The sequence below is a fragment of the Toxorhynchites rutilus genome, chromosome 2 (genome assembly GCF_029784135.1).
Source record: "Toxorhynchites rutilus septentrionalis strain SRP chromosome 2, ASM2978413v1, whole genome shotgun sequence".
NCBI lineage: Eukaryota > Metazoa > Arthropoda > Insecta > Diptera > Culicidae > Toxorhynchites > Toxorhynchites rutilus.
In genome coordinates this window covers 48,433,520-48,505,608 of record NC_073745.1, presented here as the reverse complement: position 1 = coordinate 48,505,608, position 72,089 = coordinate 48,433,520, and the positions used below count along the sequence as shown (strand labels likewise).

General features: G+C 37.0%; 4 protein-coding genes across 4 annotated transcripts in view; all 4 read left to right on the top strand.

Moving 5' to 3' along the window:
- LOC129765725 (chymotrypsin-2-like) overlaps nt 1-14,279 on the top strand; it is a 15,959-nt gene extending 1,680 nt beyond the window's left edge. Inside the window, exons 3-4 of the mRNA XM_055766145.1 lie at nt 13,846-14,027; nt 14,119-14,279. Coding sequence (XP_055622120.1) covers nt 13,846-14,027; nt 14,119-14,279 — 343 coding nt within the window. The remainder of the gene's footprint in view (nt 1-13,845; nt 14,028-14,118) is intronic.
- An 18,336-nt stretch (nt 14,280-32,615) lies between these two features.
- Nucleotides 32,616-33,632, top strand: LOC129768598 (chymotrypsin-2-like). The gene is made up of 2 exons (XM_055770343.1): nt 32,616-32,773; nt 32,842-33,632. Exons 1-2 carry the CDS (start codon nt 32,686-32,688, stop codon nt 33,549-33,551), a joined length of 798 nt encoding a protein of 265 aa, XP_055626318.1. The 5' UTR covers nt 32,616-32,685; the 3' UTR covers nt 33,552-33,632.
- A 4,315-nt stretch (nt 33,633-37,947) lies between these two features.
- LOC129769167 (chymotrypsin-2-like) lies at nt 37,948-38,785 on the top strand. Its single transcript, XM_055771254.1, has 2 exons — nt 37,948-38,005; nt 38,073-38,785. The coding sequence occupies exons 1-2, from the start codon at nt 37,948-37,950 to the stop codon at nt 38,783-38,785; spliced, it is 771 nt and encodes a 256-aa protein (XP_055627229.1).
- Nucleotides 38,786-42,244: 3,459 nt separating this feature from the next.
- LOC129765724 (chymotrypsin-2-like) lies at nt 42,245-59,135 on the top strand. Its single transcript, XM_055766144.1, has 3 exons — nt 42,245-42,523; nt 57,233-57,360; nt 58,283-59,135. The coding sequence occupies exons 1-3, from the start codon at nt 42,245-42,247 to the stop codon at nt 59,133-59,135; spliced, it is 1,260 nt and encodes a 419-aa protein (XP_055622119.1).
- The last annotated feature ends 12,954 nt before the right edge of the window (nt 59,136-72,089 follow it).

The following is a 72,089-nucleotide window of genomic DNA, read 5'->3' as shown; positions in this document are numbered from 1 at the left end:
TTCGATAAATTAATTTCACATGTGTTCTACATTTACATACTGACAAGCGTTGTTAGTTTATTTGACGTTTGCGGTAACGAAATCGATCTTCGTTCGAAAGTGGAAATGGATTTTAATGTGATAAAACGCACTCCTATATCGTCTTCTATCTATATAAATAAAAATGAATCGCCGAATGTGTCGATAAGGCAAAGCTGGAGAAAGGAATTGTCCGATTTAGGGTTGTCTTCATTCTATCATATTTTCTGTATCAAACATTTATTCCATGTAACGGAGAAATATGTTATTTGCAAGTGGATGAAAAATCTTGCACGAGAATTGTGTCTGAAAATAATCTGATATTATAATGTCGAGTTTGGTTTGAAATTTTATAGTAGAAACAAGTTTTAAAGGGTAGATTAGAAGATCAATCAATGAACCGTTCTGCGATTGGACCAATGAACGTACGCTTAGTAGGAAAACGTGGATGTGGTAACAAAAAATAAATTTTTGGGGCGGGAAGAAATTTACCGGGTCAACTAGAAGTGAATAAATATTTCCCCAGAATTATTCCACAATAACGAAATCGCGACACGCGTTAAAAAGTAATTGAAATGCCAAAGAAACAATGAATGAATCTCGTTTGTCAAACAATTTTTATAGAAATTTTCATACCTAATAATTTTTAGTTGATTTCTGAGGGTTTGTTTGATACTCAATAAAACAATAGAACATAAATAAAATCGATTAGGGACGTAACCGAAACTTCCACGATATAAGACTTCTTACACTATAACAGGAAGCAACACCTCAATATAGGAACATTGTAGCCATATTCTAGAAGAAAAATATTGATAATGTAAAAAGATATATAAAATCTGTACCATTTTAGTATATATATATATATATATATTTTTTTTTTTATCTGTATTATAGTGATTTTCAACTCATTTGGCTGGTTCGTCACTTTTACTTCCATTTTTGGAAGAATGTCGGGAGTGAGAATTGAACTCGTGACCTTTAGCGTGAGAGGCATGGATGTTACCACTACGCCAGATCGCCTCCACAAGTAGTATAATTTTAGGATTTTACCACTGAGAAAATACTCTCGATTAATAATATGTATATCAAACAAAGGACACTATTTGCATTTTTCTCAAAATGAATACATGTCTTCACATCTGGAATCCCTGTTCATATTTAAAAAATGACGAAGGGCATTCCACCCTCAGAAATAATACATATTGAAATATATAAATTTCATTTACAGTAATTGGCCTTGAATTGTCCGACTCTACTTACATAAGAGGACCTTTTACAATTCCATATGGTTGTAGGAACTTCCCTGGCGTGCAAGTTTAACTTGGGAACAAACTACACAATTTTCAGGAGAGCTTTCAAATATTTTTATGCGTGGTAATTCCCGTTTGATTCTACACATTTTGTCCATCTCTCTGGCGAATTATGGTTTTCATTGCATCCTTCACGGCGGTGTGCACCGTTGTGTTTTTTTGACGTAGGACTACGTGTTACATTAAGGGTGCCCAATCAGAAAACAGGTCACGTTTTTATGAAATAAAGTTAACGTTAATAACTATTTTTGCTGCGAACGGATTTTAACGATTTGCATAAAGTCGAATCGAATTTTTTTTAAGATTTGTTGTATATGCTATACATAACAATCCCATGGTTTAAATTGATGAAAATTGGAAGCATTCCCATTTTCCCATATATATGTTCTGTCCATTTGTGTGCTTTCCCGAACAGAGCTGTCAATATCGGACAACTTAAGCAGCCGCAATTATAGAAACAACGAAGGGGGATAGCGAAAAGAAAATATTTGCGAAGTAAACTCCACCCTTGCTTAGTAAGTGAGCTGTCGTTAGCGTATAAGTATTGCATCTCTTCTGAGGAAAATTCTCAGAATCTTTCTGTGCCCGAAACGACACAGGTCGCTTATTCTACTCGTTTTGTGTTTTATGTTTTCCCTCGAACTGTGAACGCTAGCGAATATTTTACTTGAAGTGCATCTGGCATTGCAATTAACAAAACCATCCGAGCCATGGCAAAGCAGGCGAAAAAAGAGAAGAGTGCAAATGATAATAGGTCGCTTCCAGCCATCAGTGTTTGGCTTTGAATTTGCTGCTTGTTTTCATTGCGCGAAACTTAGAACTTGTTCACTTCCTGTACATGTGAATAGCACACCTTCGATACTCTGAGTTACCATTCGTATTTGCGCTCGTGCTTTGTTGACGGTTTTGACCGAGAGGCGAGAAACGATTTTTCATAAACGGTCATCATCACGATGTTCAACTTTTATCGCTGAAACTGTGTGCATTTGTTAGACGCATGTTTGATGCTTGTTGAATGACGATGCACGGAAGATGCTTTCGTTAAATACTCAGTGCAATGCGTGCATTGATATAAAGAAACAAATTGCGACATATGACCATTTAGTATATTGTTCTCGTAAAGGCAAGAAAGAAACGTTGCTTCTCGAAATGATTTTACAAAACCACGCAAGCCATTAAACCTTTTGAGGGCCCCCGGAACTTTTTACTAAAGAGTTATTTATAAAATTTCGACGTATTCGCAAATAATATCCGAAATGATAAACCAACAAATTTCAAGAAAAAAAACAAAGATTGCGTAGTTCTACGCCCTAAGCGGTCGTGTCTCGGATACAACCCCTCGAATTTTTTTTCATCAGTGCGGAGTTTAAATTTATTATTTGTTGTCAGTAGCGATCTGTATTCACCGTTTCACCTGGTTTTGGTAGATCATGATACACCATACCACCCTGATTTCACCCCATACAGAGTATCGTCTTTCGGCCGAAACGATATGTGGATGAATGGATGAGCCGACCTCACTTGGTGGAAGTCATGATGTGACATTTCTTAAAACGATAAACGCATTTTGGTGGAAGTTTATGGTGACCATGCTTCAACTGAGCGAACGTGTCAGACGTGGTTTGCATGGTAAAAGTGGTATTTTTGACTTGGAAGACGAATAACGTTCCGGACCGCCAAAAAAGTTTGAAGATGAAGAATTGGAGACTTTACTTGACCAAGATCCGTCACAAACGCAACAAGAACTTGCAGATACACTTGGATTAGCTCAGCAAACCATATTCTATCGTTTAAAAGCAATGGAATGATCCGGAAGATAGGACATTGGGTGCCGTATGAATTGAAGCCACGAGACGTCGAACGCCGTTTTTTCACGTGCGAACAACTGCTCCAATGGTATAAAAGAAAGGGTTTTTTTCATCCAATCGTTACTGGCGATGAAAAGTGGGTCCATTACGACAATCCTAAACGTCGGGCAACGTTTGAGCCTGGCACCGAAGGAAAAACGGCCACAATACGAGCAAAGACACGAAAAAGTTATTTTGCAGCACGACAATGCTCGGCCGCATGTCGCGAAACCGGTCAAAACATACTTGGAATCGCTGAAATGGGAGAATTGGTGGTCCTATCCCACCGGCCGTATTCCCCAGACATTGCTCTGACCGATTACTACCTTTTTCGATCGATGCAACAAGACCTGGTTGACCAGCACTTCTCCAATTTTGATGAAGTCAAAAACTGGATCGATTCGTGGTTAGCCGGTTTGTTGGCCGATTATTTCCGTAAAGGGATCCGTGAATTGCCTGAAGGATGGGAAAAAGTTGTGACTAGCGATGAGCAATACTTTGAATATTAAGTCTGTAACCATTTTTCCAGAATAAAGCATTAAGTTTTGAAAAAAAAACGAACTCCTTACCGGTACTCCTATTACCTTCATTGCCACTCAGGCATTTTTAAATCATTTGGCATCGAAAAAAAATCGGTTCCCCATATTTCCTTTACTGCCCTTGGAAGATTTTCGAGGATCATAAAATCTAAACTTTGAGCGCTTTGAGCTTTGAGGCACCCCTAAATCATGTGCACCCCTGAATCAAATCATGTCTAAATCATGTCCGATTGAGCTGAAACTTTGCATAGGACATTTTTTGCGCTAATAAACAAAATGTACATGGTCGGTTTTTGAAATTCGATGAAATTTTTTTCCATACATCCATTGCCACCATACCACACCCATATGTTCCAGACAGAAGTAGTCCTACGTCAGTTTTAACTCAAAAACAATTTTTTTTAAATTAATTATGGTCAGAGCTTGACAATTTCGAAACAAGAAGAGGAAATTTTTCTTAGTTCTTCTTTTCTTGTCAGTCAGATTCATTTTCGATCGTGAGTATTCTGTACTCACACTGAAACATCGATTCTTCAATTTCGTTCTCTTCTATTGTTGTTTCCTTTGAATTTGAAAGCACATGCTTCCACTTAAAGATTGAAACTGTTCGAATTTATTATCATTTGAATGGGCTATATGTCACATGTCACAGTTTACGATGGAAAAGGATGATCGTTGCTTTAAATTGAATGTTTCATTCGATTTCATTTCTCCAAACTGTATTTTCTCGAATTGTCCACTGTTCCAAATCGAAATGAACCAACACACGTGTAAGAAAAACAGTTGTCAAAATTAACCGAACATTCAAAATAGTCGTACTTGTCAGCATAAGTAAAAGACATGAGTACCAACATAATGTCACAAAATAAAAATAGAATCGAATATACGTAACCCGCGTTAATTTCGAAAGTCGCGATACTTTTTGAACAGACTTCGTAGCAGCGACGTAGTGATTATAGACAGCGCCCCCGGCAAACTATGAAAATGGCGCCCAAAAAAAAATATATATATTCGAGTTTTCACTAACTTTGATTTTCTGATATTTTGAGAAAGCTGCTCACTCATACCATAATTCACTTTAATCACTTTATCCGTATTTAGAAGGTTAGGAAAATATCATTACCAGCTTCGCTTATTCGCTAGTCAAATCATTGCCTTGCGTGCTTTAACTGAAACAAAACGATCTTCGATTGCATTTGAATCAAGATCTGCTAGCGATTCATTTTTGATCGAAAAATTGCCAAGCCATTGAGTCGGTCTTGGTTCATTTCAGAACGCAGATAATTTTCAATAAATTTACTATTGCTGAAACTGTGTTCGCTAGATGCGCGGTCTGTGCCATTTTTACTTTAGTGTAAACCAGACTAGCAAACTCTTTCATTCCAGCACAAAAATTGCCGTTCAATAACACAGGCATTATTTAGAAGTTTGCGTTGTTACAATGCAGCTTAAGAAATAAAGTGTGTTCCAGTTAGAATTTGGTCGCTTATTTTTATTCAATTCAGCGCCCCTAGTTGTCACATCGAGAAACTATTGACAGCGTTTTGATCCGGGTGGTTTGTTTATCCAGTAGTACATAATTCGTCAAGATAGAAATATACACCCAAAAGTTATTGACGATGGAACGCGAAAGGCGAACAAAAATTCGGAAAAAAGATTATAAAATTCCTCAAATTTCCAAAATCGACTGTAAATTTGCCCGTAAGTTGATGATTTGGCAAGGGATCTGTAGTTGTGGAACGAAGACAATGGTTGTCATCACTGGGGGAACAATTACAAGGAGGAGTTTCTTCAGAACAGGATTTTCACATTCATTCTATCACACAATGGTCCAGTGAAGTTCTGGCCTGACTTGACAAGATGCCATCACAGCCGGGATGGCATCGAGTGTTATATTGATTATTGATAACAAACTTAACTTAATTGAAAAAACTATCAATCCACTAAATTGATCGGATTTTCGAGAAATATTGGACAATATCAAAGGCAAATTGAAGAAACGTGGCAGAACCATCGAAAAAATAATTCAAATGCACCACTTTTCCAAGAAGATAGCAAAAATAGTTACCAGCAGTACTGTGCAGAAAATGATGAGTGGTACCACACGAAAAGTTCGAAAATTCATCCGAACAGATGACGTATAATTTTCATGTTTTTTAACTTAAAGTTCATTCGCTATCCAACTCTTGACGAGTAAAGTTCAGTGTCGGTATTGTGCGTTGCCACTTTTGCTATTGTGCTATTGGTACGAGTGAATCGTGTACGAGTGAAGGTCATTGCTGTCCGCTTTCGACCTGACCTTTTGTTAAGTGGAACGAAGGAACAAAGGAAGCAGCGTTCTTGCAGCGAGCCGGATTGCGGCTGTTGAACTGATTCGGCATAACGGGATCGCCATCGCGTGACTGTCGCAAACGGGATTCATCATCACGTGGCTGGGAGGCGATCTGGAGTAGTGGTAACATCCATGCCTCTCACGCTAAAGGTCACGAGTTCAATTCTCACTCCCGACATTCTTCCAAAAATGGAAGTAAAAAGTGACGAACCAGCCAAATGAGTTGAAAATCACTATAATACAGATAAAAAAAAAAAAATCATCACGTGGCTGCGTAAGCTATTCTTGCGCTATTGTGTTGTCTCCGTAGCGCGTAGCCTCTGTCTCTCCCTGATTAGGGCAGTAGAGCGCATTATTGGAACAACTTATATATTAAGGTACACATATTTATTATTAATATTATTATTCAATTCATTTGTTCATTGTTTGATATTATTATCATAATTTTTTTTTTGCTATTTTTTTTTTAAGATTATTGTTAAAATCAATAATAATTTAGAAATAAGACAGAAATTTTTGTAAAATGGAGAATAGTGGAGGATCTCCACAGATGGAGATCTCCGATAATGAATCTCATACAAGATCTGGGAAAAAACATAAACGAGTCCCTCATAAGGAAGATAATTCTTCTGGGGACGAATCCGCTCATCCTACCAAGCCCCCCTCTAAGAAAATTGCAAGCCTCCCTTCTCAACCCACTGTTACTTCCACTCCCCCTCTCCCATCATCGATTTCGCTTCCCCCTTCTGATGCTTCCGATCCAACCCAATCCTCGTCCTCGTCCTCATCCTCATCCTCGTCCTCGTCCTCATCCTCGTCCTCGTCCTCGTCCTCGTCCTCGTCCTCGTCTTCCCCCTCTGTTGTCTCCGCTCCACGTGTCAGAGTTTATCCAGAAGATGCACCTGGAACTGGCCCGTGGGTTGTTTTCCTCCGGCCAAAACCGAAAGGAAAAAACCTTAACGTGATTCAGATCATGAAAGATCTGGCCAGATACACTTCTGTATCTGAAATTCGCAGGGTTAGACCAAACAAATTGCGAGTTGTCGTGAATGAACGGAAACACGCAAACGAGATTGTTGCTGATCAACATTTCACTCTCGAATATCGAACATTTATACCCTCCCATATCGTAGAAATTGAGGGGGTGATAACTGAAACGGGTCTGACGAGCGAACAAATAAAAGCAGAAGGAAAAGGCAAGTTCAAGAAGCTCCCCTCAATGGAAGTGAAAATCTTGGACTGTCACCAACTCGGGAAACTTTCCCATGATGGGGACCAAACTAAATTTACGCCGTCCGACTCGTTTCGAGTCACCTTTGCTGGTGCCGCCCTCCCTGACTACGTTATGGTGGACAAATTGAGACTACCTGTGCGACTCTTCGTGCCAAAGCCCATGACTTGCAACAAATGCAAGTCAGTTGGTCACACTTCGGATTATTGTGCCAACAAGGAGCGCTGTGCCACTTGCGGAGAGCAACATGAGGGGAAATCCTGCAGTGCGACTGAGCATAAATGTCCATATTGCGGGGGATCCCCACACGAGCTCTCAGTTTGTGAAAATTACAAGAGTCGCTGGGAGAAACAGAAGCGCTCTTTGAAAGAACGCTCGAAACGCACTTTTGCGGATATTTTAAAGGGCGCTTCTCCACTGGCCCAACAACAACAACCAATCAACACACAAAATGTCTTCGCCACGTTGCTCGTTGACGAAATAGAAGCGGACACAGCTAACGGGGGCACACCGTTCATTTTCCAAGGGAATCCCCGGCGCAAAAATGTGACCACTCCCAAAGTTCAAGGACAAGCCCCTCCGGTGATAGCCCCTGTTAGCATGCCTAAAAAATCGAGTGCAGCGGACAAGCAAAATCAGGTTCCTCCTGGTTTCCGTGGGAATAATTCACCTTCGAATGGCCCAGCACTCGAGGGGACATCAAAAACCCCAACTGTCCCTGTTATTCCGTCCAGTTCAACTTCCCAATCGGGATTTATAAAGTTGTCTGACCTTTTGGACCAAATCTTCAAGTGTTTTAATGTTTCCGACTCCATCAGAACCCTTGTCATCTCAATGCTTCCAGTATTAAAGACAATTTTGCAACAATTGATGCAAACATGGCCCCTCCTTGCAATGATTATCTCTCTTGATGTCTAATTCAAATAGAGAGGTCGGAGATATCACTGTTTTACAGTGGAATTGTCGTAGTCTTATCCCTAAATTGGATACATTCAAAATTTTAATTCATAACTACAATTGTGATGTTTTTGCTCTGTCCGAAACTTGGCTTTCTTCGCGAGATGATATCTCTTTCCACGATTTTAATATTATACGCTTGGACCGTGATGATAGATACGGAGGGGTGCTTTTGGGGATCAATAAGTGCCACTCATTTTTTAGAATTGACCTTCCACCTATTGGAGGGATCGAAGCTGTTGCTTGTCATGCAAACATCAGAGGCAAAGACCTCTGTATTGTCAGCTTGTATTGGCCTCCGAGAGCTGCGGTTAGCCGCAAACAACTTGATGACATGTGCTCACTCCTTCCTGAGCCACGATTGATCTTGGGAGACGTCAACTCTCACGGAACTGCCTGGGGGGAACAGTACGACGACAATCGTTCATTGTTGATATATGACCTTTGTAACAGCTTCAATATGACCGTTTTGAACACTGGGGAAACAACACGTGTACCTAAACCTCCTGCTAACCCAAGTGCTCTTGACCTTTCGCTTTGCTCGAATTCACTATCGTTAGATTGCAAGTGGAATGTAATCCAGAACCCCAACGGTAGTGATCACTTGCCAATCAAAATTTCCATCACCATTGGGTTGAATTCTTCTGAGTCTATAAACATGGCATATGACCTCACAAGACACATTGACTGGAAAAAATATGCGGACGCGATTTCTCTAGCCATCAATTCCAGAGATGGTTTACCTTCATTGGAGGAGTATAACTTCCTTTCTCGTTTGATCTATGACAGCGCGGTTCGCGCTCAAACGAAACCCATCCCAGGTTCCACTATTCGTCGAAGGCCTCCCAATCTATGGTGGGATAGCCAATGTTCCAAGCTTTATGTAGAAAAATCGAATGCATTTAAAGCTTTTCGGAAACGTGGAACCCCTGAAAATTTTCAAACGTATTTAGCCCTTGAAGATCAATTTAAAAACTTAATCAAAGGGAAAAAGCGTGCTTATTGGCGAAATTTCGTGGGAGGTTTGTCACGAGAAACGTCAATGAAAAAATTATGGAAAGTGGCTCGAAACATGAGAAATCGCTCTTCAACGAATGAAAGCGAAGAATATTCACATCGATGGATTTTTAATTTTGCACGGAAGGTTTGTCCTGATTCCGCTCCTGTGCAAAAAATTGTTCGAGATATACCACAAGATAGGTGCGATCTTGATTCCGAGTTTTCGATGGTAGAATTCTCTCTTGCTCTGCTCTCATGTAACAATTCTGCTCCGGGATCGGATAGAATTAAGTTCAACTTGCTGAAAAACCTCCCTGATGTGGCGAAACATCGCTTGTTGAATTTATTCAATCGGTTTCTGGAGAATAATATTGTTCCAGATGATTGGAGACAAGTACGAGTTATAGCTATTCAAAAACCCGGAAAACCCGCGTCCGACTTCAATTCGTACCGCCCAATAGCAATGCTGTCTTGTATACGGAAATTGTTGGAGAAAATGATCTTGTTTCGCCTTGATCGATGGGTTGAAACGAATGGCCTACTCTCAGATACACAATATGGGTTCCGCAGGGGCAAGGGGACGAATGATGGTCGTGCGTTGCTTTCTTCAGAAATTCAAATGGCTTACGCCGAAAAAAAACAAATGGCTTCAGTATTGTTGGACATAAAGGGGGCCTTCGATTCTGTTTCAATAGAGGTTTTGTCGGACAAATTACACTCTCGGGGTCTGCCACCTCTATTGAATAATATGTTATAAAACTTGCTTTGTGAGAAACATTTGAACTTTTCTCACGGAGATTCGGCAGTAAGTCGGGTCTCTTACATGGGCCTCCCCCAGGGCTCATGTTTAAGCCCCCTTTTGTACAACTTCTATGTAAGCGACATCGACAATTGCCTTACACAAAATTGCAGCCTAAGACAACTTGCAGATGATGGAGTGGTGTCTGTCGTAGGACCAAACGAATCCGACCTGCAAGGACCCTTACAAGATACTTTGAACAATTTTTCAACCTGGGCCATTGGGCTAGGGATCGAATTCTCCACGGAGAAAACAGAGATGGTGGTTTTTTCTAGGAAGCATAGACCAGCAAAACCAAAGCTTCAACTTTTGGGTAAACCGATCACTCATGCTATGTCATTCAAGTATCTTGGGGTCTGGTTCGACTCCAAATGTACTTGGGGGGCCCATATTAGGTATCAGAGTAACAAATGCCAACAAAGAATAAACTTTCTCCGTACAATTACCGGCACCTGGTGGGGAGCCCATCCCGAAGATCTTATAATGTTGTATCGAACAACTATTCTCTCAGTGATGGAGTATGGCAGTTTCTGTTTTCAATCAGCTGCCGAAACACACCTCATTAAACTCGAGCGAATTCAGTATCTTTGTCTCCGTATCGCGTTGGGATGTATGCCCTCAACGCATACCATGAGTCTCGAGGTTTTAGCAGGCCTACTCCCACTAAAAGATCGCTTCAATTTATTATCTCTTCGGTTCTTCATCCGGTGTAAGGTCATGAACCCATTGGTGATCGGAAATTTTGAGCAGCTGATCGAGCTAAATTTTCACTCCGGATTCATGAGTTCATATCATGAATTCATCTCCATGCAGGTTGATCCTTCTTCGTATATTCCCAACCGTGTTTGTTTCCCTGTGCATTTTGATCTGTCCATGAAGCAAGATATCCATGGATATTCAGATTACCAACGATCGAGGATCGCTCCAACGATCTTCGATGAAAAGTATGGGGGTATCAATTGTGATAATATGTACTTTACTGATGGGTCCACTATAAACGAGTCCACAGGATTTGGAGTGTTCAACGAATTTTTTAGCACCTCACACAGTCTTCAGAATCCTTGCTCAGTGTATATTGTTGAATTGGCAGCAATTCATTGGGCGCTGGACAGCGTCGCCTCACGACCTGTTGAACACTATTACATTGTAACGGATAGTCTTAGCTCTGTCGAAGCTATCCGTTCAGTGAGGCCGGAAAAGCACTCGCCGTACTTCCTTGAGAGAATACGAGAAATTTTGAGTGCTTTATCCAGACGCTGTTATGTCATTACCTTATCTGGGTCCCTTCACATTGCTCCATTCCGGGTAATGAGAGGGCTGACTCATTAGCAAAGGTAGGTGCAATTGAAGGCGATATTTATCAGCGTCAAATCGCCTTCAATGAATTTTATTCTTTAGTCCGCAAAAATACCATCGCTAACTGGCAACGCAAGTGGAATGAAGATGAATTGGGCCGGTGGTTTCACTCGATTATCCCTAAGGTTAGCCTCAAACCGTGGTTCAAAAGTCTGGACTTGAGTCGGGACTTTATTCGCACCTTCTCCCGACTCATGTCCAATCACTGTTCGTTAGATACACTACTCTTCCGTTTCAATCTTGCCAGCAGCAATCTCTGCGTTTGTGGCCAAGGTTATCACGACATCGAGCACATTGTTTGGTCGTGCGAGGTGTATCTGGTCGCCAGATCGAATTTAAAAAACTCCCTTCGGGCCCGAGGAAGACAGCCCAATGTGCCGGTGAGAGATGTGTTGGCTCGGTTAGACCTTGATTACATGTCCCATATATATGTTTTCCTTAAAGCTATAGATCTTCGTGTGTGATTGCCCCTACATCCTTATACCCTCCTTTCCTTCCTTTGCGGGTAATTCGTCCCCTTGCTATAAATAGTAGAATAAGTTGAAATGTAAATACACTATAGATATACGAATAGATTTATAAATTGAGTGAGTTAGCACCAGACGTAGCGATAAAATTATGCGAGTCGATATAAACAACGATTTTGCTAGCGGACGATCGGTCAGCATAAATACCATCCGATCCCGAGAATGCGCACTTAGCGAAGATAGCGGTTTATAAACATCAGCCACCCAGCGAGCGAGGTTTCATCTTAGCATAAGAACGAACTTGTATTTAGTCTTAAGTGATCTCGAAATAAAAGAGGAGCATAGCTCCTAAAATATATTTTTTTCCCTTAATCAGGAAAGAAATTTGTAACTGGCGCCCGAATAGGGACCAGTGAAGTGTAAGTAGGAAATTGAAAGTGATTCACAACGTTAAAGTATAGTGAACATTTCAAACAATCCGAAACCCAATTCGACCGCATCAACGCAGACGTGTAGCAGAGTGCCCGAGTCACCGCAGCGCCGGACAAAAGGGAAATCCACCACTACACTGGAACGATTGGAAACACTTTGCTGGTAGAGAAGTAATAGGATTTATCAACTGGACACGCGTTCTCGAGCCGACGACATCCTTCGCGTTAGAGCCACAAGGAGCGGACGGAAGTAATCCCGCAATTGTTGGGCGTTCCCCAATGATGTCCAGATTTATTCTGTAAGTATACCGTATCAACAAGTTTTAACAAAGTGAAAAGTAACAAATCAAAGTGAATAAAATAATAAAAAAATAATAAAGTGTATCAATAAGTATCAAAAATCCACTACAAAATATCACAAAAAGAAGTGTAAAAAAGTTTTAATTTACGAATTGTACTATACTATAAAGCTAAACAGTGTGAATGAAACCAAACATTCTTTCTTTGGAGTGCGTGAGATTAATTGAACGTTTGTTGCGTTGCTTTGTATGCGATTAGGAGTGTGAAAAACCGAGAATTTAGGTTTATAAAGTGTGATTGAATGATAATCTGATTGATAGATTTCTGACAGAATTCTTTAGAGTGCGTGCGAGTCATTGATTGATTTAATTTTAAGTTGTGAATGTGAGTGTGAGAAAATAATTAAATAAAATGGCTGAACAGATCCAACATCTGATCAACCGTGTGGCTGCTTTAGAATTAGCAATCACACCCGTTGCAGAGGATTTTTCTGATCCTCCGCTGTATCTCACAAATGCTGATGGATCTGCAGTTAGCCCAGATTCCATCGAAGATATACCTGACTTGGTGAAAGGATTACCAAATTTTTCTGGTGATCCCAACGAACTTGGTTTTTTCATTCAAGATGCAGAAGCTATTGTGCAGCTCTACTCTCCGAATGCTAGAAGTTCAATTGACGAAAAAAACAAGTTTCACGTAGTGTGTAAATCAATTAGGCGTAAAATAAAAGGTGAGGCGAACGATGCTCTTGTTGCATCTAACGTTCACATCAATTGGAACATGATTAAAAAAACACTCATTACGTACTACGGTGAAAAACGTGATTTGGAAACTTTGGACTATCAGTTAATGAATAGTCTCCAAAACGGAAAATCTCTCGAAAACTATTATGATCATGTTAATAAAATCCTTTCATTAATTGCAAATTCTATTAGAACAGATTCAAGATTTTCACATCCTAAGGCTATGATTTATACTTACAACAGAAAAGCCATTGATGCATTTATCCGTGGTTTGGATGGTGATGTAGGCAGATTTCTAAAAAATTACGAGCCAGATTCGTTGGCTCATGCTTATTCCTACTGCATTACATTTCAGAATATTGAATACAGAAAGAATATTACAGGTAACAAAATTCCGGATCCAACTAATAGACCAAGGAATCTTATTCCTAGTCTACCACCCAAACCGGCCCCCCGTTTACTTCCACAGATGAATAAAAATTTACCATATAATAACTATAATCAAAATTTTAGGAACCAATATTATCAGAAGCCACCAGTTCCTCCGAGGAATCCAATAGCAATTCGCAATGGTCCTGCGTATCAAGAAAGAAATCATCCACAACCTCTACCAAGAAATCCATTCCAGCAACAAAATCGACCGGAACCGATGGATGTTGTCCATCCGTCCGGAACCGTCCATTCAAACAAGGCAGGTAAATTATGGCAACAGGCCCTTAAACTCTCATCAACACGCTGTCAAACGACCAAGATTGTTTAACATTAATCATAATCCTCCACCCGAAGATGAGAAACAAGACGATGTCACCGAAGAATATGAAGAAGAAATTTTGGATGGTGTATCCAATGATTCTTCTTACGAGAGATACATCAGAGAATATGACCAACATAATGACGAGGACACAGCTTTTAATGAAGACAATGCAGAGTTTAATTTTTTAGGTTAAATTCTACATTGCCGTACTTTTCATACTACGGCAATCCACTGAAACCAATCAAAGTATTAGTTGACACTGGGTCGAATAAAAATTATATTCACCCGAAATACACAAAAAAATTTCACAAATTGAAAAAACCATTTAGCGTTTCATCAGTAGGAGGTAACATCACAATTGACAGATTTTCACGCGGTACATTTTTTTGGCCTTACAGCAATATTGATGTACGTTTTTATCATATGAAAGAATTGAAGACATTTGACGCCGTTATAGGCCATGACACGTTGAAACAACTTAAAGCTGTTATTGATACCTCCGCAGAAAAAATAATTTTTCCAAAAGGTTTTACTATTTCGTTATTACAGCATACATTTACACAAGTTAACAAAATTCATGTTCGAGATAATCACTTGGAAACTGACCAAAAATCAAAATTATGGACCTTGTTGAACAAATATCAGGATATTTTTCAGCCTCCGGACAAAAAACTTCCCTTTACAACTAAAATTGAAGCGAAAATTAGAACAACTGACGAAAACCCTATTTATTCTAAGTCCTACCCTTACCCACAAGCATTGAAAAATGAAGTTAACAAAGAAATAGATAAATTACTTAAAGATGGTATTATAAGACCATCCAAATCTCCATACAACTCACCCGTATGGATTGTTCCAAAGAAGCTTGACGCTTCTGGTGAAAAAAATATAGAATTGTGATAGATTACCGTAAGCTGAATTCAAAGACAATTAGCGATAGGTATCCTATTCCCGATACTTCGGTTGTTTTGGCAAATTTGGGTCACAATGCCTATTTTACAACTTTAGACCTAGCGTCTGGTTTCCACCAGATTCTAATGTCAAAGAATGATATTGAAAAAACTGCATTTTCAATAAACAATGGGAAATACGAGTTTATTCGTTTACCATTTGGTTTAAAAAATGCTCCCAGCATTTTCCAAAGGGTAATGGATGATGTTCTACGTGAACATATTGGCAAAATTTGCTATGTTTACATTGACGAGACGAGAGATCTTTGGAAAAACTCTTGAAGAGCATTTAGGTAATTTGAAAATCATATTGGATGTTTTGCGCAATGCTAATTTTAAAATTAACCCAGATAAATCTGAATTTCTGAAAACCGAAGTGGAATTTTTAGGATTCATTATTTCAAAGAATGGTCTAAAACCGAATATGAAAAAGGTAGAGTGCATTCAGAATTATCCACAGCCCAAGAATTTGAGAGATCTTCGTGCATTCTTAGGTCTCTCTGGGTATTACAGACGTTTTGTTAAGAATTATGCAAAAACTGCAAAACCCTTAACAAAATTCTTAAGAGGGGAAGATGGCCATCGCCAGATTCCTAAAACGCAATCTAAAAATTTCCCAATTAAATTCGATTTAAAGTTTGAAGAAGCCATAAAAGCATTTCAAACTTTAAAAGACGTTCTTTCTTCTGAAGATGTCTTAGCATTTCCCGACTTCGAAAAACCCTTCATTCTTACAACTGACGCATCCAATATAGCGTTAGGTGCAGTACTTTCTCAACAATTCCCAGAAGGGGAAAAGCCAATTACTTTCATATCACGTACTTTATCAAAATCGGAAGAAAATTATGCGACCAATGAAAAGGAACTCTTAGCAGTCGTATGGGCGTTGAGTACCCTGCGCAACTTCATTTATGGCTCTAAGATAAAAATTTACACGGATCACTTACCTTTAACCTTCACCCTATCCCCCAAAAATAACAACGCTAAGCTGAAACGTTGGAAGGCCTTTATCGAAGAACACGATCATGAAATGCTGTACAAGCCTGGCAAATCCAACATTGTAGCCGACGCGCTTTCCCGTATTCAAATTTACTCCCTTACTCCTACCCAACATTCATCTGATGATGATGATTCATCCTACATTCCGAGTACAGAAGCTCCAATCAATGTTTTTAAGAATCAGTTAATTTTCAAAATTGGAAATACTCCCTCATATGAATTAATTATACCATTTGAAAAATACAAAAGACATAAATTCACAGAACCTCAATTTTCAAAGGAGTTTTTAACTAGGAAACTACAACAATTTTTAATCCCTGGCATTCTCAATGGGATATTGACAGATGAACTAGTTATGGCTATTATCCAAGAGATTTATAAAGAACATTACAATCCAAAACTAGTTAGAGCTAGATTTTCACAAATTCAAGTTGAAGATTTAAATGACGAAGAAGATCAATTAGAAAAAGTTATAAAAATTCATGAATTTGCTCATAGGAATGCGAATGAAAATTCATCACAAATGATAAAAAAATATTATTTCCCTGGAATGAAGAAAATGATAAGGCAATATGTTTCGACATGTGAAATTTGCAAAACCGAGAAATATGCCAGAAATCCTCAAAAATTTATACCCGTCAAAACTCCTGTACCAACATATCCCGCTGAAATAGTTCATATCGACATATTTATGTACAACCAAAACTTCTTGTTTATATCATCATTAGACAAATTTTCCAAATTCCTCAAAATAAGACCTATAAAATCAAAATCTATAGTTAATGTAAAAGAGGTTCTAATGCAATTGATATATGACTGGGACGTTCCAGCTAATATAGTAATTGACAACGAAAGTGCGTTTGTGTCTAATACAATAGAACAACAAATTAAAAATCTCGGAATTACAATTTTCAAGACACCTGTCCACAGGTCTGAAACGAATGGTCAGGTTGAACGCTGCCATTCGACAATTAGAGAAATTGCAAGATGCATACGACATGAACATACAGATATTTCAATCAATGATTTAATGCAACTGACCGCACATAGGTATAATAATTCAGTTCATTCAGTAATAGAAGACACACCTCGAAATGTATACCAAGCTATTAATGTTAACGCACTTCCAAGAGAAGATTTCCTTAAAACAAGAGAAAAGAATTTGGAAAGGATTCAAAACATACACAAAAATAATGCAGAAAAAATACCAGAGAAACATTATAGAAGTTACACTCCAAACTCAACAGCCTTTGAAAAGACATATGATATTTCAAAACGCAAAAGTAGATACAAAAAAATCACAATCAGAGAAGATCATACTAAGTATGTTATTGATACACAAGGAAGAAAAATTCATAAAACAAACTTAAGAATCAATCCAAATCTTTAATTCCATTTTCAGATTGGCCCTGTTCGTGTCAGTAGCACGATCACACCTCCAGATTCATGACTTAACAAATAATCCGCTTGCCATTATACCATTAGGTGTGGCTAAATTAAAAACAGGCTATGTGAGAATAATGCATCCTATAAACATAGATCAAATTGGAACTACTATTGAAAAAGTCAATCACGAAATACAGAATAATCCTTTTGTAAACCCATTATATGAATTAATAGAAATAAAAAATTATAAATTAAAAGAAACGTATCTTAAGCTGAAACCGCTCAGAAGACACCGGAGATGGGATACCGTAGGAACCATTTGGAAGTGGATCGCCGGGAATCCCGATGCTGATGACCTTCGTTTGATAAACTCTTCACTGAATTCCTTCATTCATCAGAACAACAAACAAATTCTAATCAACGAGAAAATTGGGAATCGTTTACTCGAAATATCGAATATCTCAAACCAAGTACTAACTCTTGAGTCGGAAAGACTGAAAAACCACTCTATGGAGATAAATCAACTGATTATTCCCTCGAATTTGGATTCGCTCCTAAGTCAAATAGAAACGATTGAAGAAGCAGTTTTATTAGCAAAGCATGGCATTCCTAGTAGTAAACTGTTATCAGTTCAAGACTTCAACTCGATTGCTGCATTTTTGGATCATCAAGACATACATGTTTCTTCCTTCGAACACCTCTTGTCGCAATCAAAGTCACAAGTTGCGATCAACAATACGCATATTATATATATCTTAAAGGTTCCTCATGTATCATCAGTCACATTCGATTACAGTTACGTTGACTCTGTTATCAAAAACCAGAAACGAATAACTATCAAACAGAACCATATTCTAAGAAATGCTACACATATTTATGCATTAAAACAACCATGTGAGGAACAAGGACAATATTTTATTTGTGACAGCACCAATCTAGAATCTACTACACCCTGCATTGACCAGCTAATCAAAGGAAGACATTCTACCTGCATATACGAAAAGGTTTATTCAAAAGGACTCATCCAACGAATCAACAACGAGGTTATCTTTATCAATGACGCTTCAATAGAAATTTCCTCAAACTGTAGCAATTCGAATCAATTTCTTAATGGATCATTTTTGGTACAATTCGATAGCTGTAACCTTCGTATCAATGGAGAGCTCTACACCAACTTTGAAGTCACAGTTCCAGGTAAAATTTACCAACCTATAACAGGATTGCTGGTCCATGAAATTAGTACCATCGATCAACCACCAGTGGAATATCTTCAAAACTTAACTCTGGAACAGCGAGATAAATTAGAAACTCTTCATCTACAGAACAACTCTTTGAAATGGAAACTTCATATTTTTGGATCGTTTGGAATTACATCGTTAATTATGTTTGCCATTGCCATTGTTGCTTTCTGCTATCATTTCAGAAAAACAAACACCAATGTTCAACTAAGTATAACGAAATCTGAAAAAGTCAGCGATGAAATTATTTTGTCAGAAATAAAGCAACCTGAGGAATTATCAGAGGAAAGGAAACGAGAGATCGAGACATTCCTCAACACACCAACACAACTTCGGTCATTACGTTGAAAAACTTCGAGGACAAAGTAATTCGAAAGGGGAAGAGTTAGCACCAGACGTAGCGATAAAATTATGCGAGTCGATATAAACAACGATTTTGCTAGCGGACGATCGGTCAGCATAAATACCATCCGATCCCGAGAATGCGCACTCAGCGAAGATAGCGGTTTATAAACATCAGCCACCCAGCGAGCGAGGTTTCATCTTAGCATAAGAACGAACTTGTATTTAGTCTTAAGTGATCTCGAAATAAAAGAGGAGCATAGCTCCTAAAATATATTTTTTTCCCTTAATCAGGAAAGAAATTTGTAACTAGTGTTCATCAACATTGTTACAATTTCCTTATATCCCATCCTTCTCCTAAAAATATGTCACCCTCCTAAACTCGAGTACACCGCGAGTAATCGGTTTTCCACCTTACTAACCATAGATGTAAGAAAATTGTTTATATATATAGTTTTAAAATTATATTTAAGAATTCGGCTCCTTTAAACTTAAGTAACTGAGCCTGTAAAAATAAACGAATTAAAAAAAAAAAAACTTAAAGTTGATAAACCTACAAAATAACACCCTTTCCTTTTTTGTACGTTATTTCTATGCTGAGAAATATCCTACTTTATGCGACCATATTCTAACTGAAACAGGCTTTAACTGTAAAACATCGCACGACTATTCACGGCCTATTTCGGCGCCCCTCCGCCCCTCTGTATTGGCACCATGAATCTGTTTTGCATTGCATGGAGAGGCGCCCAGGTATGCGTAGCGAATAATCAAAAGGGTATTGATGTAATGTGGTGTTGGGTGTTTCAGTTTTGCGAAAATCAGAGAGGTTATTGGTTTTATTAATGAACGGACAGAAGCAACTACTCATGATGGCATATAATAATTGGGAAATATAATTGTAGGAAAAAATGCGCCCCCGGCAAATGCCCCTTAGCCAGTACACAAAACATCATTGCATGCCCGCACACTACGCTACTGCCTTGTAGATGGATACAATAATTCAAAATTCGAATTCGTACCCCACCATGCAGAACGTTTTTCTCTTCTTTTGAAAGTCGATAAACTCAAACAATGATGCTGCTTATCCAGCAATACTAAAGGAATGGTCTTAACAACATACCTGGATAAATGTCTAATGTCTATGTACGATGGGTTTGCGTATCTTTAGTATGAACCTGAGCTTTTTTCTTCATTGGTGTGTACAAGTGTCTTGGATGAACGGAACTGTGAGCGCCTTCCCTTCTTTCTCTTTTTTAGGCGGCTTATCATATTGAATGTCAGATGTGACGCGGCGGCTAAGTTTAGCCAGTACACAAAACATCATTGCATGTTTCGCAGACAGTTGCTTTGATTTTCCGTATATTTTTGCTCAAATTTTCGTTTGCCATTTTCTGTTTCATGTTATAGCTAAATATCCTACATTACAAATTTTATACAGGTTCCGAAGTTTCGTCAAAAACTTCCTGGTCACTCACTGAATGGAAAGGTGAATAATGAATGAAGCTGTACTTGAAATGGGCCTTCGTGTGGTAATGGGAGCTGGTATTCCGCCTGTAGTAAGAGCCGCTTCCGGCCTTTAAATTAACGGTAAGAATGTGATTCCATCCGTCCATTAAGCTGGCCGCGCAGCAATACTAAAACACAAACTACTCGCGCAGGATTTTAACCGGTCGTGCGCGAACAGAGACAACGCGCACCGCTTACACTCACAATTAGGAAAAACAGCTGTGAGAGCCACATCTACTCGTATCTAAATAACATGCGCCTGTAGGAATGAGTATGTAGATGAAAAGCTACTAAATTGAAGCGAAGTAAAAAGCTCATATGCCGATGGTGAGCACATGCCCGTCGGTATAAAAGTTTTCTCAGAATGAGCGAATAGATTAGATATGAAATGCGATGTTTTCTGAGCTCAATGGGTTGAAGTAGGAGATTATTCGATCGACAGAAAAAGGCGCAGGAGGGTTGTGTACGAGACACGACCGCATAGTTGACGTAGGATTCCGGTAGGCTATCTGTTGCATGCTGATTTTGGATATGTTTGAAAAATTATATCGTTGAACTCTTTGATAATGATTTAGTGGCCCTGAAAAGGGCCGTTTTGTTTGATTGTTGGGTATTGTTTGTTCACTCCACCAGTGTTATAATTGAGTGATGATGGCAGAATGATGGTGATTAATCGTAGGATGGCATATATCACGAGAGAGAATGCCAAAGTGGAATAAGATATGATGACAACCCCTCTTTGTGGACCAGGATGAGATTTTTTTTTGCTATATCATAGTGATTTTCAGCCTTTGGCTGGTTCATCACTTGGATCAACGGGTTTGTTCTGTTGGAAGAATGTTGGGAGTGAGAATTGAACTCGTGACCTTTAGCGTGAAAAGTACGGATGTTAACCACTATGCCAGATCGTCTCCCCTAGGACGAGATGGCTTTTATGTTTTGTATGGATGAAATAATGAAAAAAAAACACCAATGTAATGTAAGATCATCATCGCACACAATTATCAATTTTTCCCACAAGAGAAAAACGTGTTACTTAATTATAGTGAAAAGATATTTTAAATGGAAAAGATAATTTTCGTTTATAATTTTTACGTCCTGAGAGTGTTTATTCAACCCATATCCACATAAACTTCAAACCCTACGGAACAGGTTTCTATGTAGCGCCCCTCTATAAATAATTTAAAAGTTCATCTTTCTAACCAGACTCTAGAGATTCAATAAAAAATCATGAAATAACAATGACAGAATTTTCCATACAAATGGAAAACTCCATAAAACATAAGATAGGTAGCGGTAGAGAGATAAATAAAGAGATAGCAGGTAATAAAAAAGGTAAACTCCGCCTGTGGAGTTCAGTCAGTAGAAAATAAGATAGATAGTGTTTCGTTAACACCTTCGTCGCCCATAGCGATTCGGTCGAGTTTCTTGCGGGGCCCAAATTCAACTGTCGGTGCGCTAGAGAAATAAGCGGGCCACGATAATAATGAATTCGGGTTCGATTCAGGACTACTTTTCTGTTGAATCCGAATCAAATCAACTGACTTCTGATTAGAAAACTTGTAAAGATAAGTTTTTAGTCAATTATACAGTGTTGGAAATGATAATAAAAATGCAATTTAACCGAACGTACTTGCTTTATGTACTATATTCGATCGCGGAGAATAATTACAATTTTATTGGAGAATGTGGAATATTCTGTTCAATCGATTGCGAAGAATCTGTGAATATATCATACTGAGTACATGTGTCACATTTGTGGGAAAATAATCGTCATAAACTATATCACATTTGGCAACTCAGATTTTTCACATAATTGGTTTTCGTCGTTCTTTGCGCTTGGTAGTTAAAAATCTAAAAGAAGAGTTGTTTCAAGTTTTTTTTTCTGAGAATGAGAATAATAATTGCGCAACGCGGAGAAGCTCCTGTTTATACCAAAAAACAATATGTTTATTATGTTTTTTTAGACACACGTGTTTTTTGACGTAGGTCTACGTCTAACCTTTCAATATTTAGGTGTGAAAAAGTGTTCAGTTTTTGAACGCTAATACCTCCTCAATTAATGAATGGATTTTGGTTCCAAATACACACATTGATAGGAAATATCCTCAGCAATTGTTTATATGCTACACACTACGGTTTTTCAGCTCATATAAAGTTCAAATTGATGAAAAATTGGAAGAAAGAAACCCCTACTTTCCCATACATTTTGTCTGCGCTCCCGCAGCAAACAGTTATTAATTACAAGCAACCACGGGTACGAGCGAATCGTATGGACAAGGTGAAGGAGGGAGACAAAAAAGACATTATAAATAAATATAGGCGGTCGCTACAACATTAACTATATGGCTATATAATGTGAGCGATGGTGAGGCTTGGCCACATTCTATCATCGAACGCCAAGCAGGATGGACGATATCTTGAAATTGATTGTTAGCAAAAGAGATATCGCTGCATTTGCCGGGGATGTATCCGGTGCGATACCACTCTTGAGAGACAGGAGTTTCAATGGGATGTGCGGTGGAAGCGGTGGAAGCACCGCGCCGGGTGAATGAGTGGCTAATAGTGCTCGATTTAATAGAATGCTGGAATTTTTAAACGGTTTTATTTAGCTGTGACATTTTTGTATGTTTGTATGTCATTGTCTATGGCGCGGTACCACATTATTTGAAATTTGAACCCTTTCCTGTTGACCGGTTGATCTGAAATTTGGAACACACCTTTATCTCGCAGTCATTATAAAACTGCGTATTTCATGATCTTGAAAATTCAAGATGGCGACCGCTACAAAATGGCGGATTACATATTTTCTCAAAGCCCCATCAATATGGGTATCAAATGAAAAGGATTGAACACATGAAAAATGCAAATCCAAAATGGCGGAATACATGGCGAAGTTCCGATTTGGATATTGAGGAACTATACGCAAGTGAAGACCTGGACGATATGTTGAATGTGATTTTTCACAAATAAGTATGTTGTACTATTCAAGCCATTTCGTAACCATATTGATTAAATGAAAAAAATGTCCCATTTTGTGATGGCGGTCATTTTAGAATTACATTTTTCATAAATAACTGTGTTCTACTAGTCAAGCCTTTTCATTTGATACCCCTATTGATGGAGTTTTAATAAAATATGTAGTCCGCCATTTTGTTGCGGCCGCCATCTTGGATTTTCAAGATTATAGAATACGCAGTTTTATAACGACAGCAGAGATAAAGGAGTGCTTCAAATTTCAGATCAAACGGTGAACAGGCAGAAGGTTGAATTTATGTTTATGTGGGACAACCCTGCAGATAAACATACGAACATAACCCATATTCACATTTATGTCAAATTCCGTTTAAAAATCCTATTCAATTTGAACGAGAAAAAAAAAATTCGTTCTGCATTTTTCTGTTGTTTGGAAACTTTCCGCCCATCCTAAGCATCTAGTATTACATCTATCTAAGTGTTTCTGTTGACTGAGAGCAATAGAGCAAATCCATCGATAGTAGATTTTTATTCTTCCGATAGTAGATTTATTCTTCCAGGAACGCGAAATACTCAAAAAATGTTAATCAAATTAAATGTTAATCAAAATTTCTATTATTTCGAAAACTTATACGAAATCTTTAGCTGCAATATACAGTGGTAGACATTCGTTTAACCGCACCTTATTTTTCCTTCATTTCCACTATTCTTTGTACAGTTTTGCTCATAAAAGACGATTATTGTTTATTTTCATCGAATTCATTCTAAAAAATAGTATAAATTCACTTTTTGTTTTCTGAGTAATTCAAATATGTGGAATCAGGGTGGACATTCGTTTAGCCGCATCCTAAAATTTCAATAAAAGAAAATTTGTGCGGCAAATTTCGAGTCCAATCGGTAGCTAATATTTAGTATGTCCACCTCCATTTCGGATCACTTTGAAAACTCGATTTGGCATCGAGTCAGACAGCTTTTAAAGTGTTGATTATAGCCCAACATTCCTGAATTACTGCCTTGAGACTGGAAATGTTGTCAAATTGTCATCCGTTTACATAGACCATCTCGGCCAAGATTCTCCATAGGTTCTCTATGCGATTGCAATCGACTGCCAGCAGGTCATTCAAGAAGCGGAATGTCCTTCTCGGCAAACCATGCCTTCGAATGCTTGGAAACGTGGATTTATGCATAATCCTGCTGAAAAAACGACATCTTCGGTAGCGTTATTCTCAATATGGCCAATCAAAACGTCCTCCAGTAATTGAAGATTCTTTTCGGTGTTCATTTGGGTGAAAAAGAAACAAATGAGAAGCTTTTTGCGATAGGGAATGGCTCCCCACACTGTCAAACTTCCGCCCCCGAAGTTTCGCTTCGATCTCACGACATGCCGTTGACTTCAATTGTACCAATAGCAACTGTAACAGTCCGGACCATTCAAATTGAACTTTTTTCGCCGGAAAATACAAAATTTCTCCATTCTAGTTTCCATTCCATGTATTGCCGGGCGAAAATGAGATGGTTCTGCTTATGGGTGGTGGTCAGTTTCGGCTTCCCTTGAAGTTTCTTCCACATGATGTTTGGTGACTCATTCAAGATGCGCGCAATATGCCTCTTCGTTACTGGAACAACCGATTCTGCCTTAATGTATGAGCAGGACATCGTTTCCTGGTTGTTCTTATTTGTTGGTCGTTATATCCCATATTTCTGGCATCTTTTAAAGAAACTCCGTACCACTTTCTCAGATAGACCAATTTTTGTTACGATCGAGCGATTAGAAAACTTTTGTTCACTGAATATCTTTTTTATTTTCCGGCCCTCTTCCGTCAATAGAATACCTTTCGCCATTCCCTTAAATTCTACGTAAATCACTAATCTGACCAACTTCTTACGTTGCACATTTAATATTTATCTTGTAAATTGAGAATTCCCAAGTATTTTTTTCAAAAAACACAGATAAAGGCTTGGTCATTATGCGAAAACTCGATTTTTATGCCCTGCGGCTAAACGTATGTCTCGGGAAAAAACGACGCTTGAATGTTAATATCCATCGATTCCGCCTTGTGTGTGTGATTGTGACGCACGTCCTTTCAATAAAAGTGACTTAAATATACTATCACTACAGCAAATAAGTATCTTGATAAAAAGAACATTCCTAGTTGTTTTGTAAGTCTTTCAAGTTTTTTTTTTCAAGTGCGGCTGAACGAATGTCTATCACTGTATAAAAAACCCTATTAGGGATATGCATTCTATTTTACGAGTAACAGAATTTGCGTAGTAAAGTACTCCGAAACACTATTCCCTTGCTGAATCATGACTTTTACATAGGCTGTCCCGGCAAACTTCATCCCGCCCAAAAATTATCAATACCTTCAGACATTCACGTTTTCTTACTAAGCGCACGTTCATGGGTTCAATCGCAGAACGGTTCATTGGTTGATCTTCTAATGGCCGACCAACAACGTTTGGTGGAGGAGTAGTGTCAAACCACCACAGAGAAACATTCATTGCCCTCGTTTATCGACGTTTATCCAGCCCCCCGTGGAGGGGAGTGGAGGGAAGGGGTGTCTAACCCCATAGAAACATTTATTGCACCCTAAAACCTTAACATGCCAAATTTGGTTCCATTTGCTCCATTAGTTCTCGTGTTATGCAGAAATGTATGCTTCATTTGTATGGCTGCCCTCCATTAGAAAGAGGGGAGGGACCTCTAAATAACACAAGTACCTTTCCCGGCCCAAAAACCCCTTCATCCGCACGTTGGATTTCCATTATCCATATTTAATAGTTTTATCATATGCCCCACGATTTTATTTTAGTCTCATCAATGCCCTAGATTAAAGGAAGGGTTGTGATAACTACTAGCTGCTACTTGCCTAATTATTTTTTAGCTTTTAGTACGTTATCTGTATTATTATTATGTTTTATCACATTACGTTTTTATCAAATTATCACAATGTTCTTCTTCTTCTTAAATAGCACTAACGTTCCTAGAGGAACTTCGCTGTCTCAACGTAGTATTACTTGCGTCATTTTAACTCTTTGTGGTCGCTTGTCTGCTCTCAGCCACCATACCTTTTTTTGCCGTTCTGGTCGTTTGTCTGCTCTCAGCCATCACAGCAAGAAACCATGTTAATCTTATATTTTACTCAACCAAGTATCAGTTTATGCATTTACTAAACGAAACTTAATGTCTAGTGAACCTATGAGTAATAGATAACTGTTTTAGTATCAAACAAAGTAGTCACCCACACAAGACAACGCACAATGCGTTGAATGCATAGGAATGTGGGATTCTCCATAGGTTCTCTATGCAGCAGGTTCTCATAACAGCAGAATTTGGCCATTGTAACACTTTGGTTTGATGGGAAAGATTGTTCATAAATATCAGAACTACTGTTTGCATAAATGTCTCATGTTATTTAAATAATCTCATTAGTGTCTCAAGCGACAAAATCTTTCTTCATCTAAAGTGGAAAGTTCTGATCATTTCGGATACGCAGAAATCATTATTTGAGTAACTTCCGGTTTAAATTATATTGAAGTAGTTGTTTTTAAAGAGCAGAATAATTGTTTGCATAAGTGTCTTATGTCATCTGAATAATCTCATGTAAAAAAATCTTTGTTTGGTAAAAGTGAAAAGTGCTGATCTTTTCGGATACACATTGCAGCATTGATTACAAATTTATTGTATCAATGGCAAAAGTGTCTCACATTCAACGGATAATAAAAATAAAATTATGTATTGATTATCCTCATATGATTCACTCTTGGAGACTGTTTCGAAAGATTTCACTCGAAGACGAATTATAAAATATAATTTTTATATAAAAACATAAGATTAAAATACATTGTTAAGTTAATACATATGTATAGTTTACAAAACAAAATTTAAAAAATGTTTATTTTTCGTAATCTTGCATGTATCACTGTTTTTTCAAGGAAAAATAATTCCGATCAGTACGACACCCATGCCCAACTTTTTTACGACCGCAAAAGGTTAATTAGTACTTAGTTGAGATTTCTATGCCAAATAACACGCCTTGAATGCATTCTGAGTGGCAAGTTCTAGAATACGCGTGACCACAGTGCAAGTCGGAGGAAATTTCTTTGAAATATTACCCCGATCAGAACGGGAATCGAACCCGAACCCCCGACATGTTAGGTAAGACGCTAACCACTCGTCCACGGGAGCCAAGTCTTTAGATGTACTGTATTCTATTAGTCAAATCATTTCACTTGATACCGATAATGATGAGATCACAAAAAAATACATAGTCTACCATTTTGTATCGGTGACCTTTCTGAATATATGTTGTTCATAATGTAGTTTATTCTCCAAGTCAAGTCCATTTATTTGATACACGTATCCTAATTAACATTTTTTTAAAACTAATATGAAATCAACCATTTATAGCGGCGGCCAAATTGGATATTTCAGGAGATAAAAATGTGCTCCAAATTTCAGATCAATAAGTCAAAAGGAACGGGGTCAATTTTTTATTAATGTGGAACAACTCTACAGACATACAAACAGGTCAAGTTGAATCAAACCGTTTAAAAAAGTAATTGTCCATTCTGTTACTGCGGCCATCTTGGATTTCAATTTTCCATAAATAGCTGTGATCAAGCCACTTCATTTGATATCCATATTGATGGGGGTTTCGAAAAAAATATATGTCGCCATTTTGTTGTGGCGGCCATTTTGGATTTGCATTCTTCATGAATAACTGTGTTCTACTAGTCAAGTCTTTGCATTTGATACGCATATTTATGGGGTTTTTGAGAAAACATGTAATCCCCCATTTTGTGGTGGCGGCTATTTTGGATTTAAATAAAGCTTTGCCCAAAAAAACGATTGTTTTCATTAAAAATTCCGGTGCTTTCAGCCCATGTAGTATTTTCGTGTTTTTGAGTGGTAAATTCCGAAAACTTTCTATATACGAGTTGTATCAATAAATACTTGCTTGAATGCCGTATGAGGAAAAAACAAATAATGGATAGGATGGGATAGGATATTATTTTTGAATAAAACTATATTTGGGGAATTTTACTCTTTTCAACTTTAATTGTGGACCATACGATTAATATGAGTCGACTGTATACTGCAAATCCACGAGTGCACATGAAGTACCGTTGTTGTAAAACCGTTACAATTACATCTTAATTTATTACTATTTTCTAATAATCTTGATAAAATTTGGCCTCACCCGATCTTTTGATCTGAAGATTGTTCCGCGGGGTCATGCAAATAATCCTATTTACGGAGAAAAAAAAACAACATAAAATTATGGGCAAACCGATCGAAAGCTACCTCGAAAGGATCGAATTATGTAGTGTGCATGAATGTACATAATAATTAGCAAGGGATCTGTAATGGATTCGAAGTATGTAACGAGTGGATTCAGATATGATTTGGCGATCTTGGATCGATTGTCAGAAGATCGATCTTTTCCATTTTTTTAATCGATCCATTGTATCCAGAAAAATTGTGAAGATCGACCTTTTTGCTTCGATTTTTTTTCGATCTTAGAGTTCCCAGTGTCAAATTAGTGATAATGAATAGGATTGGGCGTTCTTGGATCGATATTTAGAAGATCGATCTTTGCCTCTTCGATCTCTAATCTTTCGGATTGATCCTTTTTTTTTTCTAAAGAATCGCGAAAATCGATCTTTTCGTTTCGATCTTTCCGATTTTTTTAATCGTAGAAAAAAAAATTTAATTTTGTAAATTTGTTTTTCGGTGGACATTGATTTCAATCTCACCAAAAACCACTTGACAAATTTCATAAACTTTGGATCCTATTCAAGATTGTCAAATTAGTCTGAGTCTACAGAAGAAGCAGTTTTGTAAGTTTGGTTATTACAAAACAAGTGGTCCGAAGTTATTTACATCATCACATTCACTAGGCTGACAGAGAAAATTGTGGATGAGATGGGATGGTGACAACAGGTCCAGCAAAAGCGTTCTTTTCCAGAACTGGACTACAATCAAGATTTCGACCAACTGCCAGACGTATCACACGGTTAGATTCAACGGGATTATCGTCAGCGGAGTTCTGGATACAGATCATTTAGTGAATTTCAAACAATAATTATTCGATGAATTTCATGCCAACTCGTCTTAGGAGTTGGCAGCATCATTTCAGATAGTAGTGAAACGTTGTGGGTGTAAAGACATGGGTTATTTAAGCAACTTTGCATACTCGAAATATTCGAAAAAAAATTAGACTACTATTTGGAAAAAGCCTATCTTTTTTCTTAATTTTTTACAAAAATTTGTAACTTGAAAACTATGAAACCTAAAAAATTCTTGTCAAAGGATGAATTGTAGGAAATTGTTTAAATTTCACAAAAAATCACCAAAAAAATTTTGGATAAAAATTTCGCTGACAAAAAAGTTATTTTAAAAATTAAAATTCATTTTTACTCAAAAACGTATTTTTTTTAAATTCCCAAACATGTATATATGTATAACCCTTATAATTTCCAACAAGTTGTCCATACATCGGAAGATGGGCACTTTTACAGGGAAAAAGTTTTTCGAACAACAACTTTTTCATGTTTTTACATGTTTTCATGTTTTTACAAAAATACAACTTATCATAATTTTGTTTAAAGTCAAGATAGCGATATAGTTTATTGGACAATGTTTTAGATTTTCTTAAAATGTAAATTTTTATCGAAGACGTCACCTTTCTATCTTTTATAGTTTTTGGAATATTTGTCATTTTTGTATGAAGACTCCTGAAAATAAATATTGTTTTGCTCATAACATTTTTGTGTGTAAATTCTCACGTTTGAAATGTTCTTGACATGTTTCTAAATGGAGAAAAGTTAGCAGAGCATTTAAAATGCGATAATTTATACAAAAAAATGTTACGAATTGAACATTAATAGCATTTCTTCAAAGAAAAACATGAAAAAGTTGTTGTTCGAAAAACTTTTTCCATGTAAATGTGCTCATCGTCCGATGTATGGAAAACTTTTTGGAAATTTCAAGGGCTATTTATATCTATTTCTTTTCGAATTTTGAAAGCATATGTTTTCGAGAAAAATGAGTTTTGATTTTCAAAATATTTTTTTTCAATGAAATTTTTTTCCAAAAATTTTTTTGATAATTTTTAATGAAAACCAAAATAATTTCCTACATTCCATTCTTTGACTAAAATGTTGTAGGTTTGAAAGATTTTTTTGTGGGTTTTTTTTTAAATCTTGAGTTTTTTCAATTTTTTTTCGAAAAATCCTCATTCACAAAAAGTTTTGGAAATTTTTTTTATTAAAAATAAAATATTTTGAAAATTAAAATTATTTTTTCTCGAAAACATGTGTTTTTAAAAATCTGAATTTTTTTTTATATAAATAGCCCTTTGAGTTTACAACAAGTCACCCATACATCGGAAGCTAAGCACATTTACATGGAAAAAGTTTATCGGACAACAACTTTTTCATTTATTTCTTTGAAAAAATACTATCAATGTTTAATTCGTAACATTTTTATGTATAAATAATCGCAATTCTGCTAACTTTTCTCTATTCAGAAACATGCCAAGAACATGTCAAACGTGAGAATTTGCACACAAAAATGTTACGAGAAAAACATTATTTTTTTCAGAAGTTTGCATGCAAAAATGACTTATATTCCAAAAACTATAACAGATACAAAGTTGACATCTTTGACAAAAGTTCTTATTTTAATAAGATCTAAAATTTTGTCGAGTACACTTTATCGCTATCTTCACTTTAAACAAAATTAGGATTAGTTGTATTTAAAACTTTTTCCCTGTAAAAGTGCTCATCTTCCGATGTATGGACAACTTGTTGGAAATTTTAAGGGCTATTCAAAAACAATTTTTGGGAATTTTATAACAATACGTTTTTGAGAAAAACGAATTTCAATTTTTTAAATAACTTTTTTTTCAGCGAAGTTTGTTTTCAAAAAATTTTTGGTATTTTTTTGTGAATATATAAACACTTTCCTACATTTCATCTTTTGACAAGAATTTTGTAGGTATCATAGTTTTTATGTTATAAATTTTTGTAAAAAAATTAAGAAAAAAAAATTTGCTTTTTCCAAAAAGTATTCTAATTATTTTTCGAATATTTCAAGTATGCAAAGTTGCTTAAATGACCCATGTCTTTACACCCACAACGTTTCACTACTATCTGAGATGCTGAGTGCTGCCAACGGCCAGTCGAGTTGGCATGAAAATCGTCATTCTCAATTAATTTATTTAATTAAATAACTCCATAACGGTTCAAGATGAATGCCCTGGAAGATACATTTTTCTGGGCTTTCATGGTTTTTTGTGACCTTCATACTGAGAATCAAAATGGAATGCCATTGATGATTGAAAAGAAATGTGAAATGTTTATTCCATGTTTAAACAAAAGATAACACTTTTATACAACAAGTAAATTGGAAAAAAGACATTCGATTTTCAGAAGATCGATTCAGCAAATATCGATTCTTTGGTACCGATTTAATCAGTGAATCGATCTTTACGCCGTTTAAAATCGATCCATTAAGATCGATCTTTTCCTAAAGATCGCCAACCCTAGATTCAGAACTATCGTTGTGCAAATTCAAGTTCACTTCTTCACTGTAATTCGCGCGCGGAACATCCAATTGGTAGAGTAGATCATCTAAATATGGTAATCAAGTTGAGTCGTTCAGTTGATTCTAACGTGTCAGAAGAAGATGTCTTCCGTAAGGTTATCACACTTATTCTAACGACGTTGTTTGAAACTGAATTTTCAAACACAAATTTTTTGAATAAAAATTGACCACTTTCGGATGCGAAATTCAACGGAACTGAGAAAGGCAGCTTGTTCTGTCAACAACGTGAATAAGAGTGATGCCAAACATAGCCTTGCAGAATTCGCGATATCACGCCGCAGAGGAAATGGGGGCGGTTTTATATGTTATCTACCACGGATTTGTGTTTTTAATCTATCGAAATCGAGATCGCCGTTAATATCTGGGGGTATGTTTTGATTGTGATAAAGTTGAAAAGGCTTAAGAATGTCGTACATGATACGTGAACTTATAAAATATCAAAGATGTCACGTCCTTAAAAAGGCGTAGTTAAATAATGATTAAATATATACTCTGACATAGGAGATAGCGTTGGTATGTTGTTTTTCACTTATTTATGAAGAATATAAAATTTTCCGAAAACTACCATATATAAATGGTTGCTTTGAAATGGAGGGTACGTTAGTTGTCAGTCGAAACATGTATCGTTTGAGTCTCCTACTTGTTGTGGCCGGAGCAGTTGCAGTCCTGGGCAATGGTAAGAGAATTGATTCAAAAATATTGTAGCTGTGGGTCTGAAACCTTATACTGACTATTCCGTTATAGTGCTACCGCTAGAGTTCATCGAGGGCGAGCAACGCATAGTTGGAGGTTCGAACGCGGCGTCCGGTCAATTCCCGTACCAGGTGTCATTACGTTCAGCAGCCAATTCCCATTTCTGTGGTGGTTCCATCATCAGCAATCGATGGGTTCTGTCGGCTGCCCATTGTACTGTCGGACGTACTCTGGCCAACACTCGCGTCGTAGTTGGAACTCATCTGTTGAACAGTGGTGGTATCATGCATCAAGTCTCTCGTATCGTAAATCATGCACAGTACAACGGTAACTCTCTGACGAATGACATCTGTGTTGTGCAAACAGCTTCTACGATCGCCTTCAATAATTTGGTGCGTTCTATCCCCCTTGGAAATGCAAACATTAACACAGCATCTGGAGCAGTAATTTCCGGATGGGGACAACTTGGAGCGAATACCGGTATACCAAACAACCTTCAATTTTTGCGCAAAAATATTATCAGCCTCGCGGATTGCCGCAGTCGCCATGGTGGCAATGCCGCGTTTGTACACACCAACACCATTTGTTCACTGGCACCTGCTGGTCAAGGTATATGCATGGGAGATTCCGGTGGTCCGTTGACATTCAATGGGGCCGTCCACGGAATCGCATCGTGGGTAATTCCTTGTGGTCGAGGTTTTCCAGATGTATACGCCCGTGTATCGTCCCATGTAAACTGGATTATGAACAATGCTAGATAATCTACAGTGTGGGAACCTTTGAGGCCTAAATATGGAATCGATCTTTTTATTTTATTGAAATACACGCATTTTTGAAAACAATCGAATTTTTTTCATGTAATATTAGGTTGGGAAAAAAGAAATTCATTATGTTGATTGTCGATAGAATTCCAGAAATAATCGAAGTTGAGCGGCATGTTAGCAATCGCAACATCTCCCAGTATCTCAAGATCGAACATAGAACAGTTTTAAACCATTTTCGGAAAAATTGGATTCAAAAAGAAGTTCGATGTTTGGGTGCCAATCAATTATCACCAGAAAACATGATGGATCGAATTCTCATCTGCAAAGCCTGAGCCAAACGAAATGAAATCGACCCATTTCTTAAACGAATAGTGTCTGGGGATGAGCAATGGTTCACATATGATAATATTGTGTGAACAAGATCGAGGCGTGGTGAAGCAGCTCAAACGGTGTCCAAACCAAGACTAACGGCCAGGAAGGTTTAACTGTGTATTTGGTGGGACTTGGAAGGAATCGTTTATTATGAGTTGCTATCTCATAACTAAACATTAAATTCAGATCTCTACTGTTAACAACGGGACCGTTTGTAGTCAGGTATGGACAAAATCGCATAGAAATTCGTTCAACAATACTCATTCACAGATTAAACTCACCCTTCTGTTCTCCGTCGACGTCCTCGCTTAACAGATAGGGACAAACGACATATCAAGCGCCTCGCTGTTGAGTCTAAACTTTCATCAGCAAAAATAAAAGCTGAAATGAATATTCCAGTAACCAGTCGTCGTATCCGTCAAGTTCTAAACTCCGATGCGAATCTTTCGTACAGAACTCGGCATTCCTCGGCTTCCTCGGCATAAGAAGGCACGACTGAATTTCGTCGAGAAATTCCAATTCTGGGATGAAGAGTGGTCTAGAGTGGTTTTCAGCGATGAGAAAAAGTTTAATTTGGACGGTCCTGACGGTTCTGCTGACTGTTGGCAAGATAAACGGAAGAAAAAACCAACAAGAGAATCTCGCAATTTCGGAGGAGGAACCGTAATGGTTTGGGCAGGATCAGTGACGATGGGAAAACTCCAATCTGCTTCGTATCAACAAGAATGAATTCCGAGAAGTACTGCGAACTTCTGGAGGAGGTTTTGATTCCTTTTATGGAAGACGTTATGGACGAAAATGCTATTTTTCAGCAAGATAACGCTTTATGTCATGCAGCAAGTAACACCAAAAACTTTCTAACGGCCCATAACATTCCTGTTCTTGATTGGCCACCGTGTAGTCCGGACTTAAATCCCATTGAGAATGCTTGGGGAATTTCGTCAGCAAATGTATTTGCACAGGGTAAGAAATTTGAAACTGCTGGACAGCTGAAAAAAACGATCATCAACGAGTGGGCTAAAATTACTCCGAACACGGTAAAATACCTCATTCAGTCTATACCAAGGAGGCTGCAAGAGGTTATTGTGAAGAAAGGCGAAGCAACACACTACTAATTACATTTGTTTCGATTTTAGCCCTTTAATTCAATTGCTCAACCGGAACCAAATGATAGGTAATCGTTCTAAGATTCTAAAATAACAATAACAAAATATTTTTGATCGAGAACTTTGCAAAAAAGCACTATAACAGGGATGGCGTTATATATAATATAAGATTATTTTCAGACACAATCCACGTTCAAGATTTTTCAACCACTTGCAAATAACATGTTTCACCGTTACATGGAAGAAATATTTGATACAAAAATATGATATAATAAAGACAGACCTAAATCGGACAATTTCTTTCTCAAGTTTTGCTCTTATCAACACATTCGGTGATCTATTTTTGTTTACATAGATAGAAGAAGATATAGGAGTGCGTTTTATCACATTAAAAAAAAATAATTGTCGTGTTTGGTGTATTATGTGTATTATGTGTATTATTTTCAAGGGACCCCCTTCCCCTTCCCCCCCTATAAACATATCCCATATTCAAAAACCTTCACATCTCAAATTTGGCACCATTTGATTGATAAGTTTTCGAGTTATGCAGAAAATTGTGTTTTATTTCATTTTCGCTAGCGCAAACATCAAATGGACTGAAATCACTTGTCACTTTCCGAGTCCATAGGAATCAGACAGACAGACAGACGGAAATCCATTTATATATATATAGATATAAGATATGGAAATGCGTTATTTTGCCTGAAAATACATTTCCACTTACGAACAAAGATCAATTTCGATAGCGCAAACATCGAATGGACAACAACCGACCTTCTTTCAGAGTTTTTAGAAAATTTTCCGATTTTTATCTCCACTATATTGATCTACGGGAAGAGACGAATACCACAAAATAAAGAAGGCTAAAATCGGACCATCCCTTCCTCGGGTTTTCCGCTTATCAACAGATTTTGCTTTACATTTATATTTATATAGATAGATATAAGATATGAAATTGCGTTATTTCGCCTGATAATCCATTTCCACTTACGAACAAAGATCAATTTCGATAGCGCAAATATCGAATGGACTAACAACGCTTATTATGATGTAATTTTCGAACATGTGGGAATTCAATTTTCCGAATTTTCCGACCTTCCTTTTAGGATTTTTCGAACATTTTCCGATTTTCTCTCCACTATATTGATCTACGGGGAAGGGACGAATACAACAAAATGAAGAATGCTAAAATCGGACCATCCCTTCTTCGGGTTTTCCGCTTACCAACAGATTTTGCCTTACATTTTTATTTATATAGATAACTTTTTTATTTGAAATCACATCTGGATCCATAATTTGTGGTTAAAAATGATTGTTAACATACAAAAAATCGATGTTTTACAAAGTTTGTCAAAAATAGTTTAACCATCATGGACTATTTTTTAAATTTTCTACATGACTTGTTTCACATATGAAAAAACTTAAAAAAAAACAAAAAAGATATATTACAGATATTACAAATTAAAGTTTTTTGTAAATGAAAAAAAGAGTAATTTTTTTTCAGTGTAAATTTTTTTCAGATTTTAACTTCAATACTCTATAACTCTATAACACTGTTTCGATACAACTCATAGTAAATTATCAAAGATTTCTCTTACTAAAATCGATACGCCATTTTCAAACGCTACAATTGAGTCAAAAAATTCCCAATTGCTGTGGAAAACTCATATTTCCTCCAACCCAAACGGAATACAAACTTTCATTCAAAAATACTCATGTTTTGTCATTTGTCGATTTTATTTGGAATTGCTGAATAATAATAAAAGATTCCGAACGCTCATATCTCAATCATTTCTTAATAGAATGCAATTTGGCAATTTTGGTCTCTGAAGATAGGGAATTTCGAAAGATGAACGAAGAAGTCGTATATCCCAAACAATTCAAAAACAACTGGACACTGGAGTGAGTAGATGCATCAATTGAACAGGTGTCCAAAACATTATGAAAAATCTTATTAAAAATGGTGGGCTCTGGTAAAAACCTTCAAGCCACTAAAATAATATAACTATCATACCGTTCTAGAAAACATGAGCTGATATACAGCTGAATTCAAAATAAACTAAATGATAAGCATTAGGTCACTTTTCATGTGTACCTTTATAACGTTAAGGTACTTCTGTTAGTTTGCATTGCCACCTTAGAACGATCGCACCATCGAAGCTTTTCAGCAGAGAGAGTTGTGAAAATAGCAATTCAATGCTAAGAGTTGGAAATCTCTAGTCCTAGTCTTTCTTCGCTTGAGTTTAGTCCGATTGTCTTGTTACAAATTTCGTTGCGGTTATTTCTGTGCTTTTTATATGTTTATGGCTGTGGCCCCAAAACGGTCGGATGGCCATCATGTACGGCACAGTTTAGAGACCGTTTGCACACTGACACGAGGACAATGATCAGCCGGGGAACATGGGGAACAAACAGTTGTTTTGAGGTTGTGCTGAATTACTACAATCGTTATACAATGTCGGAATTGTTTTTCGATGCAATGGAACTCTAGATGAGATCACTCGTGGGGAATTTGCTGGTGAGAGCTTATTATGAGTATTTGTAACAAACGAAGAGGAAAGCAGCTTGTGCTTTCAACAACGTGAATAAGAGTAACGTCAAACATAACCTTGCAGAATTTGCGCCATATGCCGCAGGAGGAGTGGTGGCGAATTTATGTGTTATCTAACGAGGATTTGTGTTTAATCTATCAAAATTGAGATCGCTGTTAATTTCTAGGAATGTTTTGATTGTGTTAAAAAGTTGAAAACTCAGGAATGTTCTTTCGTCATATACTGAAAATAGCGCAGTATTATTTAGATAAATATTACTTTCGTCATTAGACATTCAATTTTTTTTTTGAAAATTTCATATTGAAATCATTGTATATAAATGATTGATTTGACATGTAACCTTCATTAACTGTCAGTGGAAACATGCATCGTTTGAGTCTTCTACTTGTCGTGGCCGGATCATTTGCAGTTTTGGGCAATGGTAAGAATATTGTTTCAACTCTATTGTAGTTGTTCATCCGAATGTTTTACTGACTATTTCGTTCCAGTACTTCCCCCCAACCGTACCAACGAGGGCGAAGAACGCATAGTTGGAGGATCGAACGCGGCGCCTGGTCAGTTCCCCTACCAGGCGTCACTACGGTCAGCATTCAATGTTCATTTTTGTGGTGGTTCCATCATCAGCAGTCGATACGTTCTGTCGGCCGCTCACTGTACTTTCGGACGATCTGTAGCCGATACTCGTGTCGTAGTTGAAACTCACCTGTTGAGCAGTGGTGGTATCATGCATCAAGTTTTTCGTATCGTGAATCATGATTTGTTCAACCGTAACTATATGGCAAATGACGTATCGCTTTTGCAAACAGTTTATACGATCGCCTTCAATAACTTGGCGCAACCTATCCCTCTTGGAACTGCATTCATTGATACAGCATACGCAGCAGTCGCTTCGGGATGGGGACAATTGGGTGCAAATCTCCATTCGCCTGACAACCTCCAATTTTTGTATAAAAATATTATAAGTCTTGGGGATTGTCGAGCTCGCCTAGGTGGTAATGCTGTGATGGTATATGATAACACCATTTGTTCGCTGGCGCCTTATGGTCAAGGAATATGCATGGGCGATTCAGGTGGTCCGTTGGTACACGGTGGTGCCGTTCACGGAATCGCATCGTGGGTAATTCCGTGTGGCGTAGGATTTCCAGATGTGTACGCCCGTGTGGCATCCCATTTCAACTGGATTATGCTCAATGCCATATAATTTGCAGTAGAAGAATTCTGTGGTCTGAAATTGATTTTAATTTAGTTATTTTTCAGTAAAAGTTTTTCATTTGTTTGCTGAATGTTTTATGTCTGTAAATAATATTAATTTTTTATCCAATAAACGATTCGTACGAAATTTTTGCTACACAATCTAACAATAGCGTACACTAAATGTTGACGGAATGGAACATGAAAAGATTCAATGAACAAAATGTTACAGCAGGGTTGTATCCGAGACACGACGGCATAGTTGACGTAGGATTACGTTAGGATATTTGATTTTCGATTATTTCCATTATTAAACTCTTTTATAATAATTCGATGGCCGTTAAGATTGATTGTTGGGTATTGTTTGTCCACTCCGCCAGTGGTACAAACGAGTGATGATAGTATAAATGTGGAGATTAGTCGTTGAATGGTGTATGCATTTTTCATGGAAAAGTCATGAAAAGTATATAGTATAGTTTACCTTTTGTCATTTTCGCTTTAAATTAACAGAACACGACGCCAGCTGACTAATAGCATAATAAACAGCTCAAATCGGACTCTCCGTTCTCGATTGATGCACGAACAATGATTTATGACGATTGATTTTAGCATTTGAAGATTTAAATAATTTGCTTCGACATTGACGTTATTTTCAGCATGACTGCTACCTGATAGTGTTACACAAACACTTTTCCTAAACGTTTTGCAATGCATCATATTGTATTGAAATTTCACGAAGCAATCGATATGTAGAACCATATTATGTACACTCTCATGTACACTGCATTTCGAGCGACTGATTTGCACAGCTGGCTTCGCAATGGTAGGGGCATATGTAAACAACATGCGAAAATTTCGAAAATCCACCAGAAAGTGACTGTGAAATAAGAGCTCGAAAATGGAGATTTTTGATGTTGTAAATTTTTTTCCATTTTTGAATTCGCTACCTTGATATGTTGCCGAAGGACGTGAAAACATGAAACCATTGAAAACCATTGAAAAATTGGATAATCTGACAATAAAGAAATGACTTGTATCACCAAAATATTTACTCGACTGAGGATTATCTTTTATCGTAAGCTCAAACGATACGATATAGAAGAGTGATTAATGGGAGCAGGTCCGCCGTCACTCCGTTGATAAAAGTCTTAAGATAATCAAAATGATAAGTACCCGAATAAAAAAAACAAAAACAAATAATGGCTGGGAATTTCCAAAAACGTCAGTAACTTATCTTAACCCATTTACAGTAATGCCAAAAATTATAAAAACACTGCAACTGCAAGCACTTTTTCCTGTTTGCGTGCTAGTCTCTTATACTGGAAGCTGTGATATGACTTTTTCGATATCCGCGAACAGCGTATTCAAGAAAAAAAAAAACAGTTACATAACCAATATTTCTTAGTGTCCTTGATTTCCAAAATTTTTTGCATAAATTAGTGTTTTGAGGGTGGGTGACAGAATAATAGTACACTAATGACAGAACAATCATTTTCAAAAATGACTGGGGTTTATTTCAATACGAATATGTTATAAACCTCATTTACAATTATAGCAACATTTAAAAAAAAAGTAGTATTACAACACCCACTATGGAAAATAGTACACAAATATGGAAAAATAACAATGGTAGTGAATCGATTATTTTTGACCTCACTGTATAAACTAATTCTTATCGCTAGATATCATATATTTATATTGTGATACCAAATTTGAATTTAACCTATGGCATTGTTTGAACTGCTTAGTATGGCATTCTTTGAACTGCTTAGTGTCTGAGAGGATACATTTAGATAAAGTTCGACTTTTCAATGCTTTGTATGGTTGATTGATTCATTTAGTTGTGACACTGTGCGTGACATTCGTATTGAAATAACATTTTATTTCTCTATTAATTATAACTAACTGGATCTCATTGAAAAAGATGCTATTTCTTTAAAATATTAAAGGAGCGTTTTGTTCTCTGTGTCGTTTGCTAGTGTTTTGCATAACGATCTAATAATTCCGCATAATTTCTCTTTAGGTTCATATCACCTGAAAGTGATCCATGTATGCCCTTTTTTTATCCAATTTGTTTATTTATTTAGACTTATTACTACAGAGATGAACCAGCCTTCGGTCGAAAATCTCCTTGATAAAGACAACAGAGCCGGTGTTGGTGCCGTATTGTTGGAAAATAAATTGGTTCGAAAAAATTGTAAGGGGATAATCGTGCACATGTAAGGCGTCATACACGAATAACGTAACGCAAGAAGAGGGAGGAGATAGTTCGAGGTTTCGTTTCTTACTGTGTGTCAGAGATTAGAATTGCGTTACGTAAGGGAGGAAGGGGTCCAAAATCCGAATTTACGCATTACGTAATTTGTGCACCACGCCTTACATCGTATCCAGGGTACGAAATCTTCGAAGATTGAAAATAAATGTCGACTCTCCTCTCAGTCTCTTCGCTTCGACTAGCACTACTTCAGCATTCGCCGTCAACATAATTTGACATGGGAAATTTTTCGTTGGCTCGAGCGGTTGTTGTTGTGTTTTACTAGTGCAGAATCAGTGGTAAAATTGGTGAAAACAAAGTGTCGTGATTCAATTTTACCATAGGAATTTCGCTGGTGAAATACACTGATGTATTTGGCGAGCAAAAGATAAGTTTTCATGTATATTTTGTGTTTATAAATTATAATCAAATAGCTGATAGAAACGGGCATTCAAGTAGCTTAAATCATTAATCACTGTAGTGGTGGTAGTGTTGAGCTTGAGTGCCTAAAGCTTCAGTTAAATCCGCTGCTGATCTATAGAGTGTTCTCTTAGCACTTTCTATCAGCCCGGTACACATGCGAACAATAGCGAATGTGTGGATATGGGTCTCGTAGACATGTGCAGTCGCTGCTGTGAGAGGATAAACGATCCAAACACAGAAGCGATAGCGTGTTACGGTAGGTGTCATGAGACTATTCATATCGATTGTTTACCGAACGCGGTGGGTGCTAATATCGATATTTTGAAGAAAATTAAAAATGCCGTTTTTGTATGCGACACATGTTTGGTGTTACATGAAAATGGGTTCGGGAACAACCATTTCGACGATTCCGTTGGTAAAATTTTAAATGATATTAAAGAGCTGAAATGTTTGGTTGAATTGGCCAACAATTTTGAGCTCAAAGTTAAAGAAGCGGTACGGGCGGAAATTAGAAATTTGTTCAAAACCAATAATGATATAAATACGAATTCAGAGGAAACACCTCAGCGGTACAATTTACGTTCAAATTCAAAAAAACGTAGACGTGATGAGCAAGCTATTCAGAATGAAAACGTAACTCCACTAAGTTTCGCTGCGGTATTGAAAGACGCAAAGAAAACAACTGGAAATGTAGCTAAAGTTGAGAGTAACAATAAACAGAAAACTTTGACCAGGGAAAAAATTTTAATCATAAAGCCAAAAACTACGCAGGAATCTGATATTACTAGAAAAATGTTAAAAGATAATGTCAATCCCAAAGGATTGAATATAAATGGATTGCGAAACGGGAAGAATGGTACAGTTGTTGTCTCTGCTTCAGATAAAACCTCAATTGAGTTAATCAAGGTTAATGTTGAGAAAAAACTGGGTCAAGACTACGAGGTTAAGATACCAGAAGCATTGAGACCGACGATCAAAATTATAGGATTTAGCGAAGAAATGAATGAAAATGATTTGAAAGTTGCGTTGTTGAAACAGAACCCTTCGTTGGACAAAACCAAACATTTCGAAGTAAGAAAAATCTATTGTAATAATAAAATGAAATATAATAAATACAGTGCTATAATAGAAGTCGATGGGGATACTTATAATAAAATGATAGAGACTAAATCAGTATTTTGCGGGTTTGAAAAATGTCGAGTTATTGATGGATTGAGGATTCTAAGATGCTTCAAATGCTGTGAATATGGTCACAAAATTGTCGACTGCCAAGCAAAACACAGCGTGTGTCCGAAATGTGGCAAAAATCATGAATTCAAGAACTGTACATCCGAAGAAATTCAATGTTCAAATTGTAACAAAATTAAAAACGAACGAAGAATAGACATAGATACGAAACATTTCGCGTGGAGTACAAACTGCCCTATATTCCTCCGAAACTACGAGAGGAAAAAGGAACAGGTGGACTTCTCTATTTAGCCACCCAAGAAAGGAGAATTGAAAAAATATGATGCGCTTTATCTAAATGTGGCTGGATTACGGACACACTTCGACGAAATAGAAATATTGTTGTTGTAAATTCTAGGCTAATGCTGACATAGGTATTGGGTTCAATTCCTGATCGGTCAAGAATTTTTTCGGGTTGGAAATTTTCTTGACATGCCTTGGGATATGTGAAGTGATGGGCCTGAAGTGTCGGCTAGAATAAGGCTTGGGTTTGCTCAGCTACTAGAACTCGGAAACGATCGCAATTGCAGGCCGTGGCCGGGGATCTGATAAAGCGGGATTTTCCTTGAAAATTCATGGCTAATATTGACATAGGCATTGGGTTCAATTCCCGATCGGTCTAGGGTCTTCCCGGGTTGGAAATTCTCTCGACATGCCATGGAATGAATACTTTAGACAAAGGCTTAAATTGTTCTATCGATTAGTAATCTATGTCTGCGGGATAACCAGTCCGTTTTCTTTTCAATTTAATGTGCTTACTGGTTAGTATGATGTAATAAACTCAGTAACTCAATTATTATCAATAAGATAACTCGTCCCGCTCAAGCCTTTGTAGGGGAAAGAGGTGGGACCATCATCATCATTTATAAAAAAAAAAAAACATAATTTGACTTGACTAGAAATGAATTGACGTACGTGTGAGAGCGAGGATGACTGTTGAACTATTCTAGTCAATGATTATTCTAATTGACGTGACTAATCAACACAAATCTGCCTTTTCATTCAGCTGACTTCAATCCACACGCATATATAGTTCTATTTTTACGTCCATATAAAGTGAAACGAAAACTTGATTTTTGATGCAAAAAAAACTCATAGGAGGGTTGTGTACGAGACACGACCGCATAGTTGACGTAGGATTCCGTTAGGCTATCTGTTGATTTTGGATATGTTTGAAGAATAACATCGTTAAACTCTTCGATAATGATTTTGTGGCCCTGAAAAGGGCCGTTTTGTTTGGTTGTTGGGTATTCTTTGTTCTCTTCACCAACGTTTACCGGATGATGTTGACAGAAAGATGATAAAAATTCGTTGGATTTTACGTATCAGATAGTATCATGAGATATGATGAAAACCGGCCCATGTGACCCTAGATTAAATATCTCTTTTGTTATGTATGGATGAAATAAAGAATAAAAAAGCTCACCTAAAATATAAGATAATTATCAATACCAAATTCAATTATCAATTTTTCTCATCAGTAAAAACATATTATTTTAATATAGAGAAAACATATTTGTAATGGAAAAGGTAATTTTATTTTATAATTTGAAATTTCTAACAACACCTAATACTATATGCATATGGGAAATCACTTTTTGAATATTTTTTCACTTTTCCAATTTTTCTCGCCATATGAACTTTCTTTAGGTGAAAAAGAACACAACAAAACAGACAGCTCAAACCGAACGACCCGTTCTCGAGCGGGAACAAACCTTGGTTTTTATTTATGAAAAATGAAATAAATCGTCGTCATTTTTAACACAACTGCTACCATATACAATTTTACACTTACACTTGTGCTAAATTTTTCACAATACTCGATCGGTCATTGGTATGAAATTTCACGAAGCAACCAACATTAAAGTTCCAAATTTAAATGTTATTTGGTGTAATTAATCGCATCACTCACCTTACTTGCAATATAAAAATGCCTCCGACTTGCAATGTCGATTTCCCCCAGGCAGCTTGCTTCTGATGTCTCTGTTAGGGAACACATTTCGGTGAAACAAAAGTTCCCCCTACCTTCATATATTTGCAATGCCGATTTCCTCCAGGCAGCTTGGTTTTGATGTCTCTGTTAGGGAACCGCCGCATGTGTCGTCAATTTCGACCAATCAGAAGTGGATATTTCCGTTAGGATAGTGGTTGAGATTTTTCAATTGTTGGGTTGTTAGTTTCATGACATATTTTATTTTATTCAATATAAAAAATTATTATGGAGTGCCGAAATCGATTGACGCAAAAATTTCATCAATCCATCATGAAATGACTGAGCAATAAGCGTTTGAAATTGGACAATTTCAAGATGTGCTCGATTTTCGATTTTCAGTTTGTACCCCAATATGTTCCAGAAAGACGAAATCTTACGTCAAAAAGTAGTTACATCATTAATGGACGGTTTATTGTCAACCCACTCAAACCAACGAACTTAGACAATTATCAGTTGTGCTATAAAGGTACTCGCGTTAGTATTAGTAAATAGCGTGCAGTTTGGGAGGAATTCTAAACAAATGCACTTTGTCTCCGAGTTCAATTTTGTGAAACAAACATACAGAAAAACGGGTTTATATCAACAAAATTCACAAATTTGTCAGCATTTCTGAACACAACACTGCACGCTATTTATATATTTTCGCTACATTTTCATGTACGATACAAAAAAAAATTATTTCCATAAAATTCTAGATTTCTAGATATCATCAAAAGAAGAAGTGCTTTTGCCTCAGTGTCATTTGCTCGCTTTTTTATTAGTGTCACCTGTTTACTTTTGTTTTTAGAAAACAACCGAGACTTTTGTCTAGAAGTAACTCACTCGCTTTTTTCATACTTTTCTAAGCGTAAATCCACAACTATATAGAATGAATTCCATAACAAAGCGACTTTTACCTCGAATTCCGGAGAACTTAAAGTGGTCTGAAAACATATTGTTTCTAGATCCCTGATCGTATCTATATCCATACATATGATGCATTACGCAATAGCCATTTGGCTTAAGAGTATTCCTTTTGTAGTCAATTAAGGGTCTTGAGTTTTGAACTCACGATCGTTCGCTTAGTGAGTGAAGGCGTATCTAATGTGGCTACGAAGACTCCGGCGTGAATGTAGTTGTCCGTTGTTGACAGCATGGACGTGTAAGTATAGAAATGGACAGAACAAATGTATGGGAGCACTGAAACTCTTCCATTTTTCGTCAATTTGAAGCATATTCGGACTAGGAACTTATGGAATTTTTTATATGTCAATAGTCAAAATTCGTTCGCTGCGAAAAATATTTATTAACGCGAACATTATTTCATAAATACGTGATCTATTATTGATTTGGAACCCTTACTGAATAACGTTGTCAAAAGTAAATCAAGAGTGAAGTCCAATTCGTTGATGAGGGAAATGCGTAGTATCTTTCAACTAGTTGTTGACAAGTATTTTGAAAGGACTTTTCTTGTTTTTTGTTTACGTAGGATTGCATCTTTCGGGAAAATATTAGGGGTGCTAATTGGAAAACGGACAGTCGATCTCATCGCGAAAATTGTCCAATCGGTAAATAACCTAACAATGAGCGTTCGGATATTGCTCAGTCATTTCCCGCTTGATTTACGAGATTTTTGCATTAATAGATTTGAGCACTCCATATAAATTGATTTCAACGAAGAAAATTATATATTTTACAAAACTATCAAATAATTGAAAAAAGCAAGCTTTATCTGAACGAAAATCCCACGTTCTGATTGGTCGATTAGTCCAAGCAATCAATATGGATACGGGCTTGTGTAATGAAGTATGCGTATGTGATTGATTTTCCATAGAAGTACCTCTCGATTTCCACATGTTTCTGAAGGCCGAGGGTTTAGTTTTTATTGTTGATGTAGACGAAAATAAAATAGCAGCTAAAAGGTTTTCAAATTCAGTAGATGACTCCAAAATCTTCAAAATGTTAAATGAAAAGCAAAAATAGGAAAGATATAATGATTGTATCTCTTAGAATATTAGTTAACGCTAAACCTATCACGAGGGGTCAAATGACCCTTTTTCAACTTTTAGTCAACATTTTCTTGCAAATTACATTATTTGCCTACACTACTTTTCCTGAAATATACATCGAATGTATTTTTGTTTACTCCTCTCTTGTTAGTTTTCTTACTGAGAAATATATGTAATTTACCCTAACTACCGCAACGGGTCATTTGACCCTTGCAAACATTTCTATGATATCAGAAAGATTTGTATGTGTGGTTGTGATACAAAACCATTGCATTATAAATTTTTTGCTGTTGCTTTATATATTTTGTTGTATTTGTGAATGAATAGGGAATGATCAGAATTAATTGTATTGCTGACTATCCAAGCGAGCGAACTGTAACCATTTCAAGCTACAGTGCTATTTTGCGTGTCAAAAATTGAAATTTCAATATTTTGCTAATAATTGTTATCCCAAAATGTCTAAATATACAGGAGAAATATGCTATGCTTCGTTTCTCAACAAAACTTAATAAATCGAGTCATTGTGCACTGACTATTTATAAACGGTCACTTGACCCGCTGTGGCAGGAATAGGTATACATGAAACATTGGTAGGTTTAATGTTAAAATGTACATTAGGGTGCCAATGAATGTATGGGAAAAAATCGACCCTAAAATGTAAAAAAGTTACCTCATACAAAAAGTTCACCACCTCGAAAAAACAGCCTATGCCGAATTTCAGCTCAATCGGACTTTAGGGAGAGTGGCGCAAAGTGGTCAAAGTTTGGGTTTTTGAAAACCGAAAAATTGTCCTAGGGGGTAGTAAAAGAAATCAGGGTTTTCGAAATATTTTTTGGTGCCAAATGTCTTAAAATTGCATGAAACGTCGAAATCTTGTGTCATATCGAAAAAATAAATTCGTCAAAAATCGGCACTCTGGGACTCAGTTTTTTCGGAGTACGAAACAAAAAGTATGGTTTTGGGTGCCAATAAAAATAATTAATAACGATTTTTTATTCGGAACTTGCTACGAAATGTTGATTTGCACGATAATATACCGTATACAAAATATTAGCTGATTCGAATTTCATTTATTAGTGTCACAGACGTTAAAATTTGAGATTTTTGAAAACCTAAAAATCATCGGATCACCAATCAACATTTCATAGCATGTTACGAATGAAAAATCGAGATAACTATTTCTATTGGCGCCCAAAAACATACTTTTCGTTTCGTATTCAGAAAAAAAACGACCCAGAAAGACTGACAAAAAAAAATCGAGATGACACTCGACGTTTCATGACAATTAATAAGTAACAAGTATATAAATCCTAAATATTTCATCTTTCGAATAAAGTGATTATCATACCACTTCGTTTAGCCGGAGAAGAATTTTTAACGTTCAAAGGGGGAATCAATTCCTCCTCGGAAATACCCAGCACAAATAGTACCCACTCCCCAAGCCTCGACAATTGGAATCATCGTTGATCCGGAGCAGGATTATTAACGCTTGAGAAGGAATGGATTCCTCCTCGGAATTACACAACGAAAATAAGACCACCTTCCCAACAATTCAAACTTCCCAATAACGACGATCGATTGCAGCATTCGTAAACAAATATGTCTGTGTTAGGGAAACATTCCAATTTGCAAAAATGCAAACGAATACAAAATACCCGCTGCTTGCATCTAATTTACTATACCAATTTCCCTTGGCTCCATGATTTTGAAGTCTGTGTTAGGGAAGCATTCCGATTTCCAGAAACGCAAGCGAGTACAAAAGTACCCGCAGCTTGAAACTGTTTTGCAATGTTGATTTCCCTCAGGCTCCATGGTATCGAAGTCTGTGCTAGGGAAACATTCCAATTTTCTGACACGCAAGCGAGTACATAAGTATCCACTGCTCACATCTGTTTTGCAATACCGGTTTCCTCTGGCTCCATGGTTTTGAAATCTGTGTTAGGGAAACATCCATCCATTCCAGCGATCGTACCTCAATCGTTACGCAATTATAACTGAGTGGATTTCCGAGCGGCACTCGCTTATATATCGATTGGTGTGATTTCAATAGCCTGTTTTGAAAGAAATTTTAGGGCTATTGAAACAAATTTTCAGATCAAAAAGTAACAAGCATATAACGCGTGGACATTTTATCTTTCGAATGAAATGTTTAACATACTATTTCGTTTAGTTGTTTAGGAACTATTAACGCTCAAAATCTCGTTCTCCGGCGTAACGCTTTCGTTTTCGAAAGTTTGAACTTCCACCCCAGCATAGAAATTAAAGACGTAGTTCTACGTCAAAATAGTCAAAAATATTTGGCCCTTTCCATATGTTAGTCTAGATAAATTTTCGGAAAACTAAGTATGCCAAGTTGCTTAATTAGGTAAGGTCTTCACGCCCAGAAAGTTTCATTAAGTTTTGAGAGGGTCATGCCATTCCCATAGACGAGTTGGTGCGAAATCCGTCATTTGTTTTACAATACTCTTCTACGCGTTTAGTAAATATTTCTCGTAAATATTCTATATAAAAAATTTCCTTGCTCTACATTAGATATGCGATGTCTGATGTGGTGAATTCCATAACATTTCGCATATATTGCAGTAAAACAGTTACACAATTTAACAAGATTTTCCAGTAGAAAACCCAAAACTTTTCCTGAAAATCAACGACGTTCGCTTATGTGTATAGGGTACGCACATTTCGCTGCTGACGCTGACCGACTGAATCTCTAGGAATTCCCATCAATTTTTCTATCAGTTTCAGTTAATCTCGGTTTTCTTGACCTTATCAATGTTTTCGTTGTTGCCTCGCTTCCGTTATCACAGCGATCCAAACGATAAGTTGCAAAGTGAACTATCAGTCGTTATCAATGTTCCGCTCTTGTTATCGATATGTTTAGATGATCCATCAACATTATATTAGGTTGGGGAGAAAGCTATCCATTATTTTCTCGATAGCTGACTTTAGTATAGGTATAGCCCCGATGTGAAGGTGACATTTCACACCAAAAGAAATTTTTTTGCTGTTTTTTTTGACGTAGGATTACGTCTTTCGGGAATATATTGGGGTACAAATTGAAAATAGAAACTCGAGCACATCGTGAAATTTGTCCGATTTCATACGCTTATTGCTCAGTCATTTCGTGATGGATTGATGAAATTTTTGCGTCAAACGATTTCGGCACTCCATAACAATTTTTTATATTGAAGAAAATAATATATGTCATGGAACTAATTATCGAACAATTGAAAAATCTCAACCCCTATCCTAATGGAAATACCCGCTTCTGATTGGTCGAAATTGACGACACATGCGGCGGGTCCCTAACAGAGACATCAAAACCAAGCTGCCTGGGGGAAATCGACATTGCAATTACATGAAAGTAGGGAGAGCGTTTGCTCCCACCGAAATGTGTTCCCTAACAGAGACTTCAAAACCAAGCTGCCTGGGGGAAATCGCAAGTATCTGCAAGTCGGGGGCATTTTTATATTGCAAGTAAGGTGAGTGATACGATTAATTTTAGCAAATAAAATTAAAATTTGGAACTTTAATGTTGGTTGCTTCGTGATATTTTATATCAATGACCGATCGTGTATTGTGAAAAATTGAGCACAAGTGTAAGTGTAAAATTGTATATGGTAGCAGTTGTGTTAAACATGACTTGATATATGAAGCGATTTATTCCAATTTTCATAAATAAAAATCAAGGTGTGTTCCCGCTTGAGAACGGGTCGTTCGGTTTAAATTGTCTGTTGTTTTGTTGTGTTTATTTTCAAATAAAGAAAGTTCATACGGCGAAGAAAATTAGAAAAGTGAAGAATTATTCGAAAAAGTGATTCAAAAGAGAGTATTAGGTGTTGTTAGTCCAATTAAAATTCGCATTGGGTTGAATAAACACTCGGAAGGTAAAACATAGAAAAGAAAATTACCTTTTCCATTACAAATATGTTTTCTCTATATTAAAGTAACATATTTTTACTGATGAGAAAAATTGATAATTGTGTTCGGTATTGATAATTATCTTATATTAAATTGGCGTTTTTTTCTTTATTTTGACGTAGGACTACGTCTAACCGGAATATATAGGGGGTGAAATGGAAATCTAGGCACTGAACAAGTAGGAAAAAATGCAACATTTGGAACGCTTATAACTCGAGCATTTCTCAATAGATCGCAAAGGTTTTTGCATCAATTGATAGGAAATATATCTACGCATCTATCGTAACGAATAACATTTCATTTTTCTTGAGATAAATAATTGAATAATTGTGAAATATCAAGCATTGTCAAAATGCACTATGTGCCCATTTTTGATTGGTCCATTTTGTGCTCCTCAAATCGTACTGACCAAAACGGGTCCCCAGAGCAGCAGCGAAATAGAATGAAGCACGATTGGAAAGGAAAAAGAAAAAAATGAACGAAACATTGGTCGCAGTCCCACACATGCGTAATTCTCGAGCCAGCCAGTCAGCTTAAAAATCCCCGCTCCGCTGCCGTAACGATCATTCTCATTCAAACCGTACACCACATCGGTTCGCATCACAACACATCAACAAACCAACCCAAGCAGCCATGTCTGGACATGGTAAAGGAGGAAAAGTGAAGTGAAAGGCAAAATCCCGCTCGAACCGTGTTGATCTGGAGTTCCCCGCAAGGGTAGCTAGGCCGAGCGCGTTAGTACCAGTGCACCAGTCCACCTAGCCGGCGTTATATAGTTTCGGCCGCCGAAGTGATCGAGTTGGCTGGTAAAGCTGCTCGCGACGATAAGAAAACACGCATTCAGAACAGAACACATCAAGACAACAACAGGCAGTTGTAGCGAGTGGCGAGTGGCAAACGCAATCGCAAAACGACATCAGGTAGCAGAAGAAAAAAGTTTGTTCTTCATACAAACTGCTTTGGTGGCAAATCCAGAACAAGGCGGCATCGAGGGCGTCCGAAATGGTTTTTTTCAAAACCACGAGTACTAAGTTTTCTAAATTGGAACCATTCCATAAAACAAGGCGCCTTCCAAAAAAGAGTTTAGGAAATACAGTTCAATGTTTTCTAAAACATTATCCAAAATAATAATAAAACACAAATTGATTTTTTATAATTTTTCTGCCAGGATCTGATGAGTATGTGAATTTGACAGTTGTTCTGAGCTTATTGATAGTTGGGGACTTTCCTGATTATTCAATTTTCACCAATTCTTAAATTGTTTCCAGATTGAAAGTACAGTAATTTACAATTAGTTCGACATTTAGCTAATTGGACGGACATGTAATGCGAATTATTTAGTTGGACATTTTTGTAAATATAGAGATCCAAATTATGACCCCACATTGAAAGTCGACACTGAACCACTGTCATCGCAAATGTTCAATTACAGGTTAAAATCGCCTCCAATGCGACACTGAGTGGCGCTTCGGCACGTCGCATTGAATGTAATTTACTGTACAACATGTCACAAAACTGGATGGGAAGAAATTTTCCAACTGTGAAAGCTGTGGCGAGTGGCAAACGCAATCGCTAAACAGAAAGGTTTAGCCGAACAAGATGGGGATATCGAGAGATAACAAAACAATAAACTCTTTAGATTGAAGATAATTTGGTGATCCTGAAAAGGACCCTTTTTAGCCTGCATGTGAATCCAACGAGCGAACAAATCGTAATGAATGTATTGACGTGGGACTACGTCTAACCGGAGTATATGGGGGGTAAAATGAAAACCTAAACACAGCACATGCAGGAAAAAATGAAAGATTCCGAATGCTTATAACTCGAACATTTCTTATTGGATCGGAAAGATGTTTGCATCAATTGACAGGGAATATTTCTACGCATCTATCGCAATTAATAAAATGTTATTTTCCATTAGATAAACAATTGAATAACTGTAAAATGTTTAGCGTTATCTAAACGCCCTAACTGCCTCGTTTTGATTGGCCCGATTTACGGTTTCCCCAACACAGCCATCATAACCAAGCAGCCTTGGGGAAATCGACAATGCAAATACATGAAAGTATGGAGATTTTTGTTCTCACCGAAATGTGTTCCCTAACACAGACTTCAAAACCAAGGTGTCTGGGAAAATCGGTATTGCAAATAAATTCCAACTGCGAGTACTTTCGAACTCGCTTGCCTTTGTGCAGACTAAAATATTTTTCCTTGACATGGTCTTCTAAACTTAGGAACCAGGGAAAATCTTGCAGACATTAGAGGCGAATGAACTTTCAAGTTTAAAGGCTCTATAATATAAGAAGCATAAGTTAAAGTTGTTGCTTCATGCAAGCCGGGGGTACTTTTGCACCCGCATGTTTTTTTGTACTCCGAAAATTGTTTTCCCAACACGGATTACAAAAACTAAACAAAACTTGCTAAACTAAGCTAGTCCCACGTCAACTTTGCGGTTATATCGTAGATATAACCCAACCATTTTTTTTGCCATCGCTGCCTTTTAACGCTCATTCGTTCGTCTCATTGGAATCGCCCCTCTGGCTGAGTCTGCCGATTTGTCTCTATCCTGTGAGTGTGTACCGCTAGAGTATAAAACACGCGGACCCCAAAAAAATATCTTATTTATTTCAAACCGTAAACCCGTGTGGTTGTACGGCATCGGCATCGTGGACGTAACAAAGGAGGACAAGTGAGGGGAAAAGCAAAGTCTCACTCGAACCGTGCAGGTCTCCAGTTCCCTGTTGGTCGCATTCACTGATTGCTCCGCAAGGGTAACTAGGCCGAACGAATTGGTGCCGGAGCACCAGTATACCTAACAGCGATTATAGAGTTTCGGCCGTCGGAGTGCTCGAGTTGGCTTGCAAAGCTGCTCACGACAATCAGAAAACCCGCATCAAGAACAGAGCAGCTTCGGTTCGGCGCTCATCAAGGCAACAATTAGTTTCAGTGAGTGGCAAAGTGTTTCTCCGGCACGTCGCATTAAGTGTAATTTACTGAACAATATGTCACAAGCTGGATGGGAAGAAATTTTCCAACTGTGAAAGCTGTGGCGAGTGGCAAACGCAATAGCTAAACAGGAAGGTTTAACCGAACAAGATGGGAATATCGAGTGATAACAAAAACACAACACCAAAGGTTCTTTTCAGAACCATCAACATATTCATAAAGAGTAAACAGTAAACTAATCCATTTTTCAGGTAGATAGGTAGGTATTCACGTAGGAGAAGAAAATAAAACCATATATTTAAAATATATATTTAACAAAAGCTGTCCCCTTTGTATAGTCCTACGTCACTCCGGTTATGTCCCTGACATTACCCACCCGTCTTTTTTTTTCAATACATAACACAGGACCCATCTCGTCTAGGAACATAGAGGGCTGTTTTCATCATATCTCATTTCACTTCGGCATCTTCTATCTGATACGCACCATCCATCCACTGTTTACCATCCTTCTGTCATCATCACTCGGTAAACACTGGTAAAGTGAACAAACAATATGCAACAACTAAACAAAACGGCCTTTTTCAGGGCCACCACATCATTATCAAAGAGTTTAATAATGTTATTCTTCAAAAATATCCAAAATCAACAGATAACCTAACGGAATCCTACGTCAACTATGCGGTCGTGTCTCGGACACAACCCTCCTGTGACTTTTTGGTTCCATTCAGTTGTGAGTTGCAGGGTGTAAACAATGGAGGTCAACAAAGAGAAAATTCGGTACATTTTACACTTTTGCTTTTATAAATGCGAAAAAGTAAGCCAGGCCACTGAAATTACGATTGGTGTGTACGGTGGAGAACCCGGCACCAAGCGATTACTACCGTTTCCACTCATTGAAAAATTTCTAGAGTGATACAAAATTGGGAATTGAAGAGAAGATTGTGAAAATCTATTGCTAGAGTTTATCGCCAATAAGGACCAATACCTCTATGATAGAGACATTATTAGGCTACCTTTAGAATAGCATTTTGCAACAAAATGGACCCAAATCGGACAATCCGAAGCATATTAAAAAAAAGCTTTGAATTTCACCCAATGGATTCCTTTTTTACGAACCTAATATATTCGCTATTTTTGTTAAAGTACAGCAATGGATACAGATGGGTTTTCAAAAATTCAACCACATCCTTTGTGGTAGCTGGAATCCAGAAGGACCACCGCCTTCTTGGTAGAATCCTGGTGGTGGTATCTATTTAGGGTGGCAAATCAATCTGTATCAGTTTAGCAGGCGCTACGATAGCTTTAAGTTGTTTAAATTTGAATAAAAACTTTTACTTGATGTTAATTGATTACTTAAAACACGTAGTACTGAATCTTATTTAAGATTTTGACGTAGGACTACGTCTTTCATTTCTATACTGAGGTGTAAGTTCAAACTTTTGGAAACGAAAGCGTTACGCCGAATAACGAGATTTGGAGCGTTAATAACTCCTGAACAACTGACGAAATAGTATGATAAACACTTCATTCGAAAGATAAAATGTCTACGCGTTATATGCTTGTTACTTTTTGATCCAAAAATTTGTTTCAATAGTCCTAAAACTGCTTTCAAAACAGGCTATTGAAATCACACCAATCAGTATATAAGCGAGTGCCGCTTGGAAATCCACTCAGTTATAATTGCGCAACGATTGAGGTACGATCGCTGGAATGGATGGATGTTTCCCTAACACAGACTTCAAAACCATGGAGCCAGGGGAAATTGGCATAGCAAATTAGATGCGAGAAGCGGGTATTTTGTATTCGTTTGCGTTTCTGCAAATTGGAATGTTTCCCTAACACAGACTTCAAAATCATGAAGCCTGGGGAAATCAGCATTGCATAATAGTTGCGAGCTGCGGGCACTTTTGTACTCGGTTGCGTTTCTGGAAATCGGAATGCTTCCTTAACACAGACTTCAAAACCATGGAGCTAGGGGAAATTGGCATAGCAAATTAGATACAAGCAGCGGATACTATTGTACTCGGATTGACTCTGGATTTGATATGGTATGATGCGGTGGATATGATCGAAGTGGATATTATCAGCCCTATTCTGTTTTCCGACAGATTTCCATTTCGTTCGAAATCGTTGTTTCGTTCGAGCTATAATTTCGCTTCACCTATTTAGAACGTTTTGCCCCTTTATTGTTCTAAGAGAAACAGATCGAACGAAATACAAAAACAACTCGAACGGTATACATAATGGAACTTAATGAAGTCGTTCGATATATTTCGAATCGATCGAAATACAGAATAGGGGTGTATATTACATATCCAAGGAATCACATTGATAAAAGCAGCGTTATAAAATTATTTGTTCACGAATGTTGCAATCAATCGTCGTTATTGGGAAGTTGGAATTGTTGGGAAGGGAGTCTTATTTTCGCTGTGTAATTCCGTGGTGGAATCCATTCCTTCTCAAGCGTTAATAATCCTGCTCCGGATCAACGATGATCCCAAATGACGGGGCTTGGGGAGTGGGTACTATTTGTGCTGGGTATTTCCGAGGAGGAATCGATTTCCCCTTTGAACGTTAATAATTCTTTTCCGGCTAAACGAAGTGATATGATAATTATTTTATTCGAAAGATGAAACGTCTAAGATGTATATGCTTGTTATTTATTGATTACTAAGTCAATGTTAGTCCTACGTCCTACCTTCCAGTTATATCAAAGATATAACCCACTTCTAGTTTTTTATATAAATTAAAACATCATATTTTTGGAGGAAATTGTTCAATTGTAATTTGAAAGTTTATTTTTCTTGTCATAGGTGTAGATAGGCTGCGAAATAAGGTATTTCGATGCGAATTTCTATAATAAATGTTTCTTGAAACAATCATCCACAAACTTATATTTTCTGACGTAATTCTCCTGTACTATTATTTGTTGGAATCCATCAAATCTGCTTGTAAAGCTCCCTAGCGCGTGATTTTGCAACACAATTCACGCCCATCGCGATTAAGGAAGTTTTAAACCTCATATGCATGTAACCTAGTCCATACCTTGACGCCGAACTTGTTGGCAACATACATTGTTGAAATATTGCCATTTCGAGTGAGATTAACTGACTTCCAACAAGTAACAGGCCCGTCCCGATTTGTGTCAATTGTTCAATGTCAATCGATTCTGGCACCATTTCAACACTCATAGGATGGTTTTATTACAAATCCACATTATTTTTCTTCCAAAATGCAATGGAACTGCACCGGATTTTTAATATGAGCGCGCAAAATTTTCCCACGCGTTTCTCATTTCCATATTGACCGGAACAAAATACATAACCACGTCATTCACAGAATGTTAACAATGCACTTCAATGAGAAATCGAAATCGAAGCTATCGACAATTCAATCATGATACATCTGTCATCCAGCTAGTGACCAGAGTGCAGTGATAGCGAGGCTTCGAAAATAACTTTTTCCAAAGCCTAAAGTTTATTTTAGTTTTTAAAAACATCATCATCATCATCGCCAATAGCATACACAATTCACAAAAGCTTTCTTCAGTTAATGAACATATAAACAGAATATTATTTTAGAATGCTTCAATTTCAAATTCTACAAATAACTTATGTAGTAAAAAATTTTGGTGGTTTTGAAATGAACCGAAGGTATGCGTAGTTTTGCAGAAATTACTTAATGATTCATTCTTGTTCTCGCAAGAACAAAACAAATAATGTTATGTCCTTATTTCCATTCCACGTACCACAACCTTTGACAACGAATGAAATCAACAATGCTTACGTGATCATACCCGAACACTCTCCACCTAACGATATGAGTTCGAAGCGGTACGTCCCATTTAATATTTCTCTTTTGCCTTTCATCTGCGCGTCAGTGTAAGCTCTGCACTAAGCTTGCTTTGTGCATTTTCCTAAAATGTATTCTAAAAGGAAAAACTTAAAATTGAATATGACGCACGCCCTGTGAAAGAGGAGTCCAGTTAGAGTAGGCCCAGTTAGCGAACGACTACATACTTTAGCTGGAACTGGGGCGATCGGCACCCGAATTCTGGAGATTCAAACGGGAAACCAGCACGGACGTAGCTCCAACTACTGAACACATTTTACCTTAGTATGTTGAATGTTGAACATTCCGGATCGAACAAGCAACTCAGGACCGGGTTGAACCCTCGATCTAGCCTGTTGGGTAAGGTAAGTGTCAGGTTTGATTTTTTTTGATAGCCATACCTTTTATATTCCATCGCAACAAAAGGAAAGTGATTACGATCATTTAAACACTTCTGGGAAAGATTACTAACATTGCGATTGCTCCGATGAACTGTTGAAAAAAGCTTGTTATGTTTTTAGATTACATAAGTTATTTGAAAGTCAACAAATACTGATTGTACTAATTCAGAAAGGCAGCTGTACTGTCAACAACTCAAATACGAGTGTTGTCAAATATATTTTTTTTCTGAATTTGCGATATCATGCCGCGGAATGAATGTAGACAGATTTATGTGTTATCTGCCGCGGATTTATATTTAAACTATCGGAATAGAAACCACCTCTAATCACTTCATATGTTTTGATAAGGCCTCAACTTCATAACTTTATCAAAATCAAAACACATTAAGTGATTAGAGGCGGTTAATCTTATTCATCAGACGTTAGCTTAGATAATGTCCTAGGCCAGGGTTTATGAGGAGGCGTTGTAAATAGACTTTTAGATAGCGCTTTTGTTTTGAATCAGGATTTTTTTTCATTGTAGACCATCATATATAGGTAAGCACGGTAAGCACCTGATTGAAAAACTAGCTGTGGACACGCAAAATATTATTGACTATTTGGTTACAGTGCTACCGTTAGAGTTTACCGAGGGTGAAGGACGCCTAGTTGGAGGATCACACGCAGCACCCGGTCAATTCCCGTACCAAGCTTCACTACGTTCATCAGGCGATGCTCATTTCTGTGGTGGTTCCATCATCAGTAGTCGATGGGTTCTGTCGGCTGACCATTGTACTGTCGGACGATCTCCGGCCAATACACGCGTCGTAGTTGGAACTCACCAGTTGAACAGTGGTGGTATCATGCATCAAGTTTCTCGCATCGTAAATCATGGACAGTACAACAGTAACACTATGACAAATGACGTATCGGTTGTGCAAACAGCCTCAACGATCACCTTCAATAACATGGTGCAATCTATTCCGCTTGGATCTGCAAACATTAACACAGCATCCGGAGCAGTAATTTCGGGATGGGGGCAACTGGGAGCAAATGTCGGTATACCCAATAATCTCCAATTTTTGCGAAAAAATATAATTATTATTATTAGTCTTGCGGATTGTCGCAGTCGGCACGGTGGCAATGCCGCGTTCGTACACGCCAACACCATTTGTTCACTGGCACCTGCTGGTCAGGGTATATGCATGGGTGATTCCGGTGGTCCGTTGGTATTTAATGGTGCCGTTCACGGTATCGCATCGTGGGTAATTCCATGTGGTCGAGGTTTTCCAGATGTGTACGCACGTGTATCATCCCATATAACCTGGATCATGAACAATGCTAGATACTTTACAATGAACTTTACTCTATGGTGTGATTGTGGAATCAATTCTTGATTGAAATTGAGTGTAGAGGATGCATGAGCATGTGATCGTTTAAATGAAAATTATATGTTTTATACTGGAAATGAATCACTTATTTTTATTCAAAGCATCACCAATTTCTCAAGTAATTTGTTTTTGACACACACAAAAAGAATTCTTCATATCAATGATCATGCTTTTTTTCTAATTTTTTTTAAGAAAAATAAATTTCATGTTTGTCACTTAAATATCACGACCACACCAGGTGTGGTATTTGAAAAGGTCCATTTTTTCAAAGGAGATAACACATAATTTTTAGGAGAACCTCAGAATATTTTTATTTGAAATCTGGTAATATTGTTAACTAAAGCGTACTTTATACTTATGTACGAGATGAAATACTAGATGAAAATGATTAACCTATATATCAAGTGTATTTCTGCCGATTTGTGTGCATTACCGAACAAAGCTGTCAATAACGAGCAACTGATACATTCGTCTCTGCCCGCTTTCAACATATTTGGTTTGAATGAGCCATCCGCGATTTGAAGCCACAAAAAAACAACATTCTTTGTGTGGTCACCTTTGTGTGCTGGACGCTGGACGACGAGGGATCGAGTGCCTTTCTCAAGGCAATGAGAGGTGAGGTTAGAGATGTGCCATCCGCTGTTCATTCGAATCGCTTCATCATAGTGAGCGGATTCGGATCGGCTCGCAATAAAAAAAACGCAGCTCATCAGCTCATTACGGAGCTGGAGCTGGTGAGCTGATGAGCTGTTGAGCTGAAGAGCTATTGAGCTGAGGTGTAGTGCATATATATATATATATATATATATATATATATATATATATATATATATATATATATATATATATATATATATATATATATATATATATATATATATATGTGACCGTGTCGTCAATAAGTGCGCGAGGGAACGGTATAAATATACAGAGGACTGTGGAAAGGGATTTGACTGCAAAACGCGGAAAAAATATTTCCATCACCAACCGATACCGAGAGTCGATTTGTTCTCTTGAGCTGAAATATAAAATAAGAAAGAGTATATTACAAATCTAGCTTTAACCGTAAAAGACTTTCCTTTCAACTTTTCAATGCTCTAATTGCCACCAAAACAATTCCACAAACAAAAAGCAAAAAAAAAAAAATTGCAAAATATTGCAGATTGTTTACATACAAATTACAAGATGGCGAAAAGGCCTTTTTCATAAATTGCGGTACCGTATTGTGTCTATCGTGAGCTAGCATAACACAACGAGCGGATATCATTCATGCGTAATGCTGATTTCACACACATACACACACAGCTCGATACAAGGAGAGGAAGCCCTCTGTATCGAGGTGTGCTACGACAAAGAAGAGCAGCATACGATATTTTTTTTATGCTAGTGTGGATATGAAAGAGTATCCAGAATTTTGGAATATAGATATACACTGCATTCAGTGTTGGTGATTGACGAGAGAATCGACGAAAGCATCCAATTTTTTTCAGTATGTGAAAACAGCTTCTTCAATCAATGTGTTGGTCTCGCATCATACGATACCACTCAGTGAGTGAACGAATCCGAACATGTGGTAGACAAATTAATTCTGCGTCGTGAGTTGAACGAACAGCAGCTCTGTCGGCCAATGATTCACTCTTAATCGATCGGATTTGTGTGCGGATAAGACAGAGTAGGATCGCCAAGCGATAATTTTCCCGTGATTGCAATCATTCGAACAATTATCATACCGACAGTAAGGGTTTTGGGGGCAAATGCAGCAAATGTATGTATATTGCGATGCATATCGTACGAACATTTTTTTATAAGCAGGAATTTGTAAGATGGCTAATTCTATATGCGATAAAAGATGTCAAGTTCTGTAAATGCATGTGTCACAGTAGTTTGTTTTCGAAGAATAGCAACATTAAACAAAATAAGAAAATCGCCAGCAGGTAACTTTTAACGACAAAAAAATCAGGACCACACGACTAACGTAAAGAAGAAAACATCGAATAAAAAAAGTCTGGTGCATGCGAATATGCACATAGATGTGATATGAAATTGATTGCAAGAATTTTTCTGTTATCCAGATGGTTAAAATAAACCAGTTTGCGCATAGAATATTCCTATTATAAAATACAGTTATTCAAGAAAATAAATGAGGTCTAATATAAATCCGAAAGAACATTTCACACAATCAAATAACGTTACGTTCCAGATTGTATCCACCACTTCTACCAACAAAATGACATTCATTTTAAGGACCATTATGTCTTTAATCCTAATTTACTCGCGCAAACGGTCTTCCCAGACCGATAATCAATAGTTTTATTTGAGGAGGGTGAATTAAATGACTTTAAAAACTGAGTGAAGGCGAAGAACACATATTTTCTGGAGTATTTTTATTCAATTATATCTTTTTTTTTTTAATAAATACCAATAATTCGATTATCCGCAGCAGATTTAGATACGTTGGAATTTCCAAATTTAAGGGGGTAGTATACTATGAACATCATAAAAAGTATGTGATTTCCGCTATTTTTTTCAACGAGAAAATAAATTACTATGATTAATCTGATATCACAGTTTTATTAGGTACATATTACACAACAAACAAACAAAAAATGGTGTCAATTGAACCGGTTTGTTGAACCCTTGCAGCTAAAACCTTGTAAACTGGTAGGAGTTCTACAAGTTTTTCTAGTGGACCGATTTCAACCAATGATTTTTTTTTAGATAATCTGAGATATATTTTCTGTAATTTTTTTTTTATTTTTTCATTTTTCAAAATAATCATTTTTGACGAAATAGCGATATTTTTTGTAAAAAAATGCGTTTTTGTCTCAAAAATCGAAACAAAAACATTCACCAATATTTTATTTTTCAAAATATCAAAAAAATCCTACGTACGATGACAGGAAATTTAGTAGAGAATCTGGGAAACCCAATTTCATCAAAATTGGATGGACCGTTCCGGAGGTAGAACTCCCACTGAAGGGTGTGTCACATCAAATTGCATCACGGAAAAAACGCTGTAGAAATTCGCCCAGTAGACCGATCCTTTTGAAAATTTTAGACAGTAAAATAAAAACTATCAAACAACTTTTGGCATTTTCTTTTTATTCATACTTCGAGCCCAAGCCCGTATGCTCGCACCTTCCTCTTTACCCCGTCCATAAGGTTCTGTACAACGTCAGGTTGTAGTTTTTTTTAACAGAAATCCATTTTCTCTTGAAGTCCGATTTGACAACTTTTGGGTTCTTCCGGAGGGCCTGCTTCATAATCGCCCAATATTTCTCTATTGGGCGAAGCTCCGGCGCGTTGAGCGGGTTCATTTCCTTTGGCACGAAGGTGACCCCGTTGGCTTCGTAAAGGGTGTGTCACATCAAATTGCATCACGGAAAAAACGCTGTAGAAATTTAATTTTTAGGAATTATATCTTCAGCTTTCGCTTATAATCAGATAAAAGTGTATAGCTCACGTTGTCCATGCTTCACTGTCAATTTTTCGTAAATTTGGAAAAATGTCGTCGAACGAAAAAGAGCGTCGTGAATTAATCCTGTACACTCATTTCGAGAATCCGGAGTTGTCACATCGGGACATCGGTATGATGCTGGGAATCGTCCAATCCACGGTCAGCGGAGTACTAAAACGATACTTCGAGAACCAGAACCTTCGAGGCTTCGTCAGCATTTCGGTGTACAGCTTCCGGGCTCGCGTCTTCCCCACCATATTTTGCCTTGCGTCGCGGTTAGGAGCCTTCTGAACGTTGTATGTACGCAGACCCTCCCGCTGCTTGGTCCGCTGGACGAATGAACTTGACAAATCAGCTTATTGGCGACATCCCGGACCGAACTTCTCGGATCACGTCTGAACTGCTTAACTACGCGCTTGTGATCTTTTTCACCGACGGAGCATCCATTTTTGCCGTTCTTCACCTTCCGGTCGATGGTTAGGTTCTCGAAGTATCGTTTTAGTACTCTGCTGACCGTGGATTGGACGATTCTCAGCATCTTACCGATGTCCCGATGTGACAACTCCGGATTCTCGAAATGAGTGCACAGGATTAATTCGCGACGCTCTTTTTCGTTCGACGACATTTTTCCAAATTTACGAAAAATTGACAGTGAAGCATGGCCAACGTGATCTATACACTCTTATCTGATTATAAGCGAAAGCTGAAGTTATAATTCCTAAAAATTAAATTTCTACAGCGTTTTTTCCGTGATGCAATTTGATGTGACACACCCTTTATATCGAAGTTACCTTGTAGTTAGGGATCTGTTTCGAATGATTTAATTCAGTTATCCACAGTGTATCATATACGAGGGTCACTATTTATATTTCGGGAATAGGAACAAAAACAAATAGTTAAGCTGCGAATATATTTTTATTGTTTTTCAAAGTACTCGCCACGATGATCGATACACTTTTGCATGCGCTTAAACCAATTTTCAAAGCATTTATTCCAATCGACACGAGCCTTTTTTTTGAGCGATTGTCAAATTATGTGGGATCCAACGTGAACATAATTTTCGCACAACTAAGTGTTCATATAAAATCGCATATATGCTGGTGGAACTAATGCTTAGGGATACCTCAATCTCACAATAGGTTACATGACGATTTTGCTTAATCATTTCGTGCACAGCATCGATGTTTTCTGACTGTAGTAGTCGATTTTGGACGACCTTCACGAAACTCGTCGGACAGCGAACTACGACCACGATTGAATTCACTATACCAGCGATACACAGTGGTTTTTGATGGAGCTTCATCGTCAAAAGTCAAATTAAGTTGATTGACGCACTCTTGTTGTGATAATCCACGTCGAAAGTCGTAAAAAATCATCGCACGAAAATGTTCACGATTCAGTTCCATTTTTTTGCCGAGACCAAACTTTCAACTAAATATAAAATAAACAAATAGCGTCCGTATGACAAAATGTTCTGAGTACGGATATCGTCAAAAATGTCAAACTTTACGATGGAACCGTCAGATGGACTCACATGACATCAGTGTTGCCAATTCCCGAAATATAAATAGTGACCCTCGTATAATATGATTCGAATAATCATGGATGTAGTAAGAAAAAGGAAAAGTTGGGGTAGGAGTATTGAGATTGTTGCAAAGAATATAAAATAAGTGATAAATCTTTGAATCCGCTTGGATAGTCCTTTGATTTATTGGATTCTCAAAATATGTCTACCTAGCATCTTCATATGTTACTGTATTATCGCAGAATAGATTTTGTTTAAAAACAAATTCATGAGTAACGATGTGCATTAGAGTGACAGTGAAAATTTTCATCTCATATTTACGAGTGGGACTCACTGAAAAATGTTGATTACCTCGAAAAAATACACTATACAACATTTCAGTTCAATCGGACTTTACTTACTATTGTCGTAAAAACGCCAAAGTTTGAGTCTTCCGAGATCCATAAAATCTCTCAGGGGGAGATTGCATGAAATCGGAGTTTTGTAAGGAAAATGATGATGCCAAATGTATTTAAATTTCATGTAACGTCGAGATCTGCTGTCATCTCGATTTTTTTGTCACCTAAATCCCGAAATTCGATTTTTGATAATATCCCTTGAGTATTTTACTGTTTCCAAAAAACTGAAACTTTGACTGCTGTGCGACACTAGTAAATGAAGTCCGATTGAGCTGAAATTTTGCATAGAATATTTTTTCTACATTTTGCAGGTATTGTCCTGGTCAATCAATTTCTGCAGAATCGAAATTATGCGTTCTTTTACAACCGACAACGGGATATCAGCATTTTCCATTACTTCACAATGGAATCAACCGGTAACTCGTCCCAAGCCTCGGTTACACAAAACATAGCATCCCTAATGTTGATTCGCTTAACCATGTCATCGAACTTTTCTTGGCTCCTGGATGCCAAGCTTTTGCTTGTAGTTGGATTTGATAATTCGAATAATATTTTGGTCGATGAGATGTAACAAGGCGATGAGCTTTTTTTCGAATTTCAAAACATTACTCTTCCCCCCCCCCTCAGGGTGCGCTGGTCTATTTCTGGCTAAGATACTAGAATATGTATACAAATAAGTCAGTGCAAATCATAGTTATTTTACGTTTACCGAGAAATTTTCCTTCAATTTTTTTTATGATTCGATTATCCGGAAAGTTCGATCATCCGGAGTGAAAATAATATCAACATTCCGGATAATCGAGTCCGACCTGTACTACAATTTCAAATAAGCAAAGACATCGAAAAATTATTTTCATTCAAGATTACAAAACTTGGAACTTGGAGGGACGAGATCTAGCTTCATGAGGATGAATCGTATGCCTTTTCGAAATTTACAACAAATCAGCCTAATGGCGAGTTTACATTAGGGAGATCTATAGCTATAGATGGATTTATTCACCCGAAAATAGATGTAAACGGGTTAGAATATATATATGATACACTTCTTCGAGGTATATATGTATAGAATCTATAGAATAAATTCAGGCATATGTAAACGCTGGTGAATTTCTTACTGGTGAGAAATCAGTAAAGTTGGATGCAGTTCTACTTCAGGTGAACAAATTCACCGAAAATATGAGTGTATTCATTTTCTAAGTTCGCGCTAGTGTAAACGGTTGATGCGATTTCTATAAATCTCATTGTTCGATCACACCGTGCGACAGCAAACTTCCGTGCAACGAACAAACGATGATGAAGAAAAATATTATTAATACGATGATGACAACAACGATTATAATGATTATAACACCAAAACAACATAAAATGAAATGTAACTTAAAATGAAATGTAAAAATAATACATACACAACCCTATTCACACACGCTAACATTACATTTAACAGCAACACTGGCAACACACCCAACTTGAATGTCAAACCAAACTACACGAATATACACACACTCCTACAAACTACACGAATACACACACTCATACACGTGACACAGAAAACACACAACACATGTAAGAAAAGAAGTTTTTTCTACTGACGTTCGTGTCGGTTTTTCCTACCAAATAGAAGCAAGTTGAAATTACATCAGTGCGGACGTTTTTTTAATTTGCGCTTCCGAAACAATAAGTTCGTTTTCCACCGTCTACATCATTTTGTTTCGTCGGCCGTATCACCTACCAGTTGAGACCCATCGTGGGACGCGGACAACGCCAGCTTCGGAGCGTACACTCATCATATTTCTTCACACGAATATATCACTAGTCTAAACCCACCCTAACCAGTAAGTAATCAACAACCCATCCCCTCTTAGATGATGCCTACACACGCTCCTAATGATTGATTCATTGAATCATTGTTTTTTTTTACAAGTTATCTGAAAGGTTTATTTCAATAAGTGCGATCTTTTGCCCAATAGGCTGCGTATTTGTGCCCCCACTATTGGACAAAAGTTTGCATTTGACAATTTGTATTATAATAAGTATTAGACAAGAAAAACTCGAAGTATTTATAGATTGCGTTTCGAAGGTTATATATACTTACTTTTTGGTAAGCAAACTGAACCCTATTGGAATTTCTTTTAAAAGTTATTACACGGCAACTGTTAGGTGCAGGGCCAACAAATTTCAGCAGGGTAGCCTTACTGTTGCATGTCGTGGGGTTCGATCACATCTCAAGCGGAATATAGGAGCAAAAGGGTTCATAGTTTGTGATCGATATCTGAATGGGAAGAAGAAAGTCCGATGCGAGTTGAATCAAATAAACGAAAAGTGCTGATAGCTTTCGACGATTTTGAATCGCATACATGAATCGAGTCTACTGAAGTAATAAAAACTAAATAGCTAAAAAGTTATTCCAAAAATTTCGATGCATTCTAGAATAATATCCGAAGTGATAAACAAGTGAATTGAATAATATAATTCCGTAGTTCTACGTCGAAAACTGCGGTCATGTCCTAGATACAACCCATTACAATTTTTTGTTCAGAATAATCGCAGGGTTTACAAAGCATGAATGATAACCATGGGTGTCCATATGGGACGGTTCTAGTATAGAGGCAAGTATTTCGGACGTTTAGAAAAAAATGGAAAGATTATCAGCTGGTGAGCTGGGATATAAAAAGTGGCATGGCGTTACAGCCCTGTTGGTTGTCTGAAATAAAAATCTAAGATACTTTTAATTAGTAAAAATACTGATATGGGATGACAAGTAAAACAAGATTGCATCATGCAAACGGCCGTGAAATAAAAAATCTATTGTTTAGCGTGTTTTTTCAATACGATTAAATTTTTTTGAATATCAAAATCAAAATTTAAAAAAATGTTTTTTGGTTTATGCGATTGAAAAAGATGCCAAATTTGAAATAAATCGGTTCAGTTGATACCTCAATCATGTACGCCAGTTTGAAAAAAAGGTGTACCAGTTACGAATTACATAGTTACACTATAGTTACATAGTTACGAGTTACACTCCCTAACATAAGTTTATAATTTTTGGCAAGATCGAATACTTTGTTTCATGTTAAGCATTTTCGTATTTATATTATTTGAACTGATATCACCACTTGGTTTGTGGTTCATTCTATTGATCCCAATTTTTTATCACTCAGGATGTTTTGCAATGCAAGAAAAAAGGTGGTAATCGCTTGGTGACCAATTCTGAACGTTTCTAGTCAATCGCTAGCTTCAAATGGTTCATTTTTCGACAGTGGAGATTTGAATTTAGTGTATTGTACTAAAGAAAATTGGATAAAAAAAATTTAAAAAATGAATTAAAATAAAAAATAATCAATTGCACGTATTTTACTGTTACAGTATCGACACCATAAACACCTTTCACAATTTTAGCGGCCTAGCTTGCATTTTTGCCTTTCTAAAAGGCAAAGGGCAAAATGTACCAAATTCACAACTCACAATTGAACAAACAAAAAAACTGCGAAAGAACAAACAAAAAAACAGCGAAAGAATTCGTTCCCTACATGTGATTATCAATAGTTTCGTAAGAAAAGATTACAGTATGATATCATATCGGTTTGAAAATTAGCCACGTTCACTTACGTATTGAGGATATTGTCACTTGGGTGATGACGCTAACTGGCGCACGAGAATGTCCTATCCATTATTTTGTGCATTAAATAAATCCCTCAATTCCTATATACTTAACCAATGACTGTGCTGCTACCTGTTATCTTAAAAATCTGAACGGTATGTAAAAAGGTGATTGTCAGTTGAAATAAATTTCATAAGCAAATTTTGTTGTTCGACCATAGTTTTCGATTGCTGTGGATTAGCAACGATGTTGATGCAAGGAGTATATGTGTTTATGTGGTAATGGGTATATCTATGTGTGAGTATCATCACTACTTGCAATCCTCGTACCCACAAACACATGAAAACAAAAGCTACGAATCGCTCATTCCGAGGATACGTATAGCATTTTGTACTTCTGGTACAATTTGCGATGAAGTGCTACTCTAATATACTTCAAACTTCGAATGATAGACAAAAAATAGTCTAAACGAATCATTATGAAACGTTCACAGGGGTGTTGGGATACACTAGGCTAAACAATGTTTCGCAAACATTAGAATCTACTGCAATTATTGCAGAATTACAGAAGACTATCTGAAACACTATAAAATACCTGTTTTACCTTTTTTTAAATCGATGAAAAAAATTTAAGTACGTTTTTCTTCGTCTAACCAATAAATTAACCTTTTACATAATTTTAGTTTTCAAAACTGCTTTTCAATTTATGGTGCGATCATTGAATGATCAAGAACGAAGGGATAAATTCTGGCGTAACTTTTGAAAACGACCTATATACACTGATCGATTCTCTTCATTTACGTTCTCTTTCGATAATCACGGCCTTGCAAACAGATTTGCCACATAGTTTGATGAACGAGGTTTCCTTCTACACTGTTGATCTTCGAACACATTAGGAAATGCTATTATCATCGAGTCATTAAGGAAAGAGAATGTCGATGAAGAGAATCGATCAATGTAGATAGGTCATTTTTAAACATTACGCGAGAATTCTCAATCAAGTAAAGATATTTCCGTATTTAAAGGTACTACAGGAACGTTATAGGAATAAACTGAAAGCTGGTTGATAAGGCTAATTGGATTTGCTATTGAATTAGTTGGCAAGGAATTGTGACAGCACACAAAATCTTTGAAAAAACATAAAGAAAGCGCTTTTTTACTTCTTCCCGATATATTTGCCAGATACATCTGAACGCCAAGATAAAAATTTGATCGTAAAATATTCCAAAACTTAAGAGTTAGGACTTTAAATGGTGCACATCCCATCTTTATGCGTTAATTTTTCACAAAGTTACAGAAATTCAAGAATTACCCAACAATTTCGATGTCGCACTCTGTCCTCTATTTTTTTTTATCGAGTGTGTGTCATCCCGGTTTCATCCGCGATGACGTATGTATAGTGTCGACATCTGGTGGTAACATTCGTGTTTTTGAGGCAAATTACGCTTTGGAAACAAATGGAAACACCCAACTTTGGAAACTATCACTGGTGAATGGTACCGATTACAATTAATACTAATATAAAAATGAATTTCTGTCTGTCTGTCTGTCGGTCTGTCTGATTCTTATGGACTCGGAAATTACTGAACCGATCGACATGAAATTTGGTATGTAGGGGTTTTTGGGGCCGGGGAAGGTGTTCATGATAGTTTTTGATTCCTCCCCCCTCTCTAAAGGGGGCTGCCATACAAATAAAACACAAATTTCTACGTTACTCGAGAATTAATCAAGCAAATGCAACCAAATTAGGCATCTGGAAGTTTTAGGGTGCAATAAATGATTCTATGGTGGTCAGACACTCCAACTCAACCCATGGCCGGGGGGAGGGGTCTCAAACTATCACGAAAACCTTCCCCGGCCCCAAAAATCTCTACGTACCAATTTTCATGTTGAACGGTTCAGTAGTTTCCGAGTCTATAAGAATCAGACAGACAGACAGACAGAAATCCATTTTTATATAGATAGATTAAATAACAGAAATACGTGCTCGCTCCAATGGTTCAGGAGATGCATTTAACATATTAAGGACCGAACGTTTTGGGGCAATTTGAACGCTTCGTTTGTTCAGATTCCATGAATGGGATCGTTTCCTTCGATATGGATGAGACGAAGGCGAGCCATCGGTAGGCCTTGTTAGATTCTTGGCAAACCAAGAATTCAACCTTCAAGTGTTGAAAACACGGGTTATTTCGTAATCCATCCGTAACAAACGGAACGCGGAACACGAGAAATCTCGTGAGCTGTGCGCAATGTATTAAGGGGAAATTAGAATTTAGAGCTCGACAGTTATTCTCTAGACAAAAACTGTTTTCGACAAAGTTGTTACATATGATAGAGCGCTCATTTTCATGTTATCAAAAATAGGGTGACCAAAATTGTCGATGAAATAAAAATCATAACTTTCTTATCTTTATAGATAGAGGTAAACATAGTTCGACAATGTTATAGTCCCAGTCATTTGATTTTTTCTATCTCTTGAAATAACCGATATAGCAATTTTGTCTAGGTAGCGTTAGGGCCGCAATGAAAAACAATTTTTTTCTTGCTCTAACTTTTATATTTCAAATTTTACATACAAACTGTGTTCGAAAGACTTTTAGAACATACTAATACAAACATTTTGCGATGCAGAACTTGTCAATATCTCAACTTCACTCAAAATTTTTGAAATTTCTTCCCAAAAAAAAAAAACGCTCTCTTCAATTGCTTGCCATTCTTTTTGGGGCGAACATAAACAATGTTTGTTGACGGCATTTGAAAGAACAAATTTCACTCTATATGATATGTGATTTTCAAAGATATGTTATTTTTTGTATTTGAATAAATTAAAGTTGAAATCATGAGTTTTTTGAGGAAAAAACCATCAATCATCAGCAGTATAAAGATAATGCCAAATTCTGCATAAAAAAAAATTTGGTATTGATAAGCTCTAGAAGTCTTACGAAGACAATTTTGATGTAGAATTTTCAATATCAAAGTTAGAGTAAACTAACCGTTTTTCATGGTTACCCTAATGCAACTTAGTTAAAAAAACAACTTTGTGGGAGATTTTTCTCCTTTAGACAAAAAATGTCTTCGACAAAGTTGTTACATATGATAGAGCGCTCATTTTTATGGTATCAAAAATAGGGTGACCAAAATTGTTGATGAAATAAAAAATCTAATTTTCTTATCGTTATAAATAGAGATAAATATTGTTTGACAATATTGTAGCCCCAATTATTTTAAACAACTTTGTAGAACAAAGTTTTTTTCTATCTATATATTAATATTGATTGATTTAGCGCTTTTTTTCCTAAGTTGCATTAGGGTGACCATGAAAAAGTGGTTTTTTTTGCTCAAACTTTTATATTTCAAATTCTACATCGAAACCGTCTTCAAACGACTTTTAGAACATACTAATACAAACATTTTGCAATGCAGAACTTGTCAATATCTTGATTCTACTCAAAGTTTTTAACGGTTTTTTACCCAAAAACTCATGATTTCAATTTCAATTTACTCAAACACGAAAAAACATAGTTTTGAAAATCACACATCATATAGAGTGAACTATGCTCTTTCGAATGACGTCAATAAACTTCGTTTATGTTTGCCCCAGAAAGAATGACAAACAATTGCAGAGAGCGTATTTTTTGGGAAAAAAACATCAATAACTTTGAGTGAAGTTGAGATATGGACAAGTTCTGCATCGCAAAATGTTTGTATTAGTAAGCTCTAAAAGTCTTTCGAAAACAGTTTGTAGGTAGAATTTGAAATATAAAAGTTAGAGCAAAAAAACAGTTTTTTTTCATGATGGCCCTAACGCTACTTAGAGAAAAGGCGCTATATCGGTTATTTCAAGAGATAGAAATAAACTTTGTTCTACAAAGATGTCTCAAATAACTGGGGCTACAACATTGTCGAACTATATTTAGCACTATCTATAAAGTTAATTTAATATTTTTGGTAATTTTGGTCACCCTAATTTGGATAACATAAAT

Coding starts and splice junctions, on each gene's coding strand:
- LOC129768598 (XM_055770343.1), top strand. CDS start 32,686: ATGGAGGGTACGTTAGTTGTCAGTCGAAACATGTATCGTTTGAGTCTC. Junction 32,774..32,841: donor AGTTGCAGTCCTGGGCAATG/GTAAGAGAATTG, acceptor ATTCCGTTATAG/TGCTACCGCTAGAGTTCATC.
- LOC129769167 (XM_055771254.1), top strand. CDS start 37,948: ATGCATCGTTTGAGTCTTCTACTTGTCGTGGCCGGATCATTTGCAGTT. Junction 38,006..38,072: donor ATTTGCAGTTTTGGGCAATG/GTAAGAATATTG, acceptor ATTTCGTTCCAG/TACTTCCCCCCAACCGTACC.
- LOC129765724 (XM_055766144.1), top strand. CDS start 42,245: ATGTTAAAAGATAATGTCAATCCCAAAGGATTGAATATAAATGGATTG. Junction 42,524..57,232: donor ACAAAACCAAACATTTCGAA/GTAAGAAAAATC, acceptor TGTTCTCGCAAG/AACAAAACAAATAATGTTAT. Junction 57,361..58,282: donor AACGATATGAGTTCGAAGCG/GTACGTCCCATT, acceptor TTTTCATTGTAG/ACCATCATATATAGGTAAGC.